Consider the following 72,089-nt stretch of genomic DNA (forward strand, 5'->3'; position numbering starts at 1 on the left):
TCTAAATGATCTTCACTTAATTAAACCAGTGCAAATTAGCCATAGTAGCTGACTAAATGTGTCTTTGTCCTGATGAACTGTCTAGCTAGATTAATGTATAAGCAGTGGAGCATTTTTACTAAATAAACCTTGAGCCTTATTTATAACTTTTTCAAAATAGTAAAAAGATGTCTAATTTTACTAAAACTCGTAAACAATCTTTAATGGCTAAAAAAAATATTTTTAACCACATTTGAGCTCCTAAAATTGTAAAACACTTTAAAAATATCAAAAAGTCGTAACTTACTAAAATCAATAAATTTGAATGAAAATTCAAAATTAACTATCAAAATGATTACTTTTTGAAAGCATCCCTTCTAAAGTAATGACTTTTGGTGTTGACCGGCATAAAAATTTTAATAAGCTTTCTAATAACATATTATATGTGTGAAACAATAACCAATTACAAAGTTATAGCGATCAAAAACCATAGCTATGATGTGCCATTGATCGAACTTTCTGACTTTCATCTTAGCCATCGGTGAAATGATCCTTGACTGTCCTACATGACGTATCATTTCCACCAATCAGAGCCTTGGATAAGCCTAACAAATTCCGGATTCCCATGGAGGAAAAGCAAAACAGGGATGGATACTGGTGATTTATCAAGAGATTCTTCACCTAATGAATACCTTCTTTTTTAAAGAGAATGATCAGGTACATTCCAACACATGGGACTAAGGTACATTCAAACTATGTGGGGCTCATAATGATGTGGATGTGACATCCAACCGGCTATCTCTGTCACTCCTTAGGTTAGGTCTAGCTAGTTCCCAATATCCACCTCGTTCATAACTCAGGGGGGAACACCAGAGGGACCATGGACACTCACATAAGCCATGAAATGTAGAGTCTATTATTGTGTTTATGCCGTCCAACCCAATCACCAGTTATACCTCACCAGAATGGATGGACCAAAGCTCAAGACATTTTGATACTTAGGTGGGCCAAACCACATTTGTCCCACTTTAGTTTTGGAGCAGGATGACTCTTGTGGTTTAAGTGAACATAAGGAGGCTATGCACAAAAACCTCCCAATTGTTAAAAAAATAAATTAATTTTCTTCCAAGGGGATTCAAACAATAACATCAACCAAGGACAACTTTGCTACTGCTCTTTTGACAACAACTTGCTTTCTTTTGGATCTTTTAATACTTAACTCCTATTAAATAATGTAATAGCTATGAATTTCTTAGCTACTCATGTATATAAAAAGGCCACATGTGCTTTGACCCAATGACCAAGCGTGTGCACGTGGATGATCATGACACTTTTTTTTTTCTTGTTTTTTTCTGATACAACATGTTTTCAGTAACCTTTACAGAGAGGGATTCAATGCTTGAAGTTAGTTCAAGAATCCTTGCCCAACCCTTGATCACCTTTAGGGCATATTTGGTACCTGTGCTTATTTGGGATTGAATTTGCTCTCGTGCAAATTCTACCAAGCGTTGGGTCCTGAGAGGATGAGAAGGGTTGGGATTAAGTGGGATGGAATTGAATTTGGTCCTATGCAGGATTTTCGTGAATTTTGAAATTCACTACCCGTGTAGGCCTTGCATTAATGCGTTTGTTTTGTTCATGCCGTTCATCTATATCAGCCCTTTCATACGTGACATTCTGATTATATACATGTACAAGTGACCGACATCCATTGTAAATTTGTGTTGGTGGAGAAGAGAGATTTATGGTGGATTTTTTCTATTTATGGATTGATTTGATTCTTTGCAATTATTGTTTTGCTCAAATAGATTGCTCTATTATTAGCATCCTATGTCCATTGTAATTATATATTGTTGTTGTAATCTCCATTGTCACCATAAATAAGAATATCTCCCATCCTCTTCTCCCATGCACGTAGGATCGCTACACTGGCGGCCGAAGCACGTAAATTCATGTATATTTTCTTCTTTGCTATATTATTTCTTCTTTGCAATATGGTATCAAAGCGGAAGATCTTGTGTAATTGTGATCTAATTCATCATTAAGAAAGAAGGAAATGTGTTGCCTCCTTTTTTCATTTTCTGCAGAAATTTTTTTGCATACGTTGTCTCTCTATTTTTTTGTTCTGATCATTTCTCATTTATCAATGGGTGAATTGGATGCGAATCCTGGTTGGAAGCTTTCATCAGTCCTCTTGAATGGTATTAACTGTGTACCTTGGTCAAGGGCTATAACCTTATCTTTTGGTGGCAAGAAAAAGTTGGATTTCATCAATGAAACGAAAGTTTGTCCTGCATCTACTGATACAGGATATGAAGATTAGATCTCTAGATATCAACTTGTCAGATCTTGGATTCTTAATTCCATGGAATCCCATATTACTGGAATTTTTTCCTTCTCTGAATCTGCAAAAGAGTTGTGGGATTCAATAGCAGATTTATATGGCAGTCAAAATAATGCTGCTCGCATTTTTTAACTTAAACTTGAGATTGCTGCAGCACAACAAGGCGAAAAAATGTTCAGTGAACATCTTGGGAATCTGAAAAGGATGTGGGACGAATTGAAGATGTATCGCCCATATACTACTGATGTGAAAAATCTTCTAAAAGAGATGAAGAAGATAAAATTTTCTTATTGCTTAGTAGCCTAAAGCATGAATATGAAAATATCACGAGTAATATTCTTATGGATGTTATGCTTCCTTCTTTTTCCAGTGTTTGTTCTATTATTCAACATGAAGAAACTCGGAAGAAGACTATAAATTTTGAGCAAAAATCTTCATATGAGAAAGTTGAATCAAATGCTTTTTTGGCTAAGAAAGAAGATAGAAGAAAACCTTCTGATACTGAAAAAAGAAAAAATACTTATCGAAATAAGGGCAAAAAAGAGCCTTACCATTGTGATCATTGTGGTAAAAATGGGCACACCAAGGATCGATGTTGGGAATTATATTCTCACCTCAAATTGAACATTGACAAGAATAAGAAGGATCATGTTGCAAAAGCCGATACATCGATCTCAATGAATCAATTAAGTCATCTTCTTCAACAAATCAGTCAGTCCATGTCTTCTGAATAAGGTTATTCTGCCTCTACCCATGCTTCAGGTAATTTGCAAGCTTACCTCACTTCATCTTCCAAAATTAATTCTTGGATTATTGATTCTGGAGCCACCGATCATATGGCCAATAGTCCTTCATTTATGCATAATTTTATTCCTAAGTCTGATAAGGATGATGTTTCCGTTGCTAATAGGATTAAAGTTCTTGTATTGGGGAATGAAAAAATTGCCTTCTATCCAAACTGCCCCAACTCTGATGCCCTTGTTGTTCTGTCTTTTCCAGTCCACCTCCTTTCTGTTGGAAAAATTACTAATTCTTTGAACTGTGATGTTATTTTCTTCCCTACTTCTGTCATCTTTTAGGATCGAGAGTTAAAGAAGACGATTGGTGATTGAACTTATTCACATGGATTGTACTTGCTAAATCTTACTGATAAGGCATGTTATACTAGCGGCCTGGTGGAAAGTCACATCTTACATAAACGACTTGGATATCCTTCCAATCATGTCTTGGCGAGACTTTTTCCTTCTATTTCGGTTGAATCTAGTGTGTGTGAGTCTGTTATGTGCACCAACAAGCTATCCATCGTAATAAGTTGGATGCTCGATCAAATCGGTGTGTATTTTTTGGATATTCTTCCACAAAGAAAGGGTACATATGTTATGACTTGGCATCTCAAAAAAATTTTATTTCTCGTGATGTACGCTTTGTTGAATCTGAATCTTATTTCCAAGCACAAAGTGATTACAGGAATCGATCCTAGGGGGAGTACTTGTATGATTTGGTACCACTTTCAACAGTAACTGATGATGCCATTGCCCGAGCTATATCTCCAAAAAATGAAACAACTCCTACAGTTGAAACAACAGTACCTCAAATAGCAGTACCTCCAACTCAACAAAGATCAAGTAGAGAGACTCATCCTCTAGAAAGAATGAAAGATTTTTTTACTTACCATGCTGTCTCTTATCCTATGCAGGCTTATTTGACATATGATAATATTACTCAATGTCATTCTACTTTCTTGAGTGCAGTATCTAGTGATCAAGAACCAAAGACTTTTCGAGAAGCTAATTCCAATTCAGTTTGGAAAAATGCTATGAAAAAAAAAAAAAAACAATGGAGATTATAACAACAATATATAATTACAATGGACATAGAATGCTAATAATAGAGCAATCTATTTTAGCAAAACTATAACTACAAAGAATCAAATCAATCCATAAATAGAAAAAATCCACCATAAATCTCTCCTCCACCAACAATTTGGTTCGTTGGTTACAAATCCGTGGTCCACCAAATGGAGGATTGGATGGCCAAAATACTATGGTATTTCCAGACATGCAATCATTGTGCAATAATAGTGTTAATCTCATCTAATGCAGGTCCATACCATTTAATCCCATGGACCAAACAGGTAGCGTGCCCACATTCATAGCAGTACGCCAAGTAGTGGTTTTGGACCATCTGACTCCACGATCTAGCCCCAACTGAGGTCTTTGAGGCATCACAAGCCAATTGCTATTTGAGTACATTTTCTCTTACATCTTATATCAACTTTCACACTTTATTTTATCATCGTTTACATCCATCCTTTTTAGTTCATGTTGTATCATTATTTACATCCATCTTTCTTAGTTTAAGTCTTATTATCATTTACATCAGTATTACCATTCCTTTGTCATGACCCTGTCATATGAGGTGGTTCTCACTTCATATTATGATGCACTAGCTAACCCTGAATAGGGTAAAGTGATGAAGGAATACATGTATGTCAAGCACAAAATAGAGATATGGACATTAGTTCACTTTTATACACCATTAAATACAAATCTAATGGATTGATTGAACATTTAAAAGCAAGACATGTGGCTCAATGATATGTCAAACAACCATTTACTCTCGAGATTCGAACATAGGACCTTCCACTTTGATACAATGTCAAATAACCATTTACTCTAAAAGCTTAACAAGTTGTCAGTGTAGTATATCAATATATATCAAGGGACTTTATCACTCCAACACAATATACTAAAACTACGAGGTTGAATTATGAAGTAATATTTTTTCCAATTGCAATAAACTCTATTTAGTTTTGATATCTATTACAGCTAACAAGTCTCGGCTGTTGTACCAATTGGTCATAAAAAAAATGCTTTCCCCATCCATGACTTGAAAAAAGAAGTTTATATGCAACAAACTCGCCCGGACGTTTAGGGAGAGTTATGCAAACTACATAAAGCAATTTATGGATTAAAACAATCACTAGGGGCTTGATTTTAAAATTTTAGCAGTGCGTTGATTACATTTGGTAATTCATAGATGCCGAGCAGGTGACTCTATCTTTATCAGTGAAAGTTCAAATGAAATTATGACTCTAATCTTCTATGTGGATAACATATCATCATCATAAGCAACAATGAAGGTAGAATTGTATAACTCAAGCGCCAGTTCCAAACCAAGGACCCTGGAGCCTTGAAAGTATTTCCTAGTTTGGTGCACTTCTAAGATCGTTTTATCCTAAATCAAGTATGCACTAGATCTTTTGAAAACGAATGAAATGACAGGGTGCAAGCTATGTGATACGCCAATGGACTCAAATAGCATTATCTAATGATCAATATAAATTATTTAAAAACCCTGACAAGTATTGAAAGTTGGCAAACTTATATATATCTTACTTTCACTCAACTAGACGGCTTTAAATTTATAGAAACTAAGAAATTTAAAATTCAAATTTGAGCATGGCATCCGGACAACAGAGGCCGAGTTCGCTGCTCCGAACAGGGAAATTGCGTGTTAGGAACTTAATTTGTAGATGTGGGGGCCCATGGTTGCTCAATCCAAGCCATCGATCTCTAGGCCCACAATCATGGCTGAATTATGTATAATATTCAACATTGGTATAGAAGATTCCAACCAACATTTCTTTTTAGGCACACTTAGGCCCCACTTCAGGTGGGACCTGAAAAAACTTGTCAGTCAGGGCATGCTCGTGGTTGGACCCACCTTGTGCATGATTTGGGTCTCATGCAGATGTTCGAGTAAGCACATGGACTGCAAAAGAACCCATTCAATCCGCCATGCAAAAGCACCTACAGGGCTCAAAAGAATTGAACTTGGGTACAATAATCCTGGGTCTAGCCGGATCGAATTATGAATCTGGTCTTGAGTCAGCTCCAACTTGCGCCAGATCATTTGGGTTTGGTCCCATATTAGAATCATGTTTTTTTTTTTTTCTCTAATTATTTTCAACAAATATATAATTAAATAAATAATAAAACAATTTTTAAAAAATTATATATTCGGATACCTAAGCAACAGGCCTTTCACATGGATTGACTACTTGCCGAGTCAGATGCGACACGTACAAGTTGACCAGACTCCGTCTGTGTCCGATCTGATTCAATACCTCGATTCAGTGGTGCAAATTGACTAGACTTAGGCGAGTTGCAAATCAACTCAATACCAAACAAGTTGGCACGGGTCACTACATAAATTTAAAAAATGCCCTTTTATGATTTTTAAATAATAAAAATAATTAGAGAAAAAAAAAAAACCATTTTCTGAGATCCCCACTCGGGCACCCAAGACTTTCGAAATTTCTAATCGGAGCCAAATATCAGGAATCGAAGTACACACAACTCAATAATCAGTCGGGGCCAAGAGGCGGGATCCATGTCCGATTAACTCAGGTTGGATACTGAAGGGTATCCACCAAGGTGCCCATTAATAAATGTCCCGCGAAAAATATCCTTTAAACTCCAGCCATGAATTTTCTACATCCTGGTTTTACATTCAAGCTCGTCAGGGAAGATGCTTAGATGGATAGAATGATGATGCGAGGGTAGCTTCTATCTGCACATCCCTCCCTCTCCCATATGAAGGAGAACATGTAGAGCACCTTAAATTAACTATACACACTGTATCCCACCGACAACACCAAACTGGCTGAGTCTTAAATCTAACCCAGCCGGTTCGCATCAAGATCCTAAAGGTTGTGCAACACCCTTTGCCTTTGCAGCAGCAGATGCTACTGCACCAGAAGGTGGAGACGGCGGCACTGGTACGGCTGGTGAACTTGTTTGCGATATGACTGTCTGCTGCTGCTCCTGTTGCTGCTGGTCTGAGTTTAACTGCGCAAGCAAGCTCTTGATTTGACTACCTGTCAGTGTTTCTTGTGCAAGCAATGCGTTAGCAAGCGCATGGAGCTCTTTGCTGTGCGTCGTTAGAATGGTTTTCGCGTTGTTGTACGCTCTATCCAGGAGCTGCCTCACTTCCTCCTCAATAAGCAGCCTGGTCTCAGTACTCATGCTCTTCCCATTGTCGTCATAGTTGTGAGAAACGAGCCCAACTTGCTTGCTCATACCATACTTTGTAACCATTGCCCTTGCAAGAGATGTCGCCTGCTGGAGATCAGACGATGCACCAGATGTAACCTCATTCTCTCCAAATATGAGCTCCTCGGCGACCCGCCCACCCATGCAAACATCTAGACGCGCGAGCAACTGCTTGCGCGACACACTCGTCTCGTCCTTGTCGGGCAGCTGCATAACCATGCCAAGAGACATGCCTCGTGGGACAATTGTTGCCTTGTGCACTGGATGTGCCCCATCAGTGCAGATGGCAACTACAGCATGGCCACCCTCATGAAAAGCTGTCATCCTTCGTGATTCATCAGAGATGACTGCTGACTTCCGCTCGCTTCCCATCATGATCCTGTCCTTTGCATACTCCAAATCAGCCATGCTCACTGCCTTCGCACCATCCATCGCAGCCTTGAGAGCGGCAACATTTACCAAGTTTGCAAGGTCAGCCCCAGAGAACCCGGGCGTTCCTCTAGCAATGATCTTTAGATCTACATCGTCGGCCTTCAAAACCTGTGAAAGAATATTTGGGTCTAGTAATGAAAGTTGACCTTGTAATTCCTACAAGAAGGAATACAACCTGCAATCGTTCATCTGCTACTCTAACCAGACGCCCCACATGCATGTAATCCTCGTCATTCATTAGGTAGGACCCACAGTTAATATGCCCAAGACAAAAACAAATGAGTAAATCTGAGAGTGCAATCCAGCTTTAGAGTTGACTGGCCTGATATTTTAGCTAGGGCACATTAACAGTTGGGACTGCCTAATGAAAGGGACAGACCTTGCACAAGCACCCCATATTGGCCCATGTAGGGCATCTGGCTTTTCAAGGGAAAAAGGTAGTAGTACCTTTGACATGTGAGATTCCATAATCTGCCTTCTTCCTTCGACGTCTGGGTTAGGAACGACAATATGACGGTCGAACCGTCCAGGTCTCACCAATGCTTTGTCCAGAGATTCTGGGAAGTTAGTTGCAGCGACCACAATAATCCCTTCATTCTGCTTGAAACCATCCAGCTCAACGAGCAACTGATTTAAAGTCATCTTCATGTACTGCTGATCCTTTGGGTTGCGACTCCCCCCAATTGCATCTATCTCATCAATGAAGATAATACAAGGGGACCGTTTCTTTGCTGCTGAAAAAAGGTCCCTCACCCTCCTGGCTCCCACCCCCACAAACATCTCCTCAAACTCACTGCCACTACATGAGAAGAAAGGCACTGCAGCCTCTCCGGCAATGGCTCTTGCTAACATTGTCTTACCCGTCCCTGGTGGGCCAACAAGCAAAACGCCTTTGGGGAGCTTGCCTCCAAGCCGGGTGAACCGCTGCCACAACAAAAAGCTAAAATAAATACGAGCCTACTGACACAATTAAAAGCAAAGATATTTCAACATCAAAAAGGGGAAAAACACAGACACGTGTGCACACAAACACACACACACACACACACAATTTCATGCCAGCAATGTCCTACCACAACCGGTTGCCATGAATGACCATCTGAAGAATGAAAAACTGACAATTGCGTGTCAGTTATACCGGGCCTTAGAAAATGATGGTAGAGAGAATTGTCTAAAGGCTTTTAACGTGGTTGCTAGCTATCCAAGGAGCCAGGTAGAAATCTCGTTAGCAATGACACTTCACACAGCAGACAATTAATAAAGAAGTCCCCAACATAATCACATAAGAAATTATTGACTCGAAACTTCACAATCGCCAGTAACTGAGATACTCAAGATGTTGAAGTGTGTCCAGCACATGATGCAGAGAATAGATGTGTGCCATGAGAAGCCATCACTAGTGTAATGAAAGAAAAAGGCTGAATAAATCTAGTAAGCTAAATGAAGGTAAAATGACCAGCTTCTTCCAACTGGAAGCCAATAGAATATTGCATTCAGTACAAAACATGGAAATGTGAGACAGTCGATGAAAAGTAAATTGAAGATACTGAAATGAAATAGCAAGATGTCAAAACTAATGATATTAACAGGTACAGAATGACACTGGTGTTAAACTAGAGAAGCCCAAGAACCATACTAAATGGTATACAGAACCCAAAAGGTCGATGTTGTGAGGCAATTGAAAAGCAGCACATAAAAAAACAACAGCCATGGCGAGGTTCCACCCAAGAAGCACATGGATGACTTGCCTTAGGATCTCGCAGATAGTGGACAATTTCCTCCAGCTCAGCTTTGGCTTCATCTACCCCCTTTACATCATTAAATTTTGTATTAGATTCCATGCTAGGTTGCACCTCTTCATTTAGACCAAGCCCTGAGCAGAATAATATCAAAGAGAACATTTATTCCACTCGTACACGTGCATGAATCGCCTATTTTAGATGAAGCCTCTAAAAATCATCACAGAAAGGACACTACCTTTACTGATTCCTCTGTCCTCAATGAGTGCTCCAACACCTGAAATTAAGAGAAATGCTAAGGCGATAGTGCGGAATGTGCGCCACAGCTGCTCTTTGAAATGCGCTCCTTCTGCCGTCACCATATGAATGGGAGCACTGGCAGTTCCAAGGATACCATCTTTGGTAGACTGACCCACATTCCTCAAAGCTGAAAGACCACCAAAACTTGCTTTGTCCTTTGGCGAGCTGCCAGTTCCTGTCAGCAGTTATTGTTGAACAAGTTCAAGATAAGGTTAAACATTCAAGCACTGCAAACAGAACCAAACATGAAGGCTGGCAACTGACAGGCAGTCAACAACCACAAACATGAAAGAACAGTATAATAATGTCAATGGGCAAGAAACACTGCAACAAATAAGTTCAATAAGAACTTAACAAATGAGAGTTGCAAAATCACACATGTAAAACAAAATCCATTAAATAGTGAATATTAAGGAGTCGAGGATATCTACTAAATACCAAATGAGGATGCATTTCCCTTTTGCCAAAAGCAGCATATTCTGCCCTTTCTGCAAGTTGAAATTCACCTTCGGACAACTAAATGCTTCTGACCCAAGTTGAGAAACAATGGTCACCTAAAGATGATCCATTTCTATTTTCAACAAGTTGTTACCAGTTTCATGTCTCCAAGACATGCATCTTCAGATTATATTAAGAACAAGTAGACCTGGACACCAAGTCGAGCTTACACAGCTAGGTTCGGCTCGGCCAGCAGCCTACCTCAGCTCGAGTTCGGCTCAGCTTGGCTCTCCTCAAGCCTGACTAGCCAACTCGGCTTGGTTTGGTCAGCAGCTCGAGCCAAGTTCGAGTTCGAGTTCGAGCACCTGAATAGAGAAAGGGAGAGAGAGAGAGAGAGAGAGAGGGTTACCAGCTCAAGTGCTTGAACAGTGACAGACGGCTGGACAGGGAAGGTTGAATGCTCGATCGAGTGCTCGGACAGGAACAGTCGAGTGCTTGGACAAGGACGGACAACTGGAGAGAGAGAGAGAGAGCAGCTCAAGTGCTCGAACAGTGACAGACGGCTGGACAGGGAAGGTTGAATGCTCGATCGAGTGCTCGGACAGGAACAGTCGAGTGCTTGGACAAGGACGGCGGGGCGGTCGGGTCAAGTAGCGCAAAAATAAGGAAAGGGGATTTGAGAGGGAGGAAGGGCCGGTCGGGTTGGCTAGGGCGAGAAAAAAAAGGAAAGGGAATTTATGGCGATATATATATATATATAAAATTTTAAATGTATATAGGTCGAGCCGAGAAGAGCCGAACTTGGGTCAGCTGAAGCTCGGCTCGAAATTTTTTTGAACTAAAAAAGAAGGCTCAACTCAGCCCGAACCCAGCTTTCAATCCAAGCCGAGTCGAGCAAGTTAACCAAGCTAGCTCGGTTTATTTCCAGCTCTAAGAACAAGAACCTCTTCGTTGTTTCCAATTTCCAAGACGATGGAATTTTTGAAATTGTAGACACTTCTACAATTTATGTCATGGAAAGAGTATGGCAAATACTCCAGAAATATCTATACAACAATCCAAGGACAACACAGTACTAAATGGGTGTAGCACTGTAGCTGCAAAAAATTAATTAATAAATTCATTTCTGATGCAGGCCCACCATAGGGTCCAACAATGATTTAGGCCCACAGTCCACAGTAGGGCCTAACATATGCTGATTTTTGGACTGTTTATATGTAGACTTGGGACCTAGATCAAGGATGGCAATTAACTATTTTTGAAAGATATGGGGGCTGATTTAAAGATGTGATTGGAGATTGAAAGGGGATGTGATTGAAGATATGGGACTAATTTACAGGTGTAATTAGGATTATTTTCTATATTTGCATTTACTATTGAGGCTTTTACCATCTTAGGTAGATTAGATTGATTTGATGTCAACTATGATTCATTTAAAATCAATCTCTTAATTGGGGTGATTCTCATTAGAGATTCACTTAGTCTACGACAGGGTGGTAGGAAGTAGTCATTCAAATATCTTTCTGAGTGTGAGTTTTTCTTAAATATTGTAAGAGAAGTTTAATATCAATAAACTTATTTCTCCCTCTCTATTCCATTCTTGTGGCCATACTCTTGTCCGTTTCTTTGCGATTCAGATCTCATTGACTTAATAACTGGCTTGCACCAATTTCCGATGGAAAACCTAGCACCAGCTTCTGCAGAGCTATTGACTAAATTATTGTACTCAGCTACCAAGTTTTCAGAAAAGAGAAGGTTATTTATAGCAATGAAAAGAAAAATCTGAGATTATAAAATTTTAAACACAGGAGGAACACTCCCAAGCTAACAGTTAAATAACCAATTTTAAACCAGACAATCATAACCATCAGACATGCCTTAAATAATGATACGGTACCACCAATTGTTGCTTAAAATCACTTGACAATCTTTTGATACTGCCTTGATTGCGGAAAGTGTGACTCCAACAACATAATCTGATGAGCTAGCTGCAATGACTCGGGAGATTCGAGAATGAAATGAGATGGAGCAAATGTAAGCTTCTTCTTTTTTCAGGCACATGAGCTTCATGTCCTCTCATATCTAACAATAGGCAAATGGTGTATATCCCTCCCTCCCTCCCTCCCTCCCTCTCTCTCTCTCTCTCACGATGCTAGCTATAGCCCAGGTAAAATCCAAGGTGTTCGGTGTCGGTATCGGTGGGTGTAATGGTGCCCACCGTTACCTATACGGATACGGCCCGTATCGGGCGATACGGGGCGTAACAGTGAAAAAAAAAATTGCCAAAAAAATATGAAAAAATATGGATTAAATCCAGAATATTCTAAGTATTCCAAATATGCATTCATTTATAATTTGGAACATGTTTATGGTGGTGTAACGGTCCACTCTTTGGTGAGAATGCTACATCGGGCTGTCTGATGGATTTATGAACCTAACAACCTGAAATTAACTGCAAACCTTTTATATTTAGTTTTCTAACTATTATTTATACACACACACACACACACACACACACACACACACACACACACTATAATGAATGTAATACCAAAACATCTTATATTTTTTTCCTTTTATTTATTGCGCTAGTGCATTACATACTTCGTGACTCACAAACATTTCATTTCAATATATAGAGTTTAGGGATTTTTGTATCCTATTATGTAATTCATATACCTAACAATTTGATATCATTTTCCTCAATAGATCTTTTTTAAAAAATTAAATTAAATTGGGGTAAATAGTATTGTCAATTCAGAGCTGATTAGGGGGACCGTTTGATGCCCTAAACTAGCCTCAAATTAATGCAATCTATTGGCACTTATCCCACTAATAGATTGGTGGACATTTATTGGACAATGAAAAATGAAAAATATCAAATGGTCCTATTTCAAAAAACAAGTGTCTGCAAACTAATAGTGAAAATTGTTCAAACAATTTAATTTTTGAATTGTGACTTAGCAACAATGGTCCCAAAATTTAATTGGTTAATTTTGAGTTGATATATACCTCATGTATAAATTTTTTGGGCCATGTACGTGGGGTTCACTCGATTATGTATTATATATACATGTCATCCATCCGTTTTGTCAACTCATTTAAGGGTATTGTCATGGGGATATCTCGCGCACACGCATGCCCCCTACGCACGTACACAAGGAGAAAGGCCCCACCTTCTATCTGGATCGATGACGACATCCATGGAGGGCCTCCTAGTTAAAGGACTGTGTTTTGGTTCCGTGAGGTGGACCCGATTATCATGTGGATCTCATCATTGGATCTCATGATCGTGGCCCACTACCCTAAGTGACATAGTACTTTGGATTTTTCTTATTATTATTATTAGGAATATCATGGACGGTTTAGATTGCTTTGATTAGTTGTTATTTTTAATTACTTCGTCTGCAAGTAATATGTTGCGCACGTGACGCGAGTTTTGGGATATAGCGTTTTATTATAAATAGGCACCCTTTGTAGTCTTTTTTCTGAATGAAGATTAATAAAATTTCTGCGTTTTTTCTACTCCTCTAAATTCCTGAGTTGTGGAGATTCAATTAGGTGTGAAACTCTCCCTTCCTCGAAGAGCTAACTACCGTGGTGTGAAGCCACACCTATCCCAATTCGCCCCCATCTTCTTCCATTCATATTTCTCTTTTCCTACAAGCATTCCATCTGCAAATCCATCAATATTTGCAGGCGTTTTTCTCTCTACAGCAGATTTTCAGAATCTGACCCTATAGGAGGGCTGAAACTTCGGCAAAGCACCACGCACAAACCATGCATCGGATCGAGCTGAGATTTAGGAGTTTTGGAGTCCATCCCTGGCCGACCAGGGCCAAGGTGGCCTTTTTTTGAATAGTGGGCCCCACACACGTGTGGCCGGGATCACACACGTGCGTCTGGGCCATTACTGCTGTCCACACGTGTGGTATTTTTCTGGTTTATTTCTCTCCTCTATTTCACTCATCTTTCACCCAAAATTCATAAACCTAAGCCTAAATTACTCGAATCCCCAATTTTATGTCCTTTCTTCAACCTTAGCGTTCCCCGAATTGAAATTTCCAAATCCCTTGGATTGGGAGAATTATTTCTGTGCATGTGTGGATGAATTTACCCTCCTTTGATTCTTGTTTGGTCTATAATTTTGATTGATCTGGCTCTAGCATGTGTAGGCCTGGATCCGTATAAGATTCTCCTTGATTGAGTGTTTGAACTTTTGTGTGGGATGTGGAATTTTGTGTAATTATTTCTGAACTAGTGTGATCTAAAGCCTAAGAATCTTGCACATCATACTTGAATTTCATGTCCTGCATCATATTGGAAAAAAAAAAAAAAAAAAAGGTAAATCCAGATCTTAGGAGGAGCACTAGTGGGCCAGGCGGGTGGGCCGCCTCGATATATTTGTATATCCATGCCGTCAATCCATTTTGCCAACTCATTTTAAGGCATGGTCCAAAAATTCAGGTAGATGTAAATCTTCAGTGGACCACTAGTGAGCATGCCTTTAAAAGTGGGGCCCACCTCAATGCATTTGTTGTATATCCATGTGGTCCATCCTTTTTTCCCACTTATTTCAAGGCATGGACCAAAAAATGAGGCTGATCCAAATCTTAGGTGGATCACAAAATGGGCCTTAAGAAGATTTTAACGATGGGCATTCAATCCCAACTGCGTGGTCAAATTGAGATTTTGATCCCTTCATTTCAAGGATCATGCTTTAAAATGAACCTGAAAAATTATGGATGGCATGGATTTACCATACATAAATCAAGGTGGGCCCCACCCCACGTACTAAAATAGTGCGTGTGCACTATGCAGCGTGCACTGTAGATTTTATATATATATATATATATATATATATATATATAACTGCGTGCCTTGGAAACAGCCAGACCATTCCATTCATTTTTTCTGGAAAAAGAAAAGAAGAGAGGGAAATGAAAAGAAAAGAGGGAAAGAAGAGAGAGGGGACCGAATCGAGAGAGAGAGAGAGAGAGAGAGAGAGAGAGAGAGAAGTGCAGCAACTGCTGTCGCCGCAGCCAGAGCAATGTCGCAGCAACGTCACCACCCCATGATAATAATAATTATTATAATTATAAGAAGAAGAAGAAGAAGAAGAAAAGGAAAAAAAAAAAAAAAAATGTATGTTTTTTTTTTTCATTTTTTTCCATTTTTCTTTAGGGTTATGGACCGTAACGTTTGTTACGGTCCCGTAACGGCCGTTGCGAACCCAAAAAACAGAGGTGCCCCATTTCAAGGCCGAATCGCGTAACGGTTGATGTCGTTACCGTTACGTATCAGCCGAAATGTAACCGATTTTGAATACCTTGGTAAAATCCCACTATCGTTTTCAAAAATATAAAACTCATAAAAAGTGCTTTAGAAATTCCTATTCTCCATTAAGTATCATTGCCAATATTAGTCAAAATGTCAAATGGACCCAAATCCTCCACATGATTAAGCCACCTGATACAACCCCGGATCTGTGTTGATGGAAAAGCCTGGAGAAACTCAGTTTGCAAGATAAAAGGAGAGAAGGAAATAGGGGAATTGGGGATCTAAGGGGATTGGATTGCAATATGGCAAACAAACACCTCTCATGCATGAATACGAAGAAAACCCTCTCTCACTATAAACCACTCAATTTCCTTGCAAATCTCAGAATTAAATTACAATGCATCTCTACTTATTTACAAAACCCTCTAACCACCTAATTGATCTCCTTACTAATCCTAACAAATCCCTCAATTAGTTGCCAAGCACAACTGATGCAGAATGATCTAGGCCCATGATCCATGGGTCAGGCCCATTAAGCCCAAGAGTTGGCCCATCAATAAGGAGGCCCAAGCCTCCCATTTAGGTAGCTAGGCAATTTAGGCAATTAGCTAGCAAAATCAATCAACTAGCTATGATTAATCCATTAGTCAAATACTCTTAAATGCATGATATCCCCTTTATTTAGGTAGCTAGCCTATTTAGGTAGGTAACTAGCAAAATCAATCAACTAGTTATGAATAATCCATTTTCAAATACTCTTAAATGCATTTTATCCCTTCTTATTTCTTTTTCATATTTGTAATAAGTCCTTTCCCAACCCATTAAAACTCCCAAAATCAGGCCCATTTCAGCCCATTAAAACCCCAAAAATCTGCCATATTCCAGCCCATTAAAGCCCCTAAAATCAACCCCAATCTAGCCCATTAAAACTCCAAAATCAGCCCCATTCCAGCCCATTAAAACCCGAAAAAATTAGCCATATTCCAGTCCAAATCCAATCCCCATTACAACCAATTAGAGTCCAAAATCTCAAACCATTAACAGTCCTAAACCAGCCTCTTTCAATCCATTAAAGTCTAGAATCTCAGCCATTAGCAATCTTCTGTTCTAAACCAGAAATTGCCATATATTATGTCCATTACTTTCTAACACCGCGATGTTTACCTGTAGTGGTAACATCTATCGAGGGTGGCTTACCGTTCAATAGCAAGACAATTGTATCACCGAGCTATTTGCAAGGGTGGCCAACATGGACATTGTTGTTAACCAATTACGCAGAGAACAACGTGGAGAGCAACTTGATCCCATCGGAGATCCTAATGGTGACCTAAATCCACAACAAGGGTTCTAACTAGAACCTGGTACGAGTCCTCCGTAGTCTGTTTACGACTTCATGCAATAGCTCTTTGCAAAGAGAGCCCATGAAACCATGATAGAGACACCTAAGAAAGACAATATCACCAAGAAAGTACAGGTTGAGTTCTAGACCTCACGGGTCACCTTGATGCAAAGGTTTGTGTCGATTGGATTACAATGCTTGAAGATTATTTTGCATGGTATGACATGAATGATGTCCAGAGAGTGACATTTGTCCAAGTCAAGTTGAACAGCCCAGCAAGAATCTGATAACGAAGCATTGACGACAACAATCCCATCATGGGTCGTCCTGCTATCACCAAGTGGACTAACATGAGGGAGAAGTTGGAAAGTAAGTATTTGAATTCCGATTACATAGATACTCTTCTCCAGGGGCTCCTTGCATTCAAACAAGGAACTTTATCGGTGGATGAATACACTAAAAATAAAAGGAATAAATGATCTAAAATTCTAACAATAATCATCATAACTGAGAAAATCATAAAGGAAACATGCAATGGAGCGGGCCATCACTACAACCATGGAGTATGGAATTCAATTACTACTTAGGTTGGATCCGGCGAGGGATGAGACCTCCCGATCTTGCATGGTCACACCCAATCGATCAATGAAGATCACTAGTCCGAAGAACCAAGAAGTTTCTCGGATTAGGGATTTGAGAATTTGGGGATTTAGGGTTTAGATCGGTTCTCAAGATTTTGATCGAAGAGGAATTAGCCAAAACAAAAAAATAGAAGAAAGAAAGTTATTACCTTGAGGAAGTTGGAGGGGCACAAGAAGAAATTAGAAGAAGAAGATCAAGGGGAGAGAAGAAGCACCATTAGAGAGAAGAGAGGAAGGAGGCAACCAAAGGGTTTGCTTTTCATTCATCAATAGTTGAAATTCGTGTTTAGGGCTTTACCCCACTTAAATAAGCACATAAAGACATAAAATTACTAAAATACCCCTAGGATAAGCAAATAAAGATATAAGATTACTAAAAGACCGCTAACTAAGTCAAAAAACGTGCAAATAACATAAGTATGGGAAAGTTTGGGCGCTCGGTCCTCTTTCTCCAATCTTCCTTCACATGTGTCTTCCCTAAGTGGGGTCTTCTATATGTCCAATCACATGTGAAAGGTCTTCAGCTCCTCAATATTCGCCTATCCACAAGGACGGCACTTGTGGTTGGCGCTTTCTTCGTTGGTACACCTTGAATGCACCTGTCTCCGCAATTCCCATCGGGTGAGAAAAACTCGACCCCGACGAGTTGAAACTTTTGTAACGCTCAAGTAGATCTGGATCAATACCCTGCAATGTGTCGCCCGACAGCCACGTAGATTCAGACGATGGTTTGTTCTTCCACTTGACAAGATACCTTTGGAAACCCCCATCTCTCGTGGATACTATCTCGTCATCCAAGATTTCCTCAATTGCTTCTTTATGGGTAATGGGTGGAGGAGGGGGTGGAAGGGGTTGGGTAGCAAACTCAGAAAAAGGCCATGAAAGGGACGATGTATCAACAATGGGAGTATGGGCACGGACTAGATCTTCCACATTAAAAGTTGGATTAATGCTCATTTCAGATGGAAGGTCAACCCGATACGCGTTGGACCCAACCTTTTGTAATATCTTGAATGGTCCAGCACTACGCGCTTGTAATTTCTTTGCAGATCCTTGAGAAAATCGCTCTGGCCTTATTCGCACCATTACATAGTCTCCTTCTTGAAATTCTTGCACTCTACGATGAGAATCAGCTAAAACTTTATAATCATCATTGCTCTTATTTAACCGCTGTCTAATATGTATGCAAATCATGAATATGGCGTGCGAATGCATCGGCTGACTCAGAAGACCTTTGGGTAACAGACATAGGTAAGAGATCTATGGGCATTCTAGGTTTATAACCACTTACAATTTCAAAAGGACTCAACCCTGTAGATCTATTAACTGACCCATTATAAGCAAGTTCAGCAGTTGGTAAAATTAGGTCCCAAGTCTTAACATGTTCACCCACTAGACAACGTAGAAGATTTCCAAGGCTACGGTTTACCACTTAAGTTTGACCATGGTAAGCAGTAGAAAATTACAAATGAGTTCCCATAATGTGCCAGTGTCTTCCAAAAATAGCTAGTAAATCGAACATCACGATCAGACACTATGGTTTTAGGTAACCCATGGAGACGCACCACACCATCAAAAAAAAGACGAGCAACATGAGACGCATCTGACGTCTTCGAACATGGGAGGAAATGCGCCATTTTAGAAAAACGGTCCACAACGACAAAAACAGAATCGTGCTTTTTTATAGTCTTGGGAAGCCCGAGCACGAAGTCCATACTAATGTCCTGCCACGGAGCATGTGGCACTGGCAATGGCGTGTACAGCCCGGTATTTTGCTTTCTTTGCTTTGCCAGCTGACACTGCCCTAAAACTTTGGCTACGTCTCGCTTGAGGCTTGGCCAATAGAAACGATCTTCCACGAGGGCAATGGTCTTATCACGACCAAAATGGCCAGCTATCCCTCCTGAATGAAGCTCCCAGATGAGGAATTCACGAAGGGACATACGGGGAATACAAAGTCTGTCTCCCTTGAAAAGAAAGCCATCTTTAAGAACATATCCACCCATAATATGCTGGTCACTAGAGAGCGACGTGTAAGTACCCCCAAAATCAGGACATATGGGGTATTCATCTTTCAGTTGCTCAAATCCGACTACCTCTACACTCAAAGAGTTGAGCAACGCCACTCTCCTACTAAGGGCATCCGCTGGTTTGTTTTCAACCCCGGCCTTGTGTTTCAAAACAAACGAATATTCCTGAAGAAACGCTACCCACTTGGCATGCCTTGGGTTGAGTTTCTTTTGAGAATGCAAATATCTCAAAGCCTCATGGTCAGAAAACAAAACGAATTCTTGCGGTAGGAGGTAGTGTCGCCAATGTCTCAGGGATTGCACTACCGCATAAAATTCTTTGTCGTAAGTGGAGTATTTTTGTTTTGCCTCATTCAGTTTTTCACTGAAATAGGCCACTGGGTGTCCTTCTTGACTCAACACTCCACCTATAGACGCATCGCACGCTACTACAAAGATTTTAGAAAAGTCAGGTAGACGCATGACAGGAGCTTCCACCATCTTGCTCTTAATTTCTTTAAAAGCCTTGACGGCGGCTTTAGACCACACGAACTCTCCCTTTTTCATGCACTCGGTAATGGGAGCCATGATCGTGCTAAAACCCCTAATGAACCGACGATAAAAAGTTGCTAGGCCGTGAAAACTTCGCACCTCATGAATGTTCCTTGGTTCTGGCCACTCAACTATGGCCCTGACTTTTTCAGGGTTTGCGCGCATCCCTTCAGATGACACTATAAATCCTAAGAACACAACTTGGTTAGACATGAATGCACATTTCTTAAGATTAGCGTACAACTTTTCCTTCCTAAGGACACTACAGACCTTCTTTAAATGTTCAAGGTGTGATTCCTTAGTGGTACTATAAATAAGAATATCGTCAAAGTACACCACTAGGAATTTTTCCATGAACGGCCTCAAAGCTTGGGTCATCACCCGCATGAAAGTACTGGGTGCGTTACTCAAGCCGAAGGGCATGACCAACCACTCATACAACCCATCTTTCGTCTTAAACGCCGTCTTCCACTCATCTCCTGGGCGTATACGAATTTGGTGATATCCACTCTTGAGGTCTATCTTAGAGAATATAGTGGACCTAGCCATCATGTCAAGCATATCATCAAGTCTAGGTATAGGGAACCTATACTTGACAATAATTTTGTTTATGGCACGGCTATCCACACACATGTGCCACGTGCCGTTTCTCTTTGGCGTCAACAATGCAGGCACGGCACACGGGCTCATACTCTCTTGGATGAAACCCTTTTGCAGAAGCTCATCAACTTGCTTCTTCAACTCTGCATGCGCTGCAGGGTTCATCCTGTGGTGAGGAAGGTTCGGTAGAGTAGACCCTGGGACAAGATCAATGGCATGCTGTATGTCCCTCATAGGTGGCAACTCATTCGGTAAGTCTTCAGGAAATACATCACTGTATTCCTTCAGGACTGAGATCACCTCACAGGGCAACTCTGATGGAACCTCAGGTGTAATTTCTCTAGCCACAAGGGCATACACCATAGAATCCTCCTTAGCCTCTTTTTCAAACTCTCTTGCGTTGATTATATGTAAAGACTTAGGTTTGGATTTCCCCATTTCTCTAGGCTCACTTGCCTTCTCATCCTTCTTCTTTCCTAGTGTATTCTCAGGTGGCATGGGATTAAGTTTGATCTTTTTACCATTATACATAAAAGTACACGCATTCGAACGAAGATCGTGACATCATTATCGAATAGCCACGGTCTACCTAGGATAACATGCCCCACATCCATAGGTAAAACATCACACCACAGGGACTCTTTGTATGACCCAAACTCGATGGGGACTAGACATTGCTGGGTGACAGGTAGGGATGTCTTGTCAACCCAAGAAACTTTATACGGGTCTGGATGAGGTGTGAATTTCAGTTTTAAGCGATCTAAGGTGCTAGTGGAAATCACATTCTGACAACTTCCACTATCCACTATCTCCTTACAATTCTTTTCACCACACTTGGCAATAGTGTAGAAGATAGTGCTTCGACGCCAGTCAGCACTACTTCTAGATTGAGCTAACACACGCTTGACTACTGCAAGCGTTGCTTCTCCATCCACTTCTTCTTCATCAGTAAGTCCTTAGGGTGATACTCTTCAACTTCATAATCACCCTGGTCATCTCCACCCTCGTGGGACTCGCCTATAACTAAGGCTATCCCATGGCTCTTCGTAGGACACTGATTAGACATGTGGCCAAGGTTGCCACATTCATAGCACCTCACTTGGCTCATGTTACTAGGACCGGCACCAAGAACCCCTTTGCCCTTGTCCTCCCTAGGCCTAGGCGGAATGGTCGCCTGTGCCCTAGGTTGATTACCAATATTAGGTCTAGTTCCTTGGGAACTAGATCTAGTATTGGAGTCTCGGGACTCAAAACGACGAACGACAGGAGCCTTCAGATACTGCTCTAACTCCTGCACGACTTGATATGCTTCATCTAAGTCCGTTAAGGGCCGAGTGATAAGCTCGCGCTGAAGATCCGCACAAAGGCCCGTCTTAAAACGCGAGAGCGTTACTAGAGGGTCTTCTCGGATATCACATCGCATCACATACTCTTCAAATTTAGCGATGTAGTCAGCGGCAGACATTGACCCTTGGCGTAAGGATTGCCATTGGTCAAGGAGCTTCTGACGGTATGAGAGAGGAAGGTACTTCTCCTTCAACTTCTCTTTCATCTCATACCAATGTGTGATAGGGGCTCTACCAACTCTCTCTACCCTACGCTCGGTGTTGGTCCAGAAGAGCTTGGCTTGACCCACAAGCTTCATCTTAGCAAACCGCATTTGACGGTTTTCTGACATGCCATACCACTCAAAGTAGTGGTCCATGTCAGCAACCCAGTCAAGGAATGCCTTGGGATCCAAGCGTCCATCAAAACTCGGGGCCTCAACTCTCACACTCTTCATCGCACGCTCATCTGGATCATAACGGTCTTGATAACCACATGTGGTTCATGCCTCTCACACCACACCACGACCGTTACCACGATCTCTATCCTCACTACCACCACGTGTGGCAGCACGTTCTTCAATGATTCCTTCCACTTGGGAGTGCGCATCTTCCCCTACAGCGGGGTTTTCCTTTTGGGACGCCTCTAGTTGCTCCACCTTAGTCATGGTGGTGGTAATTTGGTTCTCAAGGAGGGCAAACTCACGCCTTTGACTCGCTTCTAGGGCGGTTATCTTTTGTATCAATTGAGCAAGTTGCTCAGATAACTGCTCGTTATTCATAGTAGGTTGAAATCCGAAACCTCTACCTCTTCTCGTGGGCATACAATGAAGACTTGAACCAAACTCTACCTAACTAGACTACTAGGTGTTATGACTTTCAAGATGAATGCGATGAATGCAAAACTACTATGAACTGACACAATTAAGTTGAAACAGGAAACAACTCAAATCTGAAAATTTTCCAGATTAGAAACTTTCTAAAATTGGAAAGTTTCGAAAATTGAAAACTTTCTAAACTTGAAACTTTCCCAAGTTAAACCTAAAAATCAAAACCCTAATTTGATAACTCGATCTAGACAAAAACCATGCAAGCCTAGGCTTTGATACCAAATTTGACGCAGGACAGCCCTAATTATGATGCATGCTCATGGAGATAATTAAACAGCGGAAATAAAAGGAATAAATGATCTAAAATTCTAACAATAATCATCATAACTGAGAAAATCATAAAGGAAACATGCAATGGAGCGGGCCATCACTACAACCATGGAGTATGGAATTCAATTACTACTTAGGTTGGATCCGGCGAGGGATGAGACCTCCCGATCTTGCATGGTCACACCCAATCGATCAATGAAGATCACTAGTCCGAAGAACCAAGAAGTTTCTTGGATTAGGGATTTGAGAATTTGGGGATTTAGGGTTTAGATCGGTTCTCAAGATTTTGATCGAAGAGGAATTAGCCAAAACAAAAAAATAGAAGAAAGAAAGTTATTACCTTGAGGAAGTTGGAGGGGCACAAGAAGAAATTAGAAGAAGAAGATCAAGGGGAGAGAAGAAGCACCATTAGAGAGAAGAGAGGAAGGAGGCAACCAAAGGGTTTGCTTTTCATTCATCAATAGTTGAAATTCGTGTTTAGGGCTTTACCCCACTTAAATAAGCACATAAAGACATAAAATTACTAAAATACCCCTAGGATAAGCAAATAAAGATATAAGATTACTAAAAGACCGCTAACTAAGTCAAAAAACGTGCAAATAACATAAGTATGGGAAAGTTTGGGCGCTCGGTCCTCTTTCTCCAATCTTCCTTCACATGTGTCTTCCCTAAGTGGGGTCTTCTATATGTCCAATCACATGTGAAAGGTCTTCAGCTCCTCAATATTCGCCTATCCACAAGGACGGCACTTGTGGTTGGCGCTTTCTTCGTTGGTACACCTTGAATGCACCTGTGTCCGCATCAGATACTCTTCTCCAGGGGCTCCTTGCGTTCAAACAAGGAACTTTATCAGTGGATGAATACACTAAGACGTTCAATGAACTTTCTATCCGTTGTAAGCTTGCAGAGACAGCCCGTGTGATGGCTAAATGCTATTGGGCAGGGTCAATCTATCACGAGATGGTCATGAATGATTTCGAGTCAGTTGATGATGTTCATCAGAAGGCTAGACGAGTTGAACAACAGCTGTGGCAACACTCTTCGATGCTTTGGTTCTCTAGCCAAGGAACCTTCTGTGAGAGTGGGTCTAGATCCACATCTTAACTAGACTCCACCATGGGGCTACCAATCACCTCCTTACCCTTTTCAACTGCACCCACAGATGCAGACGTCGCTTCTAAGGCAATCACAACCTTTGCAATGCCCTTCGCCACAGAATTCATACCAAAGGCAACCAGCACTACAGGGACATAACACCAGAGGGCAAGGCCCTAATCCTAACCCTCCCCTCAGGCGAGAATGGTGGGGTGTTGATTGTTATCATTGCAGACAGATAGAATCCTTTTGTAATGAGCATCCGCAAGGCAAGAACCTCCATTACTACAGTAATGAGGACCCTTACTACCCGAACGGTCTTAAGTATTATGACGAGCACATTAAGATAGAAAAATCATACGCAGAGCCAGCATCATAGTCTCTCCTGCTGAAATTGCAGTTGAAGCTTAAGGCTGAAAGTCCTACTCTTATTATACATTGCCTCCTTACCACCACTGAGGAAGAGCAAGACTAGCGATGAACCACTATTTTTCGTACCCGGGTAAAATGTCAGGGTAGATTATGTAACATGATCATCGATAGTGTAATGAACATCGTATCTCAAGAGGTGATTGATAAGCTCAAGTTACCAACTGAAAAGCATCCAAAACCATATAAGGTTGTGTGGGTCGACAACACTGCCATCCCTGTGACTCGATGGTGTATTGTTCCTTTAAAATCAGTATATATGAGGAAGATATTTAATATGACATAATTTTGATGAATGTCACTCACATCCTTCTTGGTCGACCTTGGCTTTTTTTATCAGAAGGTACAAAATGGCGATGAGGCCAACATGCATATGTTCCTATAGAGAGGTCATCAAATCCACATTTGCCCATTAAAGCTTCACCTCCTTCATCTATGCCCCCATCATCAACATCGGTTGCTCTCCCTAACTCCCATGTCCTCACCATGCAGAAGTTTAAAGAAGAGAGCAAAGAGAAAAGCATAATATTTGCTCTAGTCACAAAACAAGTGCACGAGCCTATTACTGGCCAAGATGAGCCTATTCCTAATGAAGTCCAATCTATGATGCATGACTTCTAAGATTTGGTCTTCGATGATCTGCCTAAGGAGTTGCTTCCACTGCGGGATCTTCAGCACGCTATAGATTTGGTTTGCAGAGCATCCTTACATAACTTAGTAGCATATTGGATGAGTCCCGTCGAGCACGCCGAGTTGAAGCGTCAGGTTGATAAGTTGCTTACAAAGGGCTACATCTGAGAGAGCCTAAGCCCATGTGCGGTGCCAGCCATCCTTACTCTCAAGAAGGATGAAAGTTGGTATATGTGTGTAAAAGGTCGAGCTATTAATAAAATCATAGTGAAGTACCACATCCCCATTCCTTGGCTTGATGATATGCTAGACTTGATACCATGTGTTAGCGTCTTCTCCAAGATTAATCTTTGCAATAGATACCACCAGATTCACATCACCTAGTGACGAATGGAAAACGACATTTAAGATGAAGGACGATCTTTATAAGTGGCTAGTTATGCCATTCGATAGCACTTTCATGTGCATAATGACCCAGTTGTTGTTGTCTATTTTGATGACGCTCTTATATACAGTAAGTCAAGGAGCACTTCAATCACCCAAGTCTTATTTTCAGCTCTTCGTCACGAGCGCTTTTACATCAACCTTAAAAAGTGTACCTTCATGAGTACATCAGTGATCTTCTTATGGTATATTGTCTCATCGCAAGGTGTAGAGGTGGACCCTACCAAGGAGAAAGCATTGTTGATTGGCTGACACCTATCACTATCTCTGAAGTTCACAGTATTCATGGCATCGGCACATTTTATAAATGTTTTGTGCGGAACTCAAGCAGCATCATGGCTCTGATAACCAATTGCATGAAACAGAGAGAGTTTTGATGGACAAGTGCAACAAAAAGAGCATTTGATAGGATAAAATGTAAGATGACTGATGCTCCAATTTTGCTCCTTCCGGACTTTAAGACGATATTTGAGGTGAGCTTCGATGCTTCTAACATTGGCATTAGTGGAGTTCTCAGTCAAGAAGGCCATCCAATAGCCTTCTTTAGCAAAAAGATTTCCGATGCAAAGCAACGATGCTCCACTTATGACTTGGGAGTTTTATGTTGTTATTCAGACTCTACGGCATTGACATCATTATTTGGTAGGGAAGGAGTGTCATATATTCTAATCATGAAGCACTCAAGCACCCGAAGTCTCAACAGAAGATGAGTGCTCGTCATGTTAGGTAGAGCGCTTACCTTCATGAATTTTCTTTTGTCATCCGTCACAAGGCTGGTAGGGACAATCCGGTTGCCGATGCATTAAGCCATCACATGCATCTATTGTCATCAATGTCGAACGTTGTTTCGAGATTCAAAGAGATACAGCATGAGTATTCCGATGACAAGGATTTTGAACATATTTATACAGGCATTCTTGGTAGAGTGGATGCAAGACACCCACATTTTAGCATTCATGATGGCTACTTGTTCCAAGGAAGGCAACTTTACCCTACCCAATTCGTCCATCCGTGAGTATGTTGTGAGGGAGTTACACGATAGTAGGTGTACTGGTCACCTGGGCCGTGATAAGATCCTAGCTCTCGTTGGATATAGATACTTTTGGCCTCGTATAAAATTAGATGTTGCAAAGATCTACCATTTATGCAAGATTTGCCAGCTTGTTAAGGGTTAAAAGATAATTAGTGGATTGTATCAACCATTATTGATCCCATATGCTCCATTGAAAGATCTCAACACGAACTTCGTCCTGGGGTTCCCCAAAACCGCTGGGAAACTTAATTCAACATCTGTGTGGTTGACCAATTTTCAAAGATGGATCATTTCATAGCATGCTCGAATACAACAGGCACTCTCAAGATTGCTCAATTATTCTTTCGAGAGGTTGTTCGTCTTCATGAGCTTCCAAAGACAAATGTGACTAATCGTGATACCAAGTTCATGAGTTATTTCTGGAAAGCTCTTTGAGCGGTAACAAAAACCAAGCTTTCATTCTCAAACGAAAGTGGTCAACCGTAGCTTGGGCAAGCTATTAGGGTGTCTTGTCCACAATCGTATAGCTACGTGGGAGTGTGACCTAGTATTACCCATGGCTAAATTTGCTTATAATAACTCAGTCAACAGATCCATAGGAATGTTACCTTTTAAAGCAGTAACTGGTATACAACCGCATCTTCCAGTCAATTTAATTCCTCTACCTATAGAGTCGAGACCAAGAGCGGAAGTAGATGACTTCATACGTCATGTGCAGTAAGTGCATAACGAAGTTCAATGCAATATCGTTGCAAGTAATTAAAGTTGTAAGCAACATGCATATACAAGACGTCGCTTTGTTAAATTTGCATAAGGTAGCATGATTACGGCTCGTATTCATCCTTAACGGTTGCCCCCTGTTACCTCAAAGAAGCTCCATCCTCGAAATGCAGGACCGTTCAAAATCATAAAGAAGATTAATACTAATGCTTATGTTTTAGATCTACCAAATTTACCTATCAGTCCTACTTTTAGTGTGAAAGATCTTTCCATCTATCATGGGAACTATACTAATGATGGTATTGAAGAACAAGCCATCACACTTCCGACCGTTTTGTCACCGACAAATATGATCATTGATATTCCTGATGACCAAATCATCTCCATGCGCAAAAGTGGTTACCAAAAGTTTCTTATCTATTAACAAAGACGGCTTCTCTTCGATGTTACATGGATCACAGCTACAAACTTCCAACGTCTGAATCCTTATCTCTTTGAGCAATATCAGGTCACTAACTCGCCGAAGTTGAGTTCTTTCGAGTGGGGGAGGACTAATGCAAGCTGATATGGGCCCATAATCCATTGGTCAGGCCTGGGCCCATTAAGCCCAAGCCCAACAATTGGCCCATCGATAAGGAGGCACAAGCCTCTTACTTAGGCAACTAGCCTATTTAGGTAGGTAGCTAGCAAAATCAATCAGTTAGCTATGAATAATCCATTAGTCACATATTCTTAAATGCATTCATATCCCTTTTATTTCTTTTCCATATTTGTAATAAGGCATTAGTTGCCAATGACATTATGAGTTTTCCTTATATGTATGTTTCAAAGATCTTATATAAGCATCTAGGATGAGTAGTATCAAAGCACATTTGATTTGAATAAAAATTGCAAATTGCCTCTTTGTACTTTATGCATAATTCTTGTGCTTAACATGGAGGTACCTATGCTTGGGCAGATCATCCCATCAACGGCTGCACACCGACAACCAACCATGGTTATAACTAACCAAAACAAACTCAACAGAAACAAAACACAAAGCTAATCAAATTCACACCCAAAGTTTTATATTAATAAATAAATAAAACAATTTGAAACAAGGAGTCTGCTGGCTAGCGAAGAAAATTTTTCTTGCCATCCAAATACCCCATTTGACCAAGGATCGATGTGGCGGAGAAACTTTTCCCACCAACCAGTGAGGCCCACCGGTTGGGACGAAAAGTATTCTCACCCACCAGAGATATCTCTACCTGCATTACTTTTAAACCCTAAGTGCCAGCCTGCATCATACTTTTCAGTGGTTGGAGGGAACTCATCCTAGACTTAGCTAGTCTCTCTAGATGTGGGGTTCGCTCACCCAATAGGTAAGTTCATCAGTGTCCTCCCAGATCAAATACAATGACCCGCATAGCAAGCTACATCACTCGACTTCTCTGAAGATCATATGGTCCTCTTCGAGGTGATGGGTATGATAAAACTTGTGGCCATAAGGATTGTTGGAGTGGGAAACATTGTATTTTTGGTTGGTCCCACGGACTACCATATGTTTTTCGCTTATTAGTTGATTAATATAAATTGTAGAGAGGGGTGAGATACGGCCCTAATCTCAATTAGCCCGTACATCAAGTATCGCCCAAATGAATCCATTGAGCGATTGAAAGCCCGTCTAGTAGCCAAGGGTTACATGCAGACCCAAGGACTTGATTATGAGGAGACGTTTTCTCTTGTAGCCAAGCTAAACTCTGTTCGGGTATTGATTTCTATTGCAGCTACCATGGATTGGCCTCTTTATGAGCTGGATATCAAGAATGCATTCCTTCATGGAGACTTAGTCAAGGAAGTCTACATAGAACAACCTCCAGGGTTTCTTGCTGGAGGGCAGACAGGGAGAGCAGGTAGACTTCGAAAAGCTATTTAAGCTTGAAGTAATCTCCAAGGGCGTGGTTTGACAAGTTCAGTAACGTGTTGATTTATGGCTTCTATCGGAGTAAGGTTAATCATTCAGTTTTCCTGAAGCACAACGATAAAAGTATAATAGCATTGGTTGTATATATCAATGATATCATCATTACTGGTAGTGACACATTTGGCATCTTAGAGGTCAAAAAACATCTCTAGAAGCATTTTTAGACTAAGGATCCAAGGCTGCTTCGCTACTTCTTGGGCATTGAAGTCGTCAAATCAAAGTCTGGGATTAATCTTTCCCAGGAGAAGTAAGTCCTTGATTTGTTAAAGGACACTGGCATGCTTAGGTTTAGACCTACTGATACACCGATGGAAACTAGTGAGAAGTTATTGGATGATCAGGAAAAGTTGTTTGATGGCCCGAGTAGATATAGAAGGATGGTTGGCAAGCAAATAAATCTTACAGTCACTCAACCAGGTATTACATTCCCCGTCAGCATTGTGAGTAGATACATGCACCAGCCAAGAGTTCTACATTAGAAGGCAATTCTCAGGATTCTCATATATCTGAAGAAAGTACCTACCCAAGGCATTTTATATCGAGCTAATTGTCATTTTCAAGTAGAGGCATTTGCTGATGATGATTGGGCAGGTTCCATTATGGATAGGTGATCTACTTCAAAATAATGTACTTTTGTTGGGGGAAATTTGGTCATTTGGAAGAATAAGTAGAATGTGGTAGCCTGTTCCAGCGCAGAGGCCAAGTATAAAGCCATGCCATGGGTCATGCCGTTTGTGAGTTGTTATGGCTTAAGTCCTTATTGCGGGAGCTCTAGTTGTTTTCAAGTGGTCCTATGGTGCTTTATTGTCATAATCAATGTTCGAGTTGTCGGTATCGCTACAAGTTTCGCTAACCGGAGATAAAGATATAATATCTTTATCGCCGATAACCGGAAATGCAGGGAAAAAGGGGGAAACATGGAGAAAATTGTGGAATTTTTCAATGAAACTTCAGGACATGCTTAAATACACATATTTACATATTCAGGAATGAAAATTTTGCAAAAAGAATGCATTAAATTAGAAGTTTCCATTTAATGGGGGCCAAAAAGCATGCGTTGTCACAATAAATCACTCAAATAGTAACCAAAAAGAGTTTATATAATACAAATGCAAGCTTACAACAATTAAGACATGCAAAAGTAAACGAATTGAAAAAAATACACATTTTTGTCCATGTTTCATCCCCACATAGAGTGACGAGGTAGCTCGTAATCATTGTTCGAATCCCGTGGTAGTTAAGAGTAGTACTGTTGCCCAACAAGTTGGCAGTACTGTCCCCAGGTCATCCTCTGCTCGTACCAATTGAGGAACTCTCTTATGTACCTCTGATAGTCATCCTCCCCAAACTGTACGAGTACGCCTAGACGTGGGAATTGCGTGACATACATCGACGGCATTTCCTGAGCAGGGTACTGAGGGAACAGATCAAGTCCAACCCCGACTCCTTGATAGTGTTGCTGCCAGTCATACGGGTACCCCGAATATCCTCCTATCAAAGGGTCATGACTTGAAGAACTATCTTCCGGCTGCCTGTGCCCATGAGTAGATGAGCGTGACTGAATGTCAGAGCTGTCATGGCCATACCCGTGATATCCCCCATGAGCATAAGGTGGGACAGAGGTGGAGCTCCCCTGATCTAAACTTATGTCCATAGATGACAAGCTGCGTGTGAGAGCATCAGCCGCAGTGCATCCGGCTTTCTTCTTCAAACGATGCTCAAACATATATGTGGGCTCCGATGCTCTCGCCCTGGATGGTGGACGAGATCCATGGTCCATGTCCTGAGTGGCATGGTCAAAGCTCTTCTCCTCAGTAAACTGGCCAACGGATCGTTGGCTCTGAGCAGTCGTGTACCCCCCACCACTGCCACCCCCACCCCCACTAGTACCACCTATACTAGTGTCGGTGCCTCCGTCCCCTCCCTCATGACCGTCGTCGTCGTCGTCCCCAGGACCAGTGTCGAGCGGGGGTTGAGTCTCATCATCATCATCACTCACTACGACTTGATGATGGAGAGGGGGCCGTAAAGATGCTTCCTCACCCTCATTGGAACGTGTCGAACTCCTCACCAAAAGATCAAAGGAGTCTGTATCTGCCTTCTATTCGATTATTACCTGATCGACATCGATACCCAGAGCCGCTGCTCCCTCAGCTACCTGTGGAGCAGGGCCTCCCTCCGCATCACCTAAATCAGCTGATTTGATCCACTCATAAAGTGGGTCCTCATCATCATCACCTATCTGTGCCATGTTACCTATAGACAACAGGTCCAGCGGGTCCTGATATTCCTCCATGTCTCGATCTACCCGCAACTGCCTATCTTAACTTCATATTGTAGTGGCAGTAAACGAGCTTTTACAGCTTCTCATATGCCAGCCTGTTCGTCTTGCTGGTGTGTATGAGTGACCATGTGCTCCAATTCCTCTCACACGGTGAGGAGGATACAGTATGTGCGAGAATACGGACTGCCAATAACTGCAGTGCGGGAGTGTCGACTCCGTACATCGCCCACCACTCACCTATATATCCATGAGGAGCTTGTTTTAGTTTGAAGTTTAAACGAAAAATGCAATTACCTAATTATGTTAACATACTCACACGGCATCATCGTTTCAGTCGATGCTTTTGCTAGTGCAGATGAGAATGTACCCCTCGCATCCCTAAACCGCAACAACTGTAAACACGGATTCACAGGTTATTATTTTTAATCACCAATATTTCTAGAGGCTATAAGGAAGAAAATTTATTGCATTACCTTGTTACCGAAATCTACTTGCGCTGTCGATTCTGGGAACAATCACTCGAACGCCTCGTGGACGGCCATCGTCAAATCTTGATTCTCATGGAGCCAACGTTTATAATGAAATTTGGGATTCAGGTAGTATGCTGAAACCCAAATATTAGTTACTCAGTTGTATTAACATACAAACAGAAGTGATGCTTAAAGTACTCAGTTGTATGAACAAACTTACCGGCTTGGTGGAGTGGATGCTCGAGAGTCCCGGTCCACCGATGATTGATGATATTGATCACCCACTGATACGAACTGAGGATTGCAGTCATTTATCCTCTCTCATAATTCTCATAAGCTCATACATTGACCCCATTGAAGGCCACATCTCATTATCTACGGCTCGTAGGACCTTGTACATCGGATGCAGGAAGGAAACGACGTTGTGAACTTTATCCCAGAAGGAATCGGAAAGCACTATTTTCGAACAGGTCTTTGCACCCTCAGTCTTCCTCTGATTCCACTCCATGTATTTCTCGGACCTGAACAAATTTCTCAGACCCACGCGGTGCTTGTATAAGCTGTCGAGTGCAATGAAGTTCGTGGCGAACCGTGTCGCGCCTGGTCCAACGATGTCCCCTCCACAACACTCACGCATTGTAGCCAACAACCATGAGTGATTGTATATAAAGTTTGTCACTCTCCTCGCATCCTGGATAGTCTTCTTGACAGAATCCCTCATCCCTATCTCCTCGAGCATTAAATCAATGCAGTGTGCCACACATGGAGTTTAATGGAGATTGAACTTCTTCATCAATTTCTTCCCCACCTTAATGAACGCACTGCTATTGTCCGTCACAACTTGGACAACATTCTGGGACCCAGCATCTCTAATCACTTCTTTTAGGAGAGCATATATGTATTCGTGATCTTTTATTCTGGCCGATGCATCAATGGATTTGAGGAAAACTAGTTGTCCTCTACAGTACACCATGAAATTGATAATGGACAATTTCGTGGGTCCTGTCCACCCATCACACATGATTGTCACCCCGTACTGCTTCCAGTTCGGCTTGAGTCCACATACCCAAGCCCGCATCTCCTCGTGCTCCCGATCGAGGTAGACACTAAGAATCTCCTGTGGCGTGGGAGGCTTCACGCCGGGCCCGGCACGCTGTACCTCCTCAACCATATTTTTAAAGTGAGGACTAACTGTTGCATTTGCTGGTACATGGCTCGAGATGAACCACCTAGATATAGCGCCACCCACTTTCTCCTTGAGCCCCTTGCTCCACATATTTTTTAATCTTTTTTTATTAACGCCTGCGATGGATGCATCTGGGACACGAGCGCTTTGCGTGCGTTGTAGGCCATGCCCGCTGCCTCCCTCAAATCGTCTGCTGCTCCCACCAGCCTCATGTCGGGACGTCCCAAACGACGGCCTACTCTCATCAACCCGTCTTCTTTGCTCCTCTTCCCACTCTAAAGCCCGAGACTCGCGAATCACTTGTTTAAAATCACTCCTTTCTCGAGCCATAACACAGTCATCAGGGTACGCGATCCCCTCATCGTCGTCATCATCGTACTCGTCGATAGCACCTAGGCCCCGGCCAGTGCCTCGTAGCTCCTCCCTCATATCCCTCTCCCAATCCTTTTGTTGCAGCTTGCGTGATTTCGCTTCAGTCAACACTCTTCTCATCTCCTCTCTCACTGGCCTTGTTACACTTGGACAGTCTTTCACATTCTTGTATCCCCTTGCCAAATGTTCCTTTAGCCTAGACACTCCCCCACTACGTATCACTTGGCCACAATAGTTGCATATGGCCCCATATTTATTCCCCTCCACTAGTTGTCCATGTTTGCACCCAATGTCCCTTGCTCTTTTTCCCAATCCAGACGACATTTTGCTCCCTAGTAGTACACAAATTTGCAATAATCGACAAAAAAAAGTGCATCGGCTCGTATTCAATGTAATAAGCCCAACTCATTTCAAGGGCTAAGATGTTAGATCAAATCAAAATTTCATATAAATTACAATTGAGGAAAGAGTTTGCAGATTACATACTGAGTAAACTTTATGGGGCCTATTGTGATTTATACATACAACATGATGGGTCCATGTAAATAAAGGGTGGACGTTATCGCCCAACTTGTTCCCTCTGGTGTAGCCCATTTATTTAACTGATCATCCTGATTTTTGGGAATTTGATGTATTTATTCTATATGCACGCCGTTCATCTGTTTTTGTATTTAATTATAGAGTACTTGAAAAAAAATGAAACAAATATAGTCTCAGGTGGACAATGCAAAAGGAAACAGTTGTGATTGTACGGTCCACCGTTAAACACTTATTAGGACCCACCGTAATGTGTCCATAATGTTTATTTTCCATCCAACCCGTTAAAAAGGTTACATAAATCTAGATGAAGTGAAAAAACAAATATCAGCTTTATACAAAACTTTTGTGGCCCATAATAAAGCTCAAGTGGACCCCACTATAGAAAATAGTGGGGACAGTGACATCCACCGTTCAAAACTTCTTAGGGGCCATAGTAGTTTCCGAAGAAGCTGATATTTTTGTTTTCACTTCATCTCTATGTTAACTTATGAATAGGATGGATCTCAAAAATACATCATTGTGGGCCCTATAAATGTTTCAACGGTGGGTGTGACGGCTCCCACAGTTTTTTGTGGTGGGTCCACTTGAAATTTAGATCTATCACATTCTCTTTGTAATGCCATAAAACGATGTCTACAAATGGTTGGACGGTATGGATACAACACATGCATCATGGTGGGGTCCACAGAGCTTGGTGACGTCACTTCAGTAGCCATTTGGCCACTGACCTTGTTAGTATCTAATCCGCGCCTGACTCAGAGTTTAGGCCGTCTGGTGGTCGGTGCTCTGTGGGCCCCACCATGATGTATATGTTTCATCCATTTTTACAGACCATTTTAGGGCTTTATACCAAAAATGATAGGAATATAAATCTCAGGTGGACCACACCATAGGAAAATAATAGTGATTGGATATCCACCATTACAATCCTCCTAAGGACGGATGTACTATTTATTTGACATCCAATCTGTTGATTAAGTCATACAGATCTAGATGAAGGGAAAAAACAAAGATAAGCTTGATCCAAAACTTTTATGGCCCTTAAAAAGTTTTTAATGGTTGAAGTTTATTCAACACTATTTCTGATAATGTGGTCCACTTGAGACTGTTATATACCTCAGTTATAGTATCATTTTATAAAATGATGTAGGAAAATAGATGGACGGCATGGATGAAACACATTCATCATGGTGGGGCCCATAGAGCACCGACCACCAGCCATTGGCAGGTGGCAGGGGTCGTAGCCAGTTCGTTTCTTTTGGCCATGGCTCTTGTCAATGGCCAATCCACCCCAAATCGAATCGCGTACTGCGTACGCTCTTATTGTACTGAGTAAACTCAGTTGGGCCCACTGTGAATTTATGTGGTTCATCCACACCTTCCATACGTATTTCCATCTCATTTTGGGCGTTGAGCCCAAAATTGAAGCTTATACAAATCTCAAGTGGACCATACCACAGGAAACATTGGAAATAATGATTTCCACCGTTGAAACCTTTTTATGCCCCCAAAGTGATGTTTATTTTTCATCCAAACTGTTCGTAAGATCAAACAAACATGGATGGACGGAAAAAGAACAAATATAATCTTGATCCAAAACTTTTGTGGCCCCCCAAGAATTTTTCAACGGTATAACTTCAATTCACACTGTTTCCTGTAGTGTGGTCCATTTTAGCCTTGTATATCCTTCGGTTTTGATATAAGGCCCTAAAATTATCTTGTAAAATGGATGGACAGACTAGAGAAAATACATAAATCACAGTGGACCCCACAGAGTTTACTCAGTGTTGTACTTAGTACGCAAACCGCTTCCATCCACACCCCTTTCAACAGCAGCGCGGGACTCGAATTTCCTTCCTGCGCTGCAAGCTCAGGTGGGGCCCACTGTGATGTTTGTGAAAAATCCTCCCCGTTCATCCGTTTTGTGAGTTCATTTTAGGGCATGATGTAAAAAACGAACCGTATCTAAAGCTCAAGTGAGCCTAAAACGTTATAATTAAATGTCCACAGTTGAAATATTCGTGGGGCCACAGAAGTTTTGATTCAGCTAATATTTTTGTTTTGAGTCCATCCCAATAGTAATGATGTTATTAACGGTACGGATGGCATTTAAACATCACTGTTGAACCCCAGGAAGGTTTCATTGGTACGAATTTCCCTAACCACATTTTCCTATAGTACGGCTCACTTGAGCTTGGGAAACGGATGGGCTACTCCCTTGCCGTGCTCTGTGGGCCCCACCACGAGGTATGTGTTTCATCCATGCCGTCCATCTATTTTTATAGATAATTTTATGGTATGGGAAAATTTAAAAAAAAAAAAAAAAACAGGTATATCCCAATCTCAATTGGACCACATTAGAAGAAACAGTGTTGAATGAACTTTGACCATTCAAAACTTTTTTTGAGGGCCATAAAGGTTTTGAAACAACCTGATCTTTGTTTTTTCCCTTAATCTGGGTCTATATGACCTAATTAACAGATTGGATGTCAAATAAACAGTACAGTGGGCCTTAGGAGGATTTAAATGATGGATATCCAATTACTATTATTTTCCTATGGTGTGGTCCACCTGATATTTTTATCCATCTCGTTTTTGGGATAAAGCCCTAAAATGATCTTTAAAAATGGATGAACGGAGTGGATAATACACATACATCATGGTGGGGCCCACATACATCATGGCTGGACCACACTGCAGGCAATAGTTGAATTGCACATCTACCGTTGAAAAATTCTTGGGGGCCACAGAAGTTTTGGATATGCTTAAATTTTGGGCTCATCCCCTTGAATTAGATGGAAAAACGGATGGACGGCTTAGATAGACCACATACATTCAAAGTGGGCCTAACCGAGTTTAGTCAGTACGATAGGAGCGTACTCCTTAGTGCGCACAGGCGTCCGTCGGATTTACCTCCCAGGGCGAGAGGTTTTTCGCATTCGCAGGGCGCGAACTCCTCACCGTGAGCGGGATTTTCGCTCGGCGAAATCCGATTTCCCGGTGCGAGAGTGATTTTCGCTCGATGTGAAATCCGATTTCCCACTGCAAGAGGGATTTTCACTCGAAGGAAGAAATTAAAAAACCCTAAAGAGGGGAGATGGCGAGAAAAGAGGGGTTTTGCATACACATACCGGCTTTGCCGATCGAGAAGCTCCTCTTCTAGCTCCGGTTCTGACTTCCGATTAACTAGGTACGAAAATCACTCTGAAATTTGTTTTCCCAATATTTATCAGAGAAAAGAGGGGTAGGTAGCTACAATTTTCTCGTGGGGTTGGTGGCTACAGTCGATATTCCAAAAATATCGGACGGACGCGGATAATATCTCCCGATATTTCGTTGATAATGGAGTACGAAATGGCATATTCCGATAATATCACCCATTTCAAAAAAATCGCCGATATTTCACCGATTTTTCGCCGACAACTAGAAGAGAAACGAATTTAGGGGTTTTCGGTGTCGCAGGGCTAGCAACACCGATATTATCGTCGATATTATCGACATTTCGCCGATAACTCGAACACTGGTCATAATCAAGCAGCGGCCCACATCGTAAATAATCCAATCTTCCATGTGAGGACTAAGCGCATAGTAGTCGACTGTCGTTTCATGCAAGAGAAGATTGCTTCCAAGGAGATTACTACAACTTATATTCAATCCAAATCACAGATTGCAAAATCCTCACTAAGGCCTTACCATATGCGCAATTTTCTTTACTATGTTCCAAGCTGGGCATGACAAATATCTATGCTCCAGCTCGAGGGTGACTGTTGGAGTGGGAAACATTATATTTTTGGGTAATCCTACGGATTACCATATGTTTTCCTTTATTAGTTTATTGATATAAATTGGAGAGGGGGGTGAGATGTGACCCTAATCTCAATTAGCCCTAAAATACAAGGACAAAACACCGAGTCTCTCTCGATGAAACCTACCATGGCAACAAATATCACAGGACAAACGTTGAATTCATTGTAGCTCGTGCATACAGATCCAACCACATAAGGTCATTGAATGAACTATCTTGGATCGTTGAATGAACACTTCTCGTATTTTGCTAATGAATAAGGTGCTCCCGTCAATACAACTCGTATAAGGATCAGCCAACACACATCTTCAGCTAATCCCACGAGCTCATCCAAATCAAGCACCATAGCAACAACTCCTAGAAGACATGCATCGCCACCTACCTTGCCCACTTCCAGTGACTCATAGTGCCTAAAACTCTCACAACATCACAATAACAAACAGACTTATAAACAAACACGTACACCTTAATAATGGTGAATACTCATCATGCACCTTGTTAAAAAGTGGAGGTGTTAAGGTCCAACACCCCACCTGCACATCAAAAACCACTACGGGATTGAAGAGATGTTGAAAAGTCTGAGGTGCCTCTGTGTTGGACAAAATGTGGGTTCCTTCAAACTCTTCTGACATCATGCTCAGAACATGAAGCTCCGCATGCTCTATGGGACTCAACCCCAAACCTTGGGCAAGTCACCCAATGTTGTGTTAGAATATTCTTCTAGCAATGGCGTCACCATGTCGAGCACTTGCATCTCACCTCCAACCATTACTTCCTTAAGTGGCCCTAGAGAGAAGGTTCTCGCCCTCCCCCTTGATGGGCTTGATTTTAAGCTTCCTTTGGATCAACACAAGGACAACTCTCTCGTCATTGTGTTTGAACGAGCAATTGTTATGGCAGCCATTGTGTATGGCCCCATGGTCGTATTGCCACAATAAATCCATGAGAACATGGCATGCATCCACATCGCACTACACTTTATCGAAATATTGTTTATCAATTGAAAATGAAACTAAGTATCACTTGGAAATCGTTACCTTGCTTCTGTTACTTATCCAAGAAAGCATGTACAATGTAGGATGGGCTTCCATTGGTAGGGTAGCTACAACTTGTCAATGGCTTCTCATGAAATCACATTTTCACAGCTCCCACCATCTACGACGACCTTGCATACCTTGTCGCTGACAATACACTGCAAAGGATGATCGTCTGCCTCAAATCTTCCAGATCAGAGTTCTTTGGCATCTAAATGCTCTTGTGGAGCACAAGTGTCTTATCATCATCACCATAGACAACATCTACTACATCGAAACATGCATGCACACATAAGCTCATTTCTTGGATCAAAACCACCCTCCACCTCAGCGTGCATGACCATTCCTTGGTTGTCCTCCTCTAGGTAGGAGGTCTTCTTGCAACATTAAGATACCCAATGCCCCGGATTGCCAAATTTGAAGCAAGCACCGAGCATCCATGGTGTTAACCTTCTGCGAGGATTAAAACCAGTCGCAACATAAGCTCTTATCAGATGGGTTACCACAGCCCTCCAACGTGCCTAGTTACGAGTTGATTGTCAAACTCATAGAGGCCATTACGGGCCACCAAGAAATTGAATTCTTTGATGTATGCACCCACGCATCGATCCCCTCTCCACTATGTGTGCAATTGTTGATGCATTTGCTACTCATAGTTGAAGGGAAGAAACAGTTTCTGCAACAAGCATTGCATCTTTCTCCATGCAATGAACTTGGATTGTCCTTGGCACCCCCATGTGCGGTAGATTTGCTTCCCACCATGTCGAGACCCAATCTTTGAAGATACTCTCTATTGTATTGGATCTATATACCACTCATTCAATCCAGTCCATTCATTTCATTTAAGACCTGGAATTGTAATCCCTTTCATTTCTTCAATCATTGAGTAGAACTATTAAGTAACTCAATGTTTCATTCAAATGAATCATTTCAACCAACTGTTTTTACGTAGATGATAAGTCAAAAAGGCAGTAGGAATTACAAAACAGTGCAGTAGCAATAAATGCCTAGTACTTCCAGAATCTCATCACCATTTTTCATTTTGGATTTTTCATCCCATATCCCTCCCCAAAACAAGAGGAACAGATCTTTGATTGGTATCCCCTTTCCTTGAATTGGGATGCATACATTGAGAATCCAATGTGAAATTCATTTGGATGAGATAGACATAAGGTACCCAATTAATCATTTAGGTTACACAAAATCGCAGCTAGAAAAAAGATAGGTTGGGTCACTATGTTAAGTTAATTTTGTATCGTATAATAACAAAAAAAAAAAAAAAAACTAATTCTTGTATGTGCTCCTAGGAAACGTATGGCGGTATGGGTACTCTATTCGATTGATCAGGAACAATTGAAAAAAGCCAGACCAAGGAAGTCTCTCTTCGAATCTTGAATATGCCAATCCTCCTGAACTTTGTTGAAAATAAATACCTGCTCGATGGTGTCAAACAACTCGACGAAATCATTGGCGTGGAGTCCTCCATGGAACATGGAATCTCAATCTTGATGCCAAGATTGACTCGACAATTGTCATTTCTTTGTCTTCTCAACTGATCTCTATCAAACGCCTCGTACAAAGGCACTTGACAACAAGAGGAATCCAACTCACTTGACAAATCTAGATTCATGCTTCCACAAAACGATAACAAATTAACATAATACGCAGCAAGAGAGTTTCAACTTGCTTTTAGAGTCGCTTTATCTCCTTGCATGGGGATCAATCATGACCTCTTCTTGAGGTGTTGCACAACCACAACCCCCTTCCACAAGGCAGCATCAACAAATCATTGACACTGGTGCACATCCGATTGGCACCCCTTAAAAAATTATGCACTGCTGATCTGAGAGCTTTCCAAAGGATTTCTGCCAAAATCCCACTCTGATACCACCTAATGCAACCCTGGATCTAACTATCAATGGAAAAAACCTGAAGGAGACCTATTTGCAAGAGAAAAGGAGAGGAGGAAATGGCGGAATTGGGGATTTACGAGGATTGGATTGCATTTAAGTAACCAAACACCTCTCAAGCATATACACAAGGAAAACTCTCTTAATTTCCTTACAAATCTTAGAATTGAATTACAATGCAGTAATCATCTTGTTCACACAAACCCTGAAACCACCTAACTAATCTCCTTGCTAATTCTACCTAATCCTTACAATTAGTTGCCAAAAATACAACCAACTAATCATTGTTACAACCAGCATTCGAAATATCGGTATCGTGTTACGTATCGCATCCTTACCTTAGGATACGGATATGTATCAGTTTTTTTTTTTTTTACGGATAACTGGAAATTTATTGAAAAGGAGAAAAAGATACAAAAGAGAGAAGAAGTCTGCTGAGGAGGCAGACAACTAGTGACCTAAAAAAAAGCAAATCAAAGTCTTCAAGCCCGTTTACAATGCCCACCCATTCATAGATCAGGTTTTTAACTCTGGACCAAACATGTTGGACCGAAGCAGATTTGTCGTTGAAGCATCTGTTGTTCCTTTCCTCCCATACTAACCACCATACGGCAAGAATCACCATTCTCCAAATGCGCATGTTAGACTTACCGATCTTGATCCCGTGCCAAGCCGAAAGCAAATTGCAGGAAGACATCGGATTACACCAGCTAATATTAAATCGAGTGAAAAATTCGGCCCAAATCTGAGAGATGAAAGGGCAGTGGATAAGGAGGTGTTCCACTAATTCCTCTTCTTTCATGCAACATAGGCAGATGTTGATGATATACATACCCCTTTTCTTCAGATTGTCTACCAGGCGAAGCAGAGATGTATTGGGGGGGGGGGGGGCGCATCGTACTTCCAAATAAACGGAGCAGCTGAGGACGAAGGAACACGTGAGAGGGAAAGCTGAGAGTAGAAAGATCGAACCGAAAAAACACTGCTTTTTTCTCGAGTCCATAAGAGCTTGTCAGGGGAGGAAGGGTCAGGCGCGGCTTTGGAGATGAAGAGAGGGAGATCCACGTACTCTGAGATCTCCCATTCGTGAAGGTTTCTGAAGCACTTCACGTCCCAGACTACATTAGTGTTAGAAAAAGAAAAGCAACTAGCAACGGGGATATTTTTTTGAGGGCTCAGGCGATAAATGTTAGGGAACCGGGTCATCAATGGCATCTCCCCTATCCACAGGTCTTCCGAAAACCGAATGGAATGGCCATTACCGAGCTCAAAGCAAATGTTGTTGAGCATTTCCTTTTTAGATCGCAAAATGCCTTTCCAAATGGGCGAAGCCCTGTGCACTGACGACTCTTTGGTCCACCAACTTCCTAGAGAACGATCATATTTACCTTTAATAATGGAATTCCAGAGGGTGCCTCCTTCAGTACCCAGTCTCCAGATCCACTTGCCGAGGAGGGCCTGGTTCATGATCTTCAAATTTTTAATGTCGGCGCCGCCCTCTTGGAAGTGTTTACATATTTCCTACCAATTGAGAAGGTGGAACTTCTTCTGGTTTTCCTTCCCGCACCACATAAAATCACGTCTCAACTTGTCAATAGCCATCAGCACTGAAGAGGGACATAAAATATATGGGCAGGTTGGACAGAGCTGCCTTGATGAGAGTGAGACGGCCCCCTATCGAGAGGTATCTGCATTTCCATCTAGCAAGGAATTTCTGAAATTTGACGATGACTTTGTCCCACATTGATTTCGGGGGAAGGCCAATAGCGAGAGGGAGCCCCACGAAGAAAGAAGGAAGAGAAGCTGTATGGCAGCGGATGGATTCTGCGTACCTGGCAGTGTCTGAATCCGACAGATTGACTCCATAGAGTTTAGATTTGATCATATTGATTCTCAAACCTGAGACAGCCTCAAAGCATCGAAGAGTTGTGTGCAGATTATCGATGAATTCTTGGGAAGCCACGGAGAGAATGAGGGTGTCGTCGGCAAGCTGGATATGGGTAATTGGAGGGGACACCCCCGGCATCTTGATGCCACAAAGAACTCCTTCCTCCTGACCTTTGAGCAACATTTGGGATAGGGCCTCACCGATCACTATAAATAGCAGGGGGGATAATGGGTCACCCTGACGGAGTCCTCTGAAGCTGCTGAAGAAACCAGTCGGAGTGCCGTTGAGAAGAACAGAGAAGTGGGTTGATCTGATACATGCACTGATCCACCTTCTCCATCTAGCGCCAAAACCCATGCGGCCCAGCGTATATAGCAGAAAGTCCCACTCCACGTGATCGTAGGCTTTTTCTATATCCAGTTTGCACAGGACAGCCTTTTCACCAGATTTGTGGCACGAATGAAGCACTTCGTTAGCTGTGAAGGCACAATCAACAATCTGTCTGCCCTTGATGAAGGCACTCTGGTTCATCGAAATAAGTTTTCCCACAACCTTAGAGAGGCAAGAAGAAAGCACCTTAGATAATATCTTGTAAGGGCCCCCTATCAAATTGATAGGTCTGAATTCCGAGAAAGAACAAGCACCTGTCACCTGAGGGATTAGGGCTATAAATGTCGCACCTAGCCCTTCAGATAATCTACCTCTGTTATGATTGAATTCCATAACATCTAATCGGATAATGTCCCAAAAGGTTTGGAAAAATGCCATTGGGAATCCATCAGGGCCTGGAGATTTATCTCTACCCAGCTCATGAACTGCCAGCTTCACTTCTTCTTCAGAAAAAGGGGCCTCTAGGGTATTAGCTTCCATCTCATCCAGCGATTGGAACTGAATGCTATCGAGCAACGGTCTAGTCCATCCTTCAGAAGAGAGGAGGGATCTGAAGTGGTGTAAAGCGTGATCCGATATCTCCTGTCTATCCTCTGTACGTGCGCCGTCGACTGTGATGCTGTAAATGGCATTAGCATGGGCTCGCATGTTGGCAATGTTGTGGAAGAATTTTTTGTTCTCGTCTCCTTCAGCAATCCATCTCACTCTGGATTTCAATTTCCATAATGATTCATCCTGCATCGCCCTAGCCTCTATATCTTGAATAATCTAGATGCGTCTTCCCAGCACTTCAACAGACATCCGGGAGCCCTCAGCATCCACATCAATTTGCTGGAGTTCTGTTAGTAATTCTGTCATTTCAGCTTCCTTCTTACCCAGCTCGTCGGCTTTCCATTCCTTCAGTTTCTCCTTTAACATCCTAAGTTTGCATAAGAGTTCATGACCTGCAAAACATTCGGCTTGAAGATTGGGCCACCATTCCGCTATCCGCTTATTGAAGCCATTGATGCCTATCCATGAAGAGTTGAATCGGAAAGGTTTCAGACCCCAGCTTTCGTCTTCTAGCCTCAACAGAATCGAAGTGGTCCGAAGTGGTTCTAAGGAGGGCCATTTGGGACGCTGACGGAAATGCCTCCAACCAGTCTGTAAACAGAAGGAATCTGTCAAGTCTGGATTGGATGGGATGTAAGCGCCAATTGGACCAGGTATATCTAGCCCCAAACAGAGGAAGATCGACTAACTCATGAGATTGAATCCAATCAGAGAACTCTTCCATGGCTGGAGTGGCTCTTCTCTTCCGAGAGTGTTCCTCTGCAAACCTGATAACGTTGAAATCTCCTACGAAGTAGCACGGACCTGAGAAGGATTGCCTAGTACTAGTCAGCTCTTCCCAAAAAGTTGGTCTAATAAGAGACGAATTAGGGCCGTAAGCAAAGGAAATTAAACAACAGAAAGACGAGAACTTATCTTTTAGGGTAACTGAGACCGAAAAAGACCAATAGAAGAGGAAAGAAGATCCCATTTGGATGATTTCCATGCTAGGATAATGCCACCTGAATTTCTTGAGGCATTGAGGGGGACCCACTTAGCGTCCTTCGCTTTCCAACGGGAGGCCAGAAGGCTGTCGTTGAACATGGGAACCTTAGTTTCCTGAAGACAGTTAATGTCCGAGTCTCTTCTTCCTATCGAGTCTTTGATCAGGCACCTCTTCTGCTTGGAGCCCAACCCCCCAACATTCCATGAGAAAATTCTCATTGGGCCACCGATCTTCCCTGGGAACCCTGTCTTCCTTGCCGCACCATGGGGGCTGGCATTAATCCTAGGCTCGGATGCAGACTCTGAAGCTCCCGACTGCCAGTGGACCTGGGGGCATGTTTCGTGGGAGTGCGAGGAGAGGGGAGGGGTCTTCCTCTGTTTTCGATGCATTGGAAGAGGGCGATGAAGTCCTCTGGTCTGTCCCCGAACGTCAGCCCAAGTGACCTTCCGACGTGGCCCACCGCATCTCTAATCCAATTCTTCTTTTGAATGGATTGGAAGATTTCTTCTCTGCTTGTAGCTACTCCTGGGCTCGAATCTATACCCTCCTACTGCTGGCGGGGGTAGTCCGCACACATCCGCCGTGGTTCTACCACTATCATATCAGCTAGCGGGTCTTCCTGAAATTGAGTGATGGGTCCCAGATCCGCCCAATCACGAGAGTGGGGTATAAAATTAGGAGGGGATGAAGGAAGGGATGATTGAGTTTGAGATTCGGAGAGTCGGCTGTCGGAGTCGTCGGCTCTGGAAGCGTCGTCGGCCATAGCGAAGGAAGGGTGCTTCCTTGGGATCTGAAGGGTACTCGGGTAAGGCAGGGACTGGGTTAAAGCTGAGGGATGAGTGAGGAGGTTATCAGAAAGGGAGAAGGTTTTAGGGATAAGGGGGAGGGATTGGGACTCGGGTAGAGGGCAAGCAAGCGGGCTGTGAAAGGAAGGGTGACTCTGGACCCGACTCGTAAGATACGAAATCGTGATTCTCAGAAGACGTTATAAATGCGCTATCAGACGACGAGCCCACATGTCGAGAGGAGGATCCTTCTTCACATATCTTGGCCATGCGTCGACTCTCCGGGAATCGAGAGTCGTCAGAGCGCGGGCAACTACAAAGTAGACGCTACGAGGAATGGCATGGCTGGTCGAGGTCCGCCCACGTGTCCTTCTCCGCCAGGTGATTAATGAGGTGGTACGCTTCTCGATGAGATGTAGAAGGGGAGAAGCCACGTGGTTGCTTCTCCGGAGCGAGGAGTTGGCTTCTCTCAGATCAATGCTCAGCGGTGTCAGTACGCGACAGCGCTACGACCGCGAAAGAGCCACGTGTATCATCAACGGCCTAGATGGAAGCTCGATCAACGATGGAGGCTGGAGCGCTGACAGAGCCATGAACCGGTAGTCAGAGGAGAACGAGACTCGTGTTCCTTCACTACGCAGCGACTCTAGCGCTTGAAACTGAGCCGAAGAGGAAGCTTCTTTCGCCGTCCACACATCTCCCCACCTGGGATAGACTGTGTCGGGCATTTCTATCTGCACCGGAAGGAAGATTTGGCAGTTATCAACCTCCACAGTCAAGTGGGGAGGAAAGGGAGAGCCCTTCTTCCTCCTCACTCAGACTCTGATAACACCCAACTCCTCCCCGAGCTTCGTCTTGGAGTCCAGCTCGAGGAGGGAGCCAATACAAGAAACAGCCGAAATGAAAAACTCGTCATACCAGAGTTCCAGGGGGATTCTCCATATGAGAACCCATATATTTTCCATACCGAAAATGGAGTAATCCTCCCATAACATAACTTTTGCAACCGGCCCTTTCGAATGCAGGTGCCCTGCCATGGTTAACATATCTAGGTTAATCCCCGAGCATACCTTGACCCACAATCATTAAAGCCAATGGGTTTGATGATATAGTTTCCAGGGTGGAAACTAGTGCACTCCTTAATCCAATCTTTAACTTGTGAGAGCGAAACTCCGTCTTTAGCGACGATCACCAACGTCCCTGATAGCTCCGCTCTTGCTCGTTTGAAGCTCTCCTAGCTGATAGAGAGGGTATTGTCCCTCTGAGCATTGTTAAGTTCCTCTCTGGCAGGCCTGGGTGAAACACTGTCTTCCTTATCAGTTTTGGATTGAGTAAGGGGTTGGTCGATGGGTGATGGTTTATGTTGGAGGACGGCATCTCTGAATGAGTGGCCGTCCATATGCATGGACTAAGAGGAAGGGTTATGGCTGGTGAGTTCTTTGGGAGAACCAAGATTGGCGGCCTTTCTATGTTGATCTCTATATTTTGGCCCGAATCTCGCGCGTTGGATCAGCATCGGAACTCCTGCATATTTAACTCCATGAAGCATTTCGACCGCTCTGGCGAGCTCCGTCTCCGAGCTCATTCTAACCAGCGCGAACCCCCAATAAACGCCGCTTTCCTTATCTCTCGGCATTACTACATCCATGACCGCTCCTGCACGCCCAAATACTCTAGACATATTGATTGGGAGCCAACCTTCCGAGTATCCCCTGACGAGTAAGGTAAGGTAAGAGCTCCTCTTCCTTTCTGCTGATGTTGGAGACATGTGGGTGCATTTCGAGTAAGACACCTGTTTCCATCCATAACCTCCCTGATCGTCCGATTCCGTGTTTTCTTCATCAGCAGTAGCGTCTGAAATGCCTCGCGTTCTTCCCCTGTTTGCTTCACCTAAACCTTTTGTCGCCCTGGATACAAATGGACAATGATCGTTGTTTCTATACCTCATGTTCTCGCTCTCGTTCGCCTTCGCCTTCTCCTTCTCCTTCGCCTTCATGATTCTCTTGCTCTTTCTGCAGGTGACATTAATATCAAACTGATTTTGATCTAACAAAGTAATCTTCACCAACAGATATGTATCAGTTATCGCACGGGATATATCGTTTGTATTTTTATTTTTTATTTTTTACACGCACACACACACACCCCCCCACACACTCACGCCTTATTTTTTGAAAATTGACAAGGAATTAACAAATCGGTAGATCAACCCTCATACATGCTTGATTTCATGTTTGGAGTTCAACATTGCAAGTAATTTGGGAGAAATTGGGGAAATTTCGAATTTTCCCTAAATCGGACCATACATATTCAAATTTCAAAATTAGAGTGTATGTGATGATCATTTTATCAAATACTCCTAAATACTTCGAAATTAGTCTCAATTGACAGCTGGTTGAAGGAAAATTTTGAAAAAAAAAAAAGGAAGCATAGAGAACAAGAAGAACCAATGGATATCGAAATCAAAGCTCCAACTCTATGATTTTTTTTTCCATGCAAAACATGAAGTACCAATGGATTTGTAACCATTTGACACTGATTTAACATAATTTCAACCAAAAAAAAAAAAAGATCATAAATTGAAAATGCTCACTAAATCAAACATGTGGGATATATCGACACTACCTGTGCGTTTCGTATCGCACAGGTGGGATACAAGATATATCATAGGACATATCGGCCGATATTGTCAATATTTAAAACATTGGTTACAGCTACTACTAACCAAAACAAACTCAACAGAAACAAAACAAAACAAAACAAAAGTTAACTGAATTCCCACCCTAAGTTCAATGGCAAAAAACAGTAGGAAACAAAGAACTCTGATGGCTGGCAAAGAAAGTTTTCCTGCCATCCAGGGACCCCAACTGACTAAGGTTGAGATCTCTGGCTGGAGAGAAACTTCACCCACCAAGCAGTAAGGCACAGTGGTTGGTGGGAAAAGTATTCCCGCCCATAATCACATCAGTGTTGGGTCACGGTTGCTAGCCTACGCCACCACACAGACTGTTGTCTTGACACCTTACTCTCTGCCTCAATAAAGGTTCACATCCCACCAGCTTCCATCAGAAATGTAATACCTCCCAGTAAAGTGGTAAAGTGCAACACAAATGCCATATGTCCACCAACCAGTAAGGCACAGTGGTTGGTGGGAAAAATATTCCCACCCATAAGAGATGTCTCTACTCACATCGGTTTTGGGTCACGGGCGCCGGCCCACGCCACCACACCAACTGTTGACTTGAGACCTCACTTTCTGCCTCAATAAAAGTTCACATCCCACCAGTTTCCATCAGAAATGTAATACCTCCCAGTAAAGTGGCAAAGTGCAATATAAACACCATATGTCCAGGGCAGCACAATTACTTGCACAATATTTAGTACGCCTCTTCTTACTAAAAAAATATACTACACCTCTTGGCCCATGAATTTGCTTATTCTCTTTTCATTAGTAAGATGGTAATTACCAAAGCTTCAACAAAGGAGGCTATTTCCATTTATAAATGCATAAAAAATACTCCAGCAGCACTAGACTACCTTAATCAATCACATAGTGTTGCTTCCATTTTCGTATTGTGGTGGGGAGGCATAGTTGAAGGTAAAAAATTCTCTGTCAAAAGTTGAAGTTTCAGAATTGCCATCTTAAGATCAACAATTAAATCAACAGTAAGGATTAAAAAATCTCTTGCGCATGGTTCATGCATTTGCAGTTGTTATCAATGGCAGTAATAAATCCAAATTGCATCTGATATTCAGTGTATATCCTTACCAATGTGAGTGCAAATTATGGCATTTGCAATGGAGTGCAAAGAGTTCCATTTTGCCCATAATGTCGACATAATTTTCTTTTTCGGTGATAAAAGAAGCATTCTTGGATGGAGGGTCAACAGTAAGAACTAAAAAATCTCTTGCGCACAGTTCAAGCATTTGCAGTTGTTATCAATGGCAGTAATAAATTCAAATTTCATCGGATATTCAGTTTATATCCCTACCAATGTGAGTACAAATTATGACATATGCAATGTAGTGCAAAGAGTTCCATTTTGCCCATAATGTCACATAATTTTCTTTTTCGGTGATGAAAGAGGCATTCTTGGATGGAGGGAAAGGAGAACAGATGCAACAGGACAATAGTCGAATATGACACACCCTTTTTTTGTGGGCAACATGACACACCATGTGGGAGGTGAGTTGTTCACATGCCACGCCCTTCAAAAGCCACAGTAGAGCTTTCATAGTTTGATACACAATCAGCATCCAATTTGCCTCCGTCTGGGCATGCAACACCTTACAGAGACAAGATACAAGGATATTTTAGATGCTACAATCCAAGTTACCTTGAACACAATGCAGGATAGGGTGTCCATTTAACTCATGATGTAAACAATGAGTAGCATTAGCATACTAAAGACATGTTATTACAATACAACTATAGCATCAGGAGAAATCTTTTCCTCAGGTTTCAATGGATGCCCTCAAAGCGAGGATACCCCAAATGCCCTAGAATTCCTCCACTTGGCTTAAAACATATGAAAGGTTCTCATGAAAAAAAAAAAGCTAAGAAATTACTCGTCAGAAAACAGCTTTCGGTAACGCTCCAGAAAGCATCAAGCAAGTCATGATATGTAAACAGCAGATGCTTGTGCAGAGACACTCATGCCTTGTGAAACATGCAAACTGCATAGGAATCTCTTGCAAGATTTACATGCCAAATTAACAATGCTTAGAGACTAGTCTACATGATAACATGAAAGAACACCATTTTCTACTAATCAACCAAAACAATAAAGTAGAAATAAATACTGCAATTCAGAGCCCATGGAAAAGTATTAATTGGTATGGACCTCTCTGCAATGTCTTGAGCAATGAGCTTTCATCCAGCCTATCAACTTTAACCAATGCTTTGACATATTCAGCAAGTGCCGATGGGTTAGAATGAAGTGAAGGCCGACTTTCAAATAGTTCAATTACTCCTTCTGCGTCGTTGCGAGCATGAAGCTCTCTCAGAAATGCCACATCATTCATGCCATCTGTGTCGCGTACTCTACGGGCAAAATTGCCAACATAACTTGATTGGAACCTTTCTTGAAAACTTATCAACCTACTCCCTGCAAATGAAAAGGACAAGAAAATTATCTATATGGAAATGTTTAATCTTCAGTGTTATCCTTTGATTAGTAATAGCAACAGTTAAAGAAAAAGATCACGCAAACAACCAATCTGCAAATGATTTTTTTTTCCTTTTTGAGTGGAGCAATCTGCAAATGAAACTGAAACAGCAATCGGAAAAATCACAGCTTCATGGCAGAAAGAGGAGTCGTGCAACTCAGCATAATCATGACTAGCAAAAGGCAGTAAACTGATTCCATTGATCTTTATATCACGAACAAGACTAAAACTAAGTTGAAGCCTATGATATCCAAAAACTAAGTTGGAGCCTATGTCAGTCAAAAACTAAGTTGGAGCCTATGTTATCCATGTACAGGTAGAGGTGCCAAGCACATCAAGAACCAATACGAGAGATCCTCCGAACCCTAAATTGTCAATACATGGGCATGATAAGAATTGGTTAAAAACAAGGAGAAGATATCCAATAGTTTCCCAAATCAATGTTATTAACTGTGTGTTAAAGAGGGAAAAAACTTGCATTTTAGCCAGGCCAATGGCTTGGAGCAGTTCAACTTAATTTGAAACTAAGTAGTTTCTAGAGTTCAAAACCTGAGATATGGAGTTCAATTCTCTGTGAAGGGGAAAAAAAGCTTGTTAAAAGATGATACAGCTGAGCCACATCCCAGGTGCATGTCTTTTCCTTATCTAGGTATTCAAGTCATGCACTAGACGTCTTTTGAAGGATCCAAATCTCTTAAAAGTTGGAATAAACCCTCCTAAATCTAAATTTCCATCTAGTGCTTTTTCCTGTTTGAGTCCTTCACTTGGACTCATTAGCATTAAACATAAACCACAAATATATCTATCCATCATCAGAGCTGAAAATGCACGAGTAAAAAGAATATGTTACTAAACAGCAGAAGATCCAGCTGTGAACAGCATCCAATATCAACATACCACTGCCACCTTGGAACTTGTACAAAGTGAGGTGAGGTCTACCACCCAGTTCACTAGAATGCAGCAAGTCCAATCGCTTTCTTGCAACCTGTGTCAGTAAAAAGAAAAAAAATTTGACAAAAGGAAGAAATCCCCTAGAATGTGAGAAAGAATTCCCCAACTATGATTTCATGTGTTTTATGCATCAAAGATTCAAAAGCATCCTGCTTGAGTTTTGAATACCTACTGAGATGTGAAGCAGTAGTGCAGTCTACAGAACTACCCAAACCCATGTGTCGATACAAAACAGGAACACAGCATATCAGAGAAAGAAAAATACCAAACGCATATAGCTTTGTGCTTTTGTAGACAAATTTGAGTTGAACTATGCATGGGAAATAAGTAGTTCAACCTATGAAGAACACATCATGAAAGGGAATGAAACAAGCAAATGCAAGTCCCCATCTATGCCCACTAAATGCACGCGATTTTGTCTATCCAACTTTATCTAAAAGCCATTTTTTTCCTTTAAACCACATGCCATGCATGACAAAATAGTTTGACACAGATGTGAATGGACCCCTACAAAAATGTCCCAAGAAACGAGTGCCACGTAGCTAAAAAGAAATACAAAAGAATGCCCCTAACATGGAGACGAAAACAGCTAAAGCATGCAAATTGACAATAGAAGGAGGAAATGATAAGAGTATGCTTAGATTTCAACAAATACAACAGGAGCTGCTCTTGATCCCACCTCAATTAAGTAGGCAAGAAGCGCAAGATCTGGCTGTTGAACTCAAAGCTAATAAACTCGGAAGCATCAGAAATACAAATTTTCTAAGTAATATACAACAGACCGTGAAAATTGCCAAAGCCTTTGAAACTGATAGGAAACACACAAGGGAGGTGTTTGGTTAGGCAACAAAAGGAGCCATTATCTTTCACTGTGTCTGGATGGATTCCCATTTCTCCATTTAGATTAGAAATGTTTTCTATCATTTAAAAAAAATGCAATTCTGGCTCTGTGCTGGTTTAACCAAAGGGGAGTTATTTAATACTCTGACAGAGTATGACGTTTGATATGCAGGCACTCAGCTACTGTACGTGTGGCATATACATTAACTCAAATTAAACTGACTAAATTGAGAACCCACTGCCACTAAGTCACAGTCCCAAAATCAGATTGTTCCATTCTAACCTTTGATCCATGGATGCTTATTTGTTGAAATAGGGCCATTGGATATTTTTCATTTTAACCGTCCAATAAATGCCCACCATTCCAATTGTCAGATAATCACGCGTGGTTTTTTATTCATGATACATCTAAACTGGGACTGATAACTCTGGGAGTTTAATTGACTTGTATGCCATGTTTGCAATTTCTAAGTACCTGTGTATCACCCATCACACTCTGTCAGAGTATCAAAGTTTTTTTCTCTAAAGTGATGCAAACCTAAATGCAACAAGTGGCTCTATCACGATGAATGCATCGTCCAAATGGAGGTGTTACCGAGTGAAGGTTTTCTCGTAATCTGATAATACCTCAGAAACCAAAACAATCAATGATTCAAGAGAAATGCCAAAGATATCCGGCGGAATAGATATTGCAATGATCTTCACACATCTTCTGGCGAAACAAAAAAAAAGAATTAAAAAACGATTTCCGGAAAAACCCTAAGCCCCGAACGGGTGAAAATTCAAAATGATGCGAGACTCTCAGTCATTCGGGAAAAAAAATTACGGAGTTGGGGGAATCGGCAATAGGAATTTTAAGATTTACGGATATGCCATCGAAAGAAAGAGAGAATGAAATCTTTTATTAGAGATGAGGAAGAAGAAGGAACAGGCCTGCGTGAGAAGTCGCCTCCAAGCCATCTCTCTCTCAGATGTGAAGAAAATGGATGAGTTCTGATACGCGGGGATAGACTTTTCGGAACTGGTTACTGGCTCCGTATATACGCTTCTTTCAGTGGAGAATTTATAGGAACGATTCGCGGCCCGCGTTTTTAACAGCGTACTCGACTTATCGATCTTCCCAGGGACACGGATCAGCTGGCGTTCCCAAACCGCCCCTGCGGCGGTGTGTTGATGTGTTGGGCGCTGTGGGGGCCAACGTGATGTTTTTTTTTTTATATATCCACGCCGTCCATACGTTCTCCCCCCTCATTTTAGATGATTAATCCCAAAATGAAATATTTCAGAAGCTCAATTGGACCACACAACAGAACACAATGGTGATTGAACGTTCACCATTCAAAATTTCTTGGGGGTCACAAAAGTTTTATATCAAGCCTGTATTTGTCGTTTTCCCTTGATCCAAAACTGAGTGACCTTATCAATAGTTTGGATGACAAATATCATTAGGGTGGCCCTGGAAAGTTTTCAACGGTGGGTGTCATCATCTCACTCTATCCTGTGGTGTGGTCCACGTTATCTTCGGAACTCCTTCATTTTTGGGTTCACTCCCTAAATTGAGCTAGAACAAAGGATGGACGGCGTGGATATAAAACAAATACATCAAGTTAGCCCCACAGCGCCCAACACGTCAACACACTACCTAACCCGCGTCCTCCTCACAGAGGATCGTATATGACCATTGTTCCATTTCGTCCCAGCCTTTTGATGCGATGTCGCAAATATCCAAGCTACATGACAATCCTAGCCTTTTCATTTTGTGTACTGCCAATAGACGGTTGATATTTGTCAGTGTGTTAAGGATGTTTGGATGCACGAAATTAGTCGATTCATGGATTTATAAGGTGATAAATCGGTATCTTTATGAAATTTAAAAGTATTTGTCACTGAATTAATCTAATTAACCTTGTAGTAAGACGAGTCTCCGATCCTTTGAAATCAATGAGATTGGCTATTTAAACCATTGAATCAATGGTCACAGAGATCAATGGTTGAAATCAAATATGATATAAAAGTAATCCAATAATGGATCTAAGCGATCCACCATGCATTCTACCCTTAGCAAGGTTAATCTAGGGGTGTGTTTGGTCCATGGGATTAAATGGTATAAAATTGTATTAAGGGATTAACATTATTATTGCACAATGATTACATATTTGGAAATACTATGGATAAAATTCTTGCTACGAGAAAAATACTAGCTTAAGCAAAACTAGGTTTGGTGGACTAAGAAATTCTAATCAACGAACCAAATTCACAACGGATATTGGTCACTTGTAGTAATGGATTATCCTAACCACTAATCAATGACTAAAAAATGGATTATCCATATTCATAATATCAGACAAAGGTTTAGTTGTTATTTATCATATGGGGTCCACTTTTGATTTTTCATCACCCAAAACATACCTTGATCCAGTGATGCTAACCATTTGCAATGGCTCAAAACTTGATGGCTAATATTGATTATGCAAGATCGGTTATCCGCTGGACCTTTCATCATGTGTGGACCATTTTGATTGCGTATCCCTCTCAATTATCACTTTGATCAAATGTTCTTTAGCCAACAGAACAATGGCTACATTTTAAGGTGTGGAATGATTCTCAAACTCTACCCCTTGGATGCCCTTGGTTTCTCACCCTCGTGATTTGGAGAATTTTAACTTATGTTTTTAATTACTAAGTCCATGATTTATACCATCACATTAATTGAATTAACACAAAGCTAAACATATTGATTAAGTAATTCATGAATTTGGCAGTTAAAAATTTGCCAAGTTTACAAGTTTGGCATGCATCCAAACAAGCCCTTGGCCTTTCTTATCTAACCATTCACTGTTGCTATTCAGGAAACAAAATTTTAAAACTACAATAAGTGAAGGCATGCTTTTTTCACCCATTTGCATGTGTGAAAAAGGCCACTTTAGGTTTGATTCAAGTGGAATTTATGGGAAAAGAAAACTTTTTCTTTCAGGCTGACCTTTCATGTTATCAGAATGATAAAGAATATTATTGATTTACATGCAATTATTAGACTTAGGCATGACTAGAATTCTCTACTATTAGATGTTCACTACTCCTTTAAGTGGGGAAGATTTATAGAGATGATCGCTGTCCAGTGAATATGTAACTAACATATTTTATCTAAACAATCTACTCTTATAATGAAATTCATTTTTTAATGATAATCATGATAATAATCATTAAATAATTATTACTTTTTTCTTATATTTTTCCTTGAATGCTATGTATCTAAAGACATCAGGAAACATTATCTTATTCAAAGTAACTTATGTGCCAATATATTTAAAACTTGCATTCAAATGTGTATGGCACTAGTGCATTGCCCATAACTCATCTCAACAAAGTAATTTTATGGGATGGGAAATTAAAGGTGGACCCCTACAGTGGACAGTCAACATCAATTCTTAGAGCTTTTTAGTATGCCAGATATCAACCATTTATTTTTCAAACCATTACTTAGATGGTTAGGATCTATTTGCACATATTTTTTTACACACCTTCACAAACTAATGAAATGTCAACACGTGTTGGTACTACACATTAAATAATGGATAAAATCTTACTTGCACAGCGATAATATTATTCAAAATATCAAACAATTGAGAAGCCGGCACATGGTAGTCGTTCATGTGTGGTGTACATCAACTTCAAGAGGATGAGTTAGACACATACACAAAAGATTATTAAATGCTAGAATTCTATTAAAAGTATTGTTTACAAAAGCAAGAGTATCATTAAAGTAATTTTTCTCTCAGCATTAAGGGCATGTCTGCTTAGACATATTTACATGTAATTTCATGAAAATTCCCTCAAATCATCAATAATTACATATACTAAACAATACCATAGGTGTTTGAAAGTGAGGAGCTGCCCCTCGAAATTGGATCAATTTTCATGACATAACACATGATTTGAAGCCAAAACTTCATGGGCCCCACCATGATATATGTGTTATATCCACGTCATCCCTTCATTAGTACAATCATTTTAGTGTATGGGTCCAAAAATGAAGCAGGTTGAAAGCTTAGGTGGACCACACCACCAAAAACAGTGGAGATCGAACGTTAACCAATTAAATGTTCTTCCCATTGTGTGGTCCACTTGAGCTTTGGATTTGCCTTATTTTTTGAGACATACCTTAGAACGATCAAGCCAAATGAATGAATGGCATGGATAAAACACATACATCATGGTGGGACCCATAGAGTCCCGTCTCGTTTTCCATACCTAAAAGTTGTCGTTGTCATAGACATATAACCTCCCTTCCATTAGAAATTTATTTGATGAGTAATTAATCTTTAAAAGGTAAAATACATAACAATAATTCACATGAATTGCATTATTTCAAACAGGCCTTAAATGTCAAAATCATATCAAAGCATATATCTATCCAGCATTAAATGTTAGAGTCATGTCAAAAGCACTCTCTACGAATGCCAAAGTCAACTGATGCGAGAGTCCATTGATGGAGGACTCCAACCAACACATGATCCGAAGAAGCGAGGGTATCTCTTGTGCACGTGGCCATATTGAGGACGTTGGTGTTGTCAGACTTTTAAGTCTTCAATGGTTTGGGGCTGCTCGACCGGTCGAGAGGCTGGCTCGATTGGTCGAGGGTCCACTCAACCGGTCGAGCACTACTCGACTCAAAGTCCAATGTGTTACTGATTTGGGTGTTCGGGGCACTCGACAGGTCGAGGGGATAGCTCAATCGGTCGAGGCCTCGGCTTGATTAGTCGAGGTTACGCAGATTCTTACGCGGATTTGGTGCGGACTGCGTAAATTTGGGACGGTTTCGCAAGGGTGCGAAAGGGAAGTTGCTTAAACTATAAATAGAGGTCCCTAGGGCTATTTTAAAGTATTCTAAGGCTTCATAAAAGGTATTTTAAAGGGTTATAGGATTATCAAAGGGTGTAACAATGGTGAGATTCGAGGTTGTTCGAATCAGGTAAGTCTTCTCTCTTTATAAATTATGCTTTCATAGTAGAGATTTGTTGCTTTGTGCCGTGGTTTTTTCCTGCAAAGGTTTTCCACGTTAAATCTTTGTGCTCTCTTATGTGTGCTTGTTGTCATTGGATTGCTATCCTAGATCTAAATCTGTGTGATTCCGCAGCATAAATCCCTAATAAGTGGTATCAGAGCAATCGTTGGGGCACAGATCTGAATCTGAGGGATTAGTAATAATGGCAAGCACTAGGTATGATATTGAGAAGTACTCAGGAAAAAATAATTTTGAGTTATGGAAGATCAAGATAATCAATTTCTTAATCAAGCAAGGCGAAGATGGTGCTCTTGAGGAGCGAAAGTCTATTATGACTGATGATGAATGAAATACTCTTGATAAGAAGGCTTTATCATCGATCCGTTTATGTCTCATGCATGAGGTTCTCTACAACATCATGAGGGAGAAAACTGTGGCTAAGTTATGGGCGAAGTTAGAGGATGTCTATGCGAAAAATTCCTCTAAAAATCGCTTACACTTAATGTAACGCCCTGAAAATCGGGGGTCGAGCAGGTGCCCAACTCCCGAGTTTCAACGCATCACTTATACAACATACATAATGATGATTTGATGTTGTCCATGTTAGTGCATAAAACATGAATGAGATTAAGTTAAATCAGCAGATCATACTCCAGGGACAGTTAAATTTACGCAAGCGGAAGACTGTAATCAGAGTATAAAATATATAAATCATTGTAGGTCCCCAAAGTATGAACGCATTGCCAGGTCAAATAGTTACAAGTATTGATTCAAAATACAAAATGTCAAAAGAGTGGTAGTCCTCTACGAGCATGAACCCTGAAGCTCCGTCGATTCAGAACGGTCTACGAGAACCCGCCTGAATACTGCATATATGAGAATGCCTCCTCATCATCCTCAAAGTCTGGCTCCGCCTCGCAGGCTACGCCATCATCTGAACCTACAACAGGGTCTGGTTGGTGTGTACAACACCATCCCATAACGTGGGAGTGAGTGATCAACTCAGTGGAACAATAAAGCAAAGGTTAACATGTTATCAAACCAATCAAGCAGTAATGATAAAGCAGCACAATCAGACATCCCTAAATACTCTGATTAATGCAAGAATGATATGAAATAATGATGCATGCCCTCGCATGAGCTCCCTCAACGACTTTATCTCACGATCATGCATGAAACACTTCCTCAATGCTTGACCTGCTACGCCAAACACACACGTAATGCGGTACATGATCGTGATTACCAAGTTCTTATTAGTCCTTTTCATACAGCAGGATTGGGAAGCTAAGGTACCTCCCTTATATCAATTTCCAAACAATGATCCATTCTAGGGTCGTCAGTCCTAATAATTCTCATACAATGTTGCGGTTCTAGGTTACTGCAAAGGGCTCGTCACCTTATCAGTGTAGGCCTAGTTTATACTCTAATTGCTACGGAAAGACTCGTCGCCTCTGCGCAGTCTTAGAGTATACTCGAGGTCACTACGAATGGCTCGTCACTTAGACGTAAGCTGACAGCTCGAATACAGTGTCTCATACCACCGTATTCGGCTCACGAGTCTGGGTTGCTCACTGGTGACTACGGGGAGGCTCGTCACCCCAGCGTAGGTCGATAGCTCGACTACAGTGTCCCATACCACCATGCTCAGCTCATGAGTCTTAGCGGATCGAGATACCAAGGTTAAAGGAGTTTTCACTGGTGAGTTTGGTACCTTAGATTCAAGCAGTAGCGTCCATACATGGTGAACATACATCGAGTCAATCGGGTTACTTGACGAGCTCGACTAGTATGAGCGCACGTAGACTTAATCGACATGGAGTGCATAAGCATTCCGCATGGCTTAGCCACTGTCGTCTAGTAACGTACGACTCGAATTCATCGAACGCATCTATCGTGGCTAAAACAGTTCAGCCACCGGTCATAAATCATTACCGATTGCCTGGACTACTACGTAGCCCCAAACACACTCCAGATCACAACATTCAAATGTAATAGCCAAGACAGCATGTAACAACACAATTAAATATAGATCTCATATCAGCATCTCAACGAACATATAAAATACATGTTAACATACATGAGCATTTAATTCACAAATCACATAGTAGTAAAATAGACTACATAAAGGAAACTGTAACCCTAGATAAGGAGATTGAGAATCCTATCTCAACACCGTCATTAAGCACATTACATTAAGCATTTTCTCACTCAGGCATTTTATCAAACACTTAGACTACACATATTATGTACGTGTAATAAATTAGTTAAAACACACATCGTAGCAGATCCTTCCACATAGGAGTTGCCACACGTACAACCATCATATATCCTCACACATAAATCATGGCAAGCACAGATCATGAATCCATATTCATTCAGTCATTTCAACAAATACTTAGAATGCATTAAAAACAACATAGTTTACATCTATGTGTAATATACGGGAAACATCGTGTCTAAGCATATGAGATAGTAATCAAGTCAGTCATAAATCGTTACTGACATTGAAAGCCTTGAAAACCATAACCTAAACGTTTATAGTCTGCACCTTACACTGGTAAACGTGTATCGAACTCAGTTTGTATACCGAGTCTGTGTCTACGGCACCACAACAACCTATATCAGGGAATATGTTAACTATTTCATCTATTACAATAGTTGGAAACCCTAAAACAGGTTAGGGTTAGGATTCCTTACCCAAGTACGAAATCGGAATCGCCCGTATAGCGATACAGATAAGGTAGCTAAGTGCGTGGAACAGCGAGATCAAATCCCAGGATGAATCTCCAACTCTCTCTCTCTCTCTCTCTTTCTTTCTCCTTCCTTTCCTTTTCCTCTCCTCTCTTTCTTAGGATTTAAAAATTCGTATGGAATATAAGAGAGAGGGTTTAAGGCCCTTATATAGGCCCAGGTCTGATGGAAATGGCCCCAGGGCCAAGGTATACTTAGGTTATATCCAAAGGGCGTCTGTTTCAGCCCAACAGAGCACTTCTGGTGGCCTCTTTTCCACGTGCGGTCAGACTTAAGCTCCCTAACCATGGATCTAGGTCAAGCTGAGTTTTCACTCTGATCGAGTTTACAGATCTACCGTGGCGGACCAGTTTCAGTTCAACGGTCACCGCCACTCGATCAGGGCCACAAGTACATTGCGATGCATGGAAAAATTTTTCTAATCCGAGGGTATATTTGGGTCAGATTCTGACGGTTTGAATCTTTATATTTGGCCCGTAAGCGACACGACTCAGTTTACTTAAATTCGAATTTTATTTCTAAAGATATTCACGTTTCTCACACACTTTGCTTCAGGCTCAAGTTATGCATTTGTAGACACAATTAAGACTTGATTTCTGAGGGGGTTGTCAAGTCCAGTAATGCGGTCATAGCTGTATAGTTTTGCGGTTATCGGACTTTTGACGTGCTGTCCCGGTTTGATATGGAGTTTCGGTATGCTCCCGAGAGCAACCGGGTTTAGGGATGAATTCTAGATTTCAGGGTAATGTAGCGCCAATGACTCTACACGTTTCGGGTCTTACAGATCATATTTAAAGTGATTAGTGCTAATTTCACAAGCACTCTAGTTTAGCACTTACTAATCTTAACCTAATTGCTAAAAGTTCTGGTCCTGGGTGATTTCTGTCTAAGGTGGTATTCAGGTCCTTGTACAGATTTTTTTGAGACGTTACAATCTACCCCCTTAAGAAAAATTTTATTCTCAAAATTAGTACCTTTTTGTACTCCTCGAGAATCTGAGGGTAGCTTTTTCGGACCTCGACTTCTGTTTCCTAAGTAGCCTCTTCTTCGGTATGGTGTGCCCACAACACTTTTACAAGTAGGATAATCTTGCTACGCAGCACCTGTTCCTTCCTGTTTAGGATACCCGTCGGTCGTAGTATATATGTAGCGTCCTCGCTCAACTGTACCTGCTCCTATTTGATAATGTGGGAAGGATCGAGAACGTATTTCTTCAGCATGGATACATGAAATACATCGTGCACGCCTACGAGTGTTGTAGGCAAAGCAAGACGATATGCTACCGTCCCTACTCGATCAAGTATCTGGAATGGGCCAATGAATCTAGGCGTGAGCTTCCCCTTCTTCCCAAACCGGAGGACTCCCTTCATTGGGGAAACCTTCAAAAATACACGGTCCCCAACCTCGAACTCTAACTGTCGCTGTCTCGTTTCAGCGTAGCTCTTCTGTCTGCTATGTGCTGCCAAAAGTCGGCGCCTGGTAATGTCGACTTTCTCCGAAATCGCCTGAACTAACTTTAGGCCAATCAGCTCTTCTCGCCAACCTCTGCCCAGCAATGCGGTGCCCTACACGGATGCCTATACAGTGCCTCGTAAGGAGCCATGCCAATACTCACCTGGAAGCTGTTGTTATAGGCGAACTCTGCATAAGGAAGACAGTCATCCCAACTGTCCTTGAAATCCAACACACAGGCTCACAACATATCTTCCAAAATCTGATTCACCCGTTCCGTCTGCCCGTCAGTCTGTGGGTGGAACGCGGTGCTGAATTTCAATTTCACACCTATTGCTTCCTGGATCCAAGTCCAGAAGATAGCTGTGAATCGCGTATCTCGGTCTGACATGATCTCCAATGGAACTCCATGCAGACGGATAATCTCCTTGATGTACAACCTGACCAACTCATCTGTAGAGTTCAAAACTCTGATAGGGAGAAAATGAGCCGATTTTGTCAACCGGTCCACGATCACCCATATGGAGTCATACCCCTTCCTCGTCTTCGGTAGCCCTGAGATGAAATTCATAGAGATGAAGTCTCACTTCCATTTAGCAATGGGCATGGGCTGAAGCAGTCCAGGAGGTCGGTGATGTTCGGCCTTGACCTGCTGGCACGTGAGATAGCGTGATACATACTCTGCTATGTGGGCCTTCATGTTGTCCCACCAATACGACCTTTTCACGTCGCAATACATCTTCGTACTGCCAGGATGCATTGTCATCCTTGAATTATAAGCAACCTCGAGAACTTCCTTCCTCAAGTCAGGAAGGTTCGGGATGCATAGGCGACCCTGGTAACGTAAGCCCCCATCCGTACCAACTCTCCATTCGGCGTCCTCATCGTTGCTAGCATGTTCTCTCATCTTCGTCAATAGCTCATCGTCTTTCTGAGCCGCGATGATCCTATCATCAATAAGGGGTTGTACCCGAATATGCGCGATGCCCTCATACGGCTCCTCCAGCGTGAGTTTCTGCTCAAAGTCTCGCACAAACTCTACCATGTCCCACTCTGTTATCATCAGCGGAGTCGCAAATGCCAATGCCTTCTTGCGGCTCAACGCGTCTGCCACAAGGTTGGCCTTACCAAGATGGTAAGAGACTTCAAACTTGAAGTCTTTCAGGGTCTCCATCCATCGTCGCTGCCTCATATTCAAATCCCTCTGCGTGAATATGTACCTAAAGCTCTTGTGGTCGCAAAGAGCTTAAACTCTTCTCCGTAGAGGTAATGTCTCCAGAGCTTCAGTGCAAAGATGACAGCTGCCAACTCTAGGTCGTGTGTAGGGTAGTTCTCCTCGTGTTTCCTCAACTATCTCGAGGCGTAAGCAATCACCCTGTCCTTCTGCATAAGGACACAACCCAGACCAACGCAAGACGCATTGGTGTATATAGTATACTTAACCCCTTGCTCTGGCAATACTAGCACAGGGGCGGACGTTAGCTTGTCCTTTAGCTCCTGAAAAGATGTTTCCGCCTTCTCATTCCAAGCAATTTTTAGATCCTTCCGTGTCAACTGAGATAACGGTCTGGCAATCTTGGAGAAGTCCCTAATAAATTGACGGTAGTACCTTACAAGACCAAGAAAGCTCCTCACCTCAGTAATCGAACCAGGCTGTTCCCAGTCTTGAACCACAGCTACCTTAGTGAGGTCAACTACTATCCCTTCCTTAGACACCATATGTCTTAGGAACTTGACTTCTTCCTTCCAGAAGTCGCACTTCTTGTACTGTGCAAATAATTGGTTCTTCCTGAGCGTATCGAAGACTGCTCGCAGGTGCTCCTCGTGATCTTCCCAACTCTTGGAGTATATCAGAATGTCATCTATAAACACGATGACGAATCGGAACAGAAACAGCCGAAACACCCTGTTCATCAGGTCTATGAACACGGCCGGTGCGTTCGTAAGGCCGAAAGACATGACGAGAAACTCATAGTGTCCAAAACTGGTCCTAAGGGCCGTCTTCTGCACGTCCTCATCCCTGACGCGCAACTGGTAATAACCCGACTGCAAGTCAATCTTCGAGAAATATTTTGCCCCCTTCAACTGATCAAACAAGTCATCTATCTTGGGCAAAGGATACTTATTCTTTACCGTCACTTGGTTCAATCTGCGATAATCAATACATAATCGCAGAGACCCATCCTTCTTCTTCACAAATAACACGGGTGCTCCCCAAGAAGACACACTCGGCCGTATAAAGCTAGCATCTAACAGATCATTGATCTGTTTCCTCAGTTCCTCTATCTCACACAGAGGCATGCGATACGTCGACAACGAAATAGGTGTCGCACCAGGCACAAGGTCGATAGTGAAGTCGATCTCCCGCCGAGGAGGTAGTCCAGGTATCTTACTGAACACGTCCTCAAACTCTCGAACCACTAGTGTGTTTTCAAGTATTGGGCTGTCAATATTCTTCAGTAAGGAAGCATAACAAAGAATTCGAAAAGGCCAACTGACCTGCACTGGAAACGTAAAAGGCGTGCCCTTAGGCCCGCAAGCTATCACTAGTCAGGTCTCGCAGTCAATCTTGGCCCTCACTTCAGTTAGCCAATCCATACCAAGGATGACGTCGAAATGGTATATCATGGTGACAATCAAGTCAATGCATATCGTCCTGCTCCCTAGATCTATCAAGCAACCCTCACACGTTTTGGTGGCATCAGTAAAAGTCCCTGGTGCTGCGATAACTCGTATCCCAACCATCGGGGTCGTATTCAGCCCTAAACGCTGTACTACAGATCATGATATCACGGATATAGTGGATCCCGTATCCACCAACAGAAATATAGGTGTACCTTCAATGTGGGCAGTGAGCTCGAAGGTCAAAGGTACGGTAGCTGTAGAATCAGGCGCTTCCGCTGTGAGTGCATGGACGCGCGCCTGCTGAGATCGGTTGGGTTGAGGAGCCATAGGTCACTGAGGCGGCCTAGATCGAGGTGTGGGTGGCCAGAATGATGGATAAGCTGGTGCTGACCGTAGAGGTGGTGCTAATATAACCTGGGGATGTTGGCGGTTGATCCTCTGAGGTGGTAAGAAGCCGCTATCTCTTATCCTGGTGAAGCAGTTCACCTCCGTATGACTAGGCCTCTTGCAGTAGGTACACCACACATCAGGTCGCCTCACTAGGGCAGGTGAAGCCATCAGCCTCGGCAGTGAGTCTGCGCGTGGCCTCTTGCGGAGGAACGGTCTGCTTGGAAGATCTGGTCGCGGCCTAGGAGCCATAGGTGCTCTCATACGGGACTGCCTATCCTCGTCCTGCTTAGCCTGCATACACATGCTCACTAGCTCAGCATAGCTGGGTACACTAGTGCGACACATCTTCGAGCGGATCTCGGGTCGTAGGCCCTTAGAAAATTGCCGCATCCGCATCGGCTCATCCGCCAGAATCAACGGGGCATACCTGCCCAACTCTGTAAATATGTTCTCATACTCTTCCACTGACATCCCTCCCAGTCGGAGGTGAAGGAACTCACTCTCCTTCTCGTGGTGATAGGTGATGGGATAATATTTCTCATGGAAGTGGGTCTCAAAGGCTACCCACGTCCATATGTGTCCGACCGCAATAGTACGGAGGACGCTGTGTCAAGCCAATACTCGGCTTCCTCGGGTCTGTGAGTACCCGCAAAGGTAGGGGGTCGCAAGCGTTGAAATCACTCAAAAAGGCTGCTAGCACCCACATTCCCAGTAGGGGGCACGAGTGATGTAGGTGGAGTCATGCCCATACCCTGGGCAAAAATCCTTGCCATGGTGGTCAAAAACTGCATCATTTGCTCCAACCTATCAGTAGGGGGATTTGACTGAGATCCAGATGGCGTCGAAGAAGACGCACGGTTCTGCTCTGGAACCAGTGGTACAACAGGTGTAGGCCCATTGGCGGGGCCAGTGGCCGTCAGAGAATCCGACATGGTGTAAGAGGGAGACGGGCCCGAACTGGGGTCCGTATGGCTATCGCTCAGGGGAGGTGCCCCGTCAAACGACTCGCCAATAGTAAGACGTGCTGTACTCTGTGCGGCCTTAGGTGGCGTTCCCTATATGCAACATAGGGTGCAACTCAGGTCAGATTTAGCATGCCCACTAATTCAACCACACAGCATTCACACACAGCTTTAAGAAACTTCTTGTATTTTATTTATTAAAATTGTCACAATTACATGAGATACGACATTACATGAATCATGACAGGAAATGTATATGAGCTATTACAAGCAAGGCTGCAAACATTAAAACAAACTAATAACCACAAACACACTTTCTACTTACAATACTACTAGGCCCATAAATATTGAAACACAGACATCCCTAAACAGCAATAAAACAAACTACGGGGCAACGACATGGATGACTAGACATCTGAGTCTGGCGACGGAGGAGGAGCGCCCTTATCCTACAAGCAGCACGTGATAACTTTCAAGGCGCGAGTCATCTTTTTAAACTTGTGCTTCACGAGGGCCCAGGTATCAATGATCTCTTGTCGCAGGGCAGTCTGGCCCTCCTCAAGTCGAACTAAACAGGCTTCCCTAGCAGCCCGATCAGTGTCATGCTCCGTTGCCGTAGGAGGGGAGCTCTCATCCGTGTCCTAAGCCTCTACCTCTTCTCCCTGTTATTCCTCTATTTCTTCTCTGCTTTCCTCCTCGCTTCCATACTCCTCACTAGCCGTCTCATCCTCGCTCTCATCGAGTCGGGCTTGCCGCTGCCGTGGCCCAATTTCCATCTGATTGAGAGTAGTTTCGTTGACGTAATGGGTCTGACACCGGCATTTTCGCCCCGAGTCTATAGCCAAACTCACGTGCAATCTTGCATATGAGTCGGCCGAATGGGAGCGAATCAGATGCTCTAGTGGAGCATGCGGTAAGAAATATCTGTCGTAGAACATGCGTAGGCACGCACAACTTCTCTCCCTGCCCCACTTGGTACAGGAAATCTACCATCAGACGGGTGCACTTGCTGCGGTTGTTCCACCTAGGGTACACGTTGTACGTGAAGATGTGGTGGAGCAGGCAGAAGTCGTCAGTCATATTAGTTGCTAGGAGGCTGTCGTTTGGATTCCAGTGGGCCAGTTGTCCACAAAGGAATCGCGTGCGGTGATCCCTTTCACGTGCACTCCTCAAATTCTGGGTCTCGCCAAGCAGCATTCTCATGAGTTGGGCTATCAAGCCAGCATCAATTGTGGCCTCCCGATCTCTACCCATTGGGATCTTGAACTGTAAGGGCTCCAGTGTAGGCTCCCGAATATAGGTATAGAAGGCTCGGACTGTGCCTACATTTGCGCGGTACTCACCCTCGAATACGGGACCCCACCCGACCTCGACCAGGCGGTTCATCACCAGATATTGCCCAAAGAGCCTCTCATCCACATGAGCTTCAAAAAGGACCTTATGACCATGAAATCTCCCATGAGACAGATCCGCCAGTAGGGCCTTTTCGAGGGGAGCCTGGGGATCGAGATCCCGCTTCGTCCTTATCTCACGATCGACCCTTGCACTTGTGGTGGTCCTTGCACGAGTAGGGCGACTAGGCCCGACTTCATCCACAGGAGCCCTTTTCTTTTCCATGATAAATAGAATGACGAAAATTGGGAAAAAGGCCGTCATAAGCTCAAATAGATCCATTGGAGTGGAATGATATATGGGGAATAAGATGGGTTGTTGAACTTGAAGGTATTTAAGACACAAATGAGAGATTTGTGCACTCAAATCGAAGGAAAAGAGAGAGATAGGAGAGGGTTTTGATGAAAAACGATGGAGGGGTGTGTGTATTGAAGGAAAATGGGAAAATGGGTGGATAGAGGGGAGATTTGAGAGAGAAACAAGAATTTTTGAAGAAAAGGGAGAGCTTGGAAGGGTAGGTTATAAAGAGGGGAAGCATTGAGAGGGGTTTAAACTAGCCCAACATGTCATGCCTTGAACTCGGAAACCGGGCTCACAAAATTCTCGATCGCCAAATCCAGCGCCGACAGCCTCCGTGGAACCCCATTCTCGGCTCCCGGCACCCATTCACCAGGTTCTGATCCTGGGATACTATAAGGAGGATTTATAATCATTAGTCTGATTCATAATGAGTATAACCAAAAGCACAACCCACGAACAATAACCACAGGAACACCACCATAAAATCCACTATGATAAAAAACTTTTTAGTACAATGCGTCTAAAAGGGGAAAATACAAGATAATGCAAAAGATAGAAACTCCAAAGCTCGTCTGCATGCTCCTGCTGCTACTATGCTATGGCTGCGTCCTGGCGTCACCTGCACGCATTAATCGTGCATAAGCTTATAAGAAGCTTAGAGGGTGGTGTAAGTGTGTGTGCAATATAAGCGTGCTCAGAACGCAAGGTCAGAGTAATGCTGAATCATGGTGATGAGTACATGAATGCAATCAGCCGTACCAAGGCTATGCGGTGCAAGATATGAATGTCATCGGCCACGGCCATGCGATGCGAGATACAATTCAAGTATGCCAATCCTCATCATATATCAGTACAGTTCTCATTCTGGATAATCACCGGGGTTTAGTACACTCCAAGAGGCACTGCCGCTCTCCAAGCCACACAGTCCAAATGAGCGTAAGAAACCTCACTATCCGCCTGGCCAATAGTCTGCCAATACCTATCCGGCACGTCGATAGCGGACCCATTCACGAGCTGGTCAAACTCAGCCTAGTATTGCCCCCTACCCTTGGGCGAGTAAGGCCACACCCCTTTCCAACCGATCACGACACAGTAGGAGACGCGACCTCCTGGTATTCGGCCCTCGTGTGCTCATATATCCACTCGGTCTCGACGTTGGAGTCATCCACTAGTGCCATCGGGTTTAGAAATTTTCACCCAGGGACATCTATGGCGCCCGTATGCTAGATCCAAACATTTCCAGTATCCAACCCAGCCACCCACGATGAGTCTGTGGAGGCTATGGCCCTGATGTTACTAGGACATACAATAATCATGATCACACAAATGCAAGTGCATGAATCACCCTACCAAACATGCAACAATCCTGCGCGTACTGAGCGCTCATGTGGGGCGACTCCGCCTATCAGGGAGCCCATAACGATCTGCCCGAAGGCATATGCTATGATCAGTCACTTCTCATATCAGGCATACATATGATGCGTATGATCATGAATCATGGATCTATGCTATACATGTTATGTGGTGATGGGCTCTGATCAAAATGAAGATGGGCCTAGACGGCCCATATACTATAGGTATGGGCCTATTAATGGGCCTTAGGGAGAGTGACAATGTGGACATTTAACCAACATTGTACTTGCAATGTGGATGCCAAACCAACATTGTTCCCAAGGCATGACCCACTACAATAATCAACACATGAACCATGGTAGAATCACGTTGTAATGGGCCTTATATAGATCTTGTTGGGCCTCGACCCAAGGGCCCAAATACATCAAATGGGCCTCAAACCATGGGCTCATATATCTCAAGTGGGCCTTAGTGGGCAGGCCACAAATACATCAAGCTGGGCCTAAACACACGATTCTTACATACTTCACAATGGGCCTCATAATATGGGCCCTATACAAATCAAGGTGGGCCTCAACAATGGGCCTTAAATTATCTCCAAAATGGTCGGACAGTTGGATGAAACACATGCATCATGATGGAGCCCACTCTAATGGAGGGTATGGTTTACAATACATACATAAGTGGGTCCCATGTGGGGCCTACCATAATGTTTATTTCCCATCCAACCCATTGATAAGGTCATTCAGACCGGGGCCCACAGTAGTGTTTATTTTCCAAGCAACCTAGGGCCCAACATAATGTTTATTTTCCAAGCAACCTAGGGCCCAACGTAATGTTTATTTTCCAACTAATTGTTCATAAGGTCATGTGGACCAGGGTAGGGCCCACTGTAATATTTATTTATCATCCAATCTATTCATAAGGTCACGTGGGCCTGGATAGGGCCCACTGTAATATTTATTTTTCGTCCAAAATGGGCCCACTGTAATGTTTATTTTTCGTCCAAAATGGGCCCACTGTAATGTTTATTTGTTTACCATCCAAACTGTTAACGGTTCGTGTGGACCAGGTGCCCACGGTAATGTTTATTTGTTTACCAAACTGACCATAAGGTCACAGTCGGGGGCCCACCGCGATGTGGTCCACAGATCCAGCCCTCTCATTGGGTGCACCCACTTGGCTGATCGTTCAGACCAAGTTTCAGCTTCATCCAAATTTCAGGTAGGCCCCACTAAGTGTTTTTATATGTTTAGGCATGTCTTCACATGATTTTAAATGGTGTGGCCCACCGGAGTTCTGTATATAGCTGATTTTTGGGGTAGTCATCTGGTCCGAGGGGACCCATCAAATGCATGGAGTGGATTTTCGAAATGCATCACGATGGGGCCCACAGCTGGGGCCGTGAGCCCCAGCCCGTCTGCCCGTCCATCACCCGCAGGCAGCGCCTGCTGCGTGCACTGACAGTAGCAGTTGCTGCTGTCTATTGTCTTTTTTTTTTATGGGGCCCGCATCAGCAAGATCCACTCCATCCATTGGTCACTGTGGCTCGATACAAACCCATGGAGTCCAATATTGAGCTGTTTTTGATATACAGGAGCATCAGGGAGTAAATTGAAGGTAGGAACACTGTTTCCTATACCATGGCCCGCCAGGAAACCAGATCAACCTCATTTTTCGGTTCAACGCCTAAAATGATTTGAGGAAGAGGATGGATGGCTTGGATTGTATAATAACATCAAGGTGGGGCCTGCATGAGTGGTCCACCACTCCCTCCTCTTTGGCTAGACTGTTAGTACACTCCCATGCCCCTTTACACTTCACTGTTGCCAACGTCCAGCGTCTAGGGACGCTGGACGACATACGTAAATACACTATTGTGGTGGGTCCCACGTGGACTTGACCTACCAACATATACATATAATATATATCTTATATTATATATATATATATAATACATATTATATTATATATATTATATATATTATATAAAATATAACATATAAAAAAAAGATGTATTGGGCCCATCCAAACAGTGGATGGTGTGGATCATCACCTACAATAGGATGGGCCACACCGTCTGATGTAGATGGACGGGTAGATATAACACATATTGGTAGGATCCACACCATCACAAAGAAAGAGAGAGAGAGAGAGAGAGAGAGAGAGAGAGAGATAGAGAGAGAGAGATATATATGGTGAGATAGAGGGACCCCGCCACTATGGGCCCCTCTTAGTTAAATCATATGCATCCAAATGGGTCCCACCAACAAGTGGGCCCTAAAATTAAAAATAATGGTAAATCACCCACCTTATCTTCCTTCTTCTTGGTCCCTTAGACTCCAATGCTCCTTAGCTTCCCTTTTAATGGAGGTTGATGGGAGATTGATGGTGTGGATGAGAGATGAGAGGGTGGGCCACACTTGTGGTTTGGGAGAGAGGAAGCTTGGACGTGGGATGTTGCTTGGGAGATTTGAGAAATGAGAGAGAGAATGAGAGGATGGGAGAGATATGGATGGGTGAGGTATGATGTAAGGAAAGGTATGGGTTGGGTTGAAATTTTGGAAAAAGAGGAATGGGTGAAGAGAGAGAGAGTTGACTTTGAGGAGAAAGAGAGATGGGTTGTTGTACTTGACATTGATTGATTGATTGATTGATTGGACATATCGTAGAGATTCCCTCGATATTTGTAACGTGCAGCGTTTCTTCGAAACAAACGCTGGCCTACATCTCCTAGCCTGGGTATCGGTTCGGTGTGCAAGTTACGGCGTTGGAACTGCGACGACAACGCGGTCGCTATGATACAAGTTTCGGATCGAGCCAACGTCGGTGTGCGGGACCTGGCTTAGGATCGCGCGCAAACGTCTGATACGGTGAGAAGGTTGCTAGAATTAGACCGGTAGAATTGCGGAAGCATACGGAACGGTACGGACTAGGACACGGGTCTTACACAATATACATTAATGGGCCACACAATGCCCTAGAGGCGTCAGCCCTCCCGGCCCTCCCGGCCAAGCCCACCAGGCGGCGAGGCCTCGCGGAACCGACGAAGCCCTCACCGACCTTTGGACAAATAGGCGATGGCTAGCCGGTGGGGCGAGGTCCTTCTGCCCCCTGGACCCTAAAAATGTGTGGGTCCCATCCTGGGTCCCCCTGGAAGTGTCCCCTTTGGCTCCCCTACTCCCT

General features: G+C 42.5%; 1 protein-coding gene and 1 long non-coding RNA gene across 4 annotated transcripts; both read right to left on the minus strand.

Annotated features, from left to right (window-relative positions):
- Window positions 1-6,662: 6,662 nt before the first annotated feature.
- On the minus strand, window positions 6,663-53,764 carry LOC131217944 (ATP-dependent zinc metalloprotease FTSH 4, mitochondrial-like). Of its 2 annotated transcripts, XM_058212695.1 has the most exons (7): window positions 53,607-53,764; window positions 51,780-51,867; window positions 50,558-50,821; window positions 9,790-10,026; window positions 9,561-9,685; window positions 8,260-8,736; window positions 6,663-7,920 (listed from the first exon to the last, which is right to left on the minus strand). In XM_058212695.1, the coding sequence occupies exons 1-7, from the start codon at window positions 53,631-53,633 to the stop codon at window positions 7,024-7,026; spliced, it is 2,115 nt and encodes a 704-aa protein (XP_058068678.1). In that variant the 5' UTR covers window positions 53,634-53,764; the 3' UTR covers window positions 6,663-7,023. The 2 variants fall into 2 exon arrangements, with proteins under 2 accessions (XP_058068678.1, XP_058068679.1); XM_058212696.1 differs by lacking the exon at window positions 51,780-51,867 and having other exon boundaries at window positions 53,607-53,720.
- Window positions 31,425-33,711, minus strand: LOC131217970 (uncharacterized). Of its 2 annotated transcripts, none has more exons than XR_009157555.1 (3): window positions 32,487-33,711; window positions 32,270-32,400; window positions 31,425-32,188 (listed from the first exon to the last, which is right to left on the minus strand). It is a non-coding gene; the product is annotated as an uncharacterized LOC131217970 (long non-coding RNA). The 2 variants fall into 2 exon arrangements; XR_009157561.1 differs by having other exon boundaries at window positions 31,425-32,033; window positions 32,113-32,188; window positions 32,270-33,711.
- Window positions 53,765-72,089: the final 18,325 nt, after the last annotated feature.

This window comes from Magnolia sinica, chromosome 1, assembly GCF_029962835.1.
Source record: "Magnolia sinica isolate HGM2019 chromosome 1, MsV1, whole genome shotgun sequence".
Taxonomy (NCBI): domain Eukaryota; kingdom Viridiplantae; phylum Streptophyta; class Magnoliopsida; order Magnoliales; family Magnoliaceae; genus Magnolia; species Magnolia sinica.

Bases quoted from the DNA above. Each gene is read 5' to 3' on its own strand.
- LOC131217944 (XM_058212695.1), bottom strand. From the start codon at position 53,633: ATGGCTTGGAGGCGACTTCTCACGCAG. The intron at 50,822-51,779 runs GTATGTTGATAT...TTTCATTTGCAG, and splicing joins CAAGTTCCAAGGTGGCAGTG to GGAGTAGGTTGATAAGTTTT. The intron at 9,686-9,789 runs GTAGTGTCCTTT...TATTCTGCTCAG, and splicing joins GGACAGAGGAATCAGTAAAG to GGCTTGGTCTAAATGAAGAG.